The sequence below is a fragment of the Aquarana catesbeiana genome, linkage group LG04, assembly GCF_042186555.1.
Source record: "Aquarana catesbeiana isolate 2022-GZ linkage group LG04, ASM4218655v1, whole genome shotgun sequence".
Classification (NCBI taxonomy): Eukaryota; Metazoa; Chordata; class Amphibia; order Anura; family Ranidae; genus Aquarana; species Aquarana catesbeiana.
This window is the reverse complement of record NC_133327.1, coordinates 209,630,734-209,702,822: the sequence shown is the minus strand read 5'-3', so window position 1 is coordinate 209,702,822 and position 72,089 is coordinate 209,630,734.

Here is a 72,089-nt window from a genome sequence, read left to right as displayed (position 1 = left end):
AGGGGGGTTTCTGCACTGAGGGGGGTGTCTGCACTGAGGGGGGTCTGTAATGCTGGGGTGTCTGCACTAGGGAGATGTCTGTACTAAGGGGGGTGTCTGTACTGAGGGGGGTCTGCAGTGAGGGGGGTCTGTAATGCTGGGGAGTCTGCAGTGAGGGGGGTGTCTGCACTGAGGGGGGTCTGTAATGCTGGGGGGTCTGTACTGGGTGGTGTCTACAGAGGGGGGTGGTCTGCACTGGGGGGTGTCTCTACTGCTGAGGGGGTGTCTACACTGAGGGGGGTCTGTAATGCTGGGGCGTCTGCACTAGGGGGGTGTCTGTACTAAGGGGGGTGTCTGCACTGCTGGGGTGTGTATGTACTAAGGGGTGTCTGTACTACTGGGGGGTCTGCACTGAGGTAGGGGGGGGTCTGTACAGTATACTGCATATTTTGTTGTTCGAAATTAATATAAGCTGTTGCCTGGGTACAGTAATCTGTTGTTCAATGGCATTAGTTCATTTTTTTGGGGGGGGGGGGGCTGCTTGCAGAGGGGGGCATACAACATTTTGCTATGGGGCCCTGTGATTTCTAGTTACGCCCCTGTGCTGAACTATTTGTTAAATTCTGGCATTACCACGGATTATTACAAATTTGCACTATTTTTTTCTTACCACTAATTTGAGCACTAGAAGCATTTCTAAGTCTTTTTTTCCATATAGCACATGGGCAGTTCAGCTTGTAACTTGGTGTAGTCTTTAATACATACCATTTTTTTCAAAACTACCAGTTTATCTGTGATTTAAAACAATAAATAAATAATAAATTGATGTTTAGAAATACTGTAAAGAAATACTGTAAAGAAATGCTATGCAAAATTTAAGGCAGTGCATATTTTTTTCATAGAAAAAATATGCTCAATTAAGTTTTAATGCCACACCTTTATTGTAAAGATCTGTAATAAAGCCTACTGTTAAATTTTAAAAGTAACCATTTCGTTGGTATTCTTTATAAATAATGGATACTGATGTCACTAACCTACTCTCCCAGCATTAAATGCACTCACCCTGTATTTAAGTATTTAGGAGCATTTATTTTGAAATATTCTAGAAAATTTGAATTAGTGATCATACCTGTAAATTGACTTCTTTTAACAATATGGCCATAAAACTCACCTTATAACCAACAAGCAGCCTTTATTGATCACATTACTCAATTCTTGGAAACGATTAAGCAGTTTCACCTCCTAGCTTTGCCTTAAATAATTCACAGAAGTAATTTCAGTTTTACTTTTCCATCAGAGTTCATCTGTTTGAAAATATGAGCCTGACCTATGTGTGCAATATATTGGAGGATGTTCTATTGACAAAATGTGAACATCACTTTGATTTCAATCAATTATTCAATTACATTGCAGGGATCTTAAAGCTGTATAATTATGCAAAGCAAATCAAATATTCTTAGCATAATATAACAGTGCCCATATGTTGTAAATTAACTGATAGGCTGTATTGAGAAATATTGCATGTTATACTTAAAACTTGCATTTAAATGTAATTCCACTTATATTGCAAGGTCTAACTCCTCATTTCTTACAATCTTGCAAATGCATATAAATATTTCTTGCCTCTGTTGCCCTCTTATGCCTGCACTATTTACTTATTTTTACCATAAGAAAAATGTTGACATCCATCTAGTTATCTATCATTGTCCACATAATTTCACACCAATCATTGCATGTGTCCATATTATCTCAAGTCAACATTGAAAAATTGAACATCTTCTATTTTTTACAGATTAAAACACAGCTGCAATTATTCCTGGTTCCTTGGAAAAGCTATACCACCATAAGATATTACTGTACATCCTTTACATCCTACAGAATTCCGTACCTACTTTCTCAACCAGTTTACTCCCCCTATAGGTTATTAGTAATCATTTTATGCTAAAGCGGAGGTATGCTCCCCCCCAAAAAAAAATAAAAGCCAGCAGCTACACATACTGCAGCTGCTGACTTTTAATAATAGGACACTTACCTGTCCTGGAGTCCAGTGATGTAGGCACCGCAGCTGATGTTTCTATCAGCTGTCAGGTGCTGCCGCCGCCATTGCGGGTAAGGGATCCCAGCAGTGTAGCCATACAGCTTCACGCTGGGAACCCTACTGTGCATGCGTGAGGCCCCGCTCCTCTCTGCTACTAGCCCAGTGACAAGGGGAGGAGGAGGGAGCCCTGCGGTGATGTCATGGGCCGCGGCACAGACTCCCGGAAGTGGGAACAGGATACCTGTCGAAGACAGGTATCCTGTCACCCCTCCCCCCCTGAAAGGTGCCAATTGTGGCACCAGAGAGGGGGAGTAGAGATGGGAGAACGGTTCAGCCCAAGCATAAGTTTGGGCCGAACATTGGTTGTTCGGATGTTCTGTGAACACCGAACAATATGCGGTGTTCAGGGCAAATTTGAAAGCCGCAGGAACACCGTTAAAGTCTATGGGACACTAACATGAAAAATCTAAAGTGTTCATTTTAAAGGCTTATATGCAAGTTAAAATATAAAATACTAAAGTGCTGATATGATTAAAACCTATGTGAACTTGAAAGGTACCTAGATGAAGACAGCTGCAACCAATATAAGTGCTCCCACATTGTAAAACTAAGTGAAAAATGTAGACATATAAATGTGAACAATTGGTGCGCTGCTATCAAAAAACTAAAATTAAATGCACAGTGCTGTTGAATAAACAGATAAGTGCAATGGGGAGATAAGTGCATTGTAAAAATAATGGTTGAGTGTAATGTGGTAAATAGACACCTCCATATATAACTTGAATAACAAAAAATGGGTATTAACCTCCAAATGTGTCCGCTGAGAAGATGTCAAAATATAATAAAAACACTACTATGGATGTTGAATATGCACTTCCAAATAAACCAGGCACAAGAAATCTCTGTGTAATACACATACATATGCCGATCAAGTTGTTTCAATCAGTGGATTAGGTAGTAAAAAAACCTCAACCCTTCAGGTTTCTTGTTCGCTCCTAGAATGTCCTTTTCTCAATCCCCAGGGTCTGGTAGCTGATTCCCTTGAGAAAGTCATGTGACCTATGACGCAATGCATCAGGAGGAGGAGCCAGTGATGTCACCTCAGTGCTCGGAATAGCACGGAGGTAAAGTGAGGAGGAGTATGCTTGTGAGCCTACATGCCTGACTTATCATACACGCTCAGTTTAAGCTGGATACATGTGAGTGATTCTGTTGATACTTACCTTAACTAGTCTGTTTGATACAGTGTTGCGCAATGAGTTTTGTTTCCTTTTTCTCGTTTGAGATCGGTATCCTGGGATAACAGCAACAGCTACCAGACCTTGGGGATTGAGAAAAGGACATTCTAGGAGCGAACAAGAAAACTGAAGGGTGGAGGTTTTTTTACTACCTAATCCACTGATTGAAACAACTTGATCGGCATATGCATGTGTATTACACAGAGATTTCTTGTGCCTGGTCTATTTGGAAGTGCATATTCAACATCCATAGCAGTGTTTATTTATTATATTTTGACATCTTCTCAGTGGACACATTTGGAGGTTACTACCCATTTTTTGTTATTCAAGTTATATATGGAGGTGTCTATTTAACACATTACACTCAACTATTATTTTTACATTGCACTTATCTCCCCAATGCACTTAACTATTTATTCAACAGCAAGGTGCATTTCATTTTTGTTTTTTGATAGTAGCACACCAATTGTTCACATTTATATGTCTACATTTTTCACTTATATGCAAGTTATTGTTATTAAAAGTGTTTGGGGACCCGGGTCCTGCCCCAGGGGACAGGTATCAATTAATTTTTTTTTTTAAATGGACGTTTTTTCGGGAGCAGTGATTTTTTTAATGCTTAAAGTGAAACAATAAAAATTAAATATTTATTTAAATATTGTGCCTGGGGGGTGTCTATAGTATACCTGTAAAGTGTTTAGAACAGTACCCATGTTCCCATGTTTAGAACAGTACCACAGCAAAATGATATTTCTAAAGGAAAAATTGTCATTTAAAACTGATCGTGGCTGTAATGAATTGTCGGGTCTCGGCAATATAGATAAAACTCATTGAAAAAAAGAGCTTGGGATCCCCCCCAGTCCATTACCATGCCCTTTGGGTCTGGTATGAATATTAAGGGGAACCCCAAACCAAAAGTAAATAAAAAATTCCCTTCAGGTCTGATATGGAAATTAAGGGGAACCCTGTGCCAAATAAAAAAAAATGGCTTGGGGTCCCCCCAAAATCCATAGCCCCCAAAGCACCTTGTCCCCATGTTAATGGGGACAAGGGCCTCATCCCCAAAACCCTTGCCCGGTGATTGTGGGGGTCTGTGGGTGGGTGGCTTATCAGAATCTGGATGCCCCCTTTAACAAGGGGACCCCCAGATCCCGGCATCCCCCCTGTGTGAAATGGTAATGGGTCAGTTACCGATTTTTTTTCTTTTTCGGGCTGTCGCAGCGTGATAGAAGAAGATGAATGGACATCATGGGACATTTTTATTTTTTAATAAAGGACTTGTCCCCAAGCTGTGCCTTGTGGTTTTTAACATTTCAATACTGTTTTTGTGAAATGGTAGGGGTACTTGTACCCCGTTACCATTTCCCACTGGAGGGAAGCTGGGATCTGGGGATCCCCTTGTTAAAGGGGGTTTCCAGATTCCGATAAGGGCCTCATCCCCACAACCCTTGCCTGCAGACCCTACAACCACCGGGCAAAGGTTGTGGGGATGAGGCCCTTGTCCCCATCAACATGGGGACAAGGTGCTTTGGGGGCTACCCCAAAGCACCCTCCCCATGTTGAGGGCATGTGGCCTGGTACAGTTCAGGAGGGGGGGCGCTCTCTCGTTCCCCCTCTTTTCCTGTGGCCTGCCAGGTTGTGTGCCCAGATAAGGATCTGGTATGGATTTTGGGGGGACCCCTATGCCATTTTTTTTAAATTTGGCTCAGGGTTCCCCTTAAATTCCATATCAGACCCGAAGGACCTGGTATGGATTTTAGTGGGACCCCACACAATGTTTTTAAAATTTTGGTTCAGGGTTCCCCTTAATATTCATTCCAGACCCAAAGGGCCTGGTAATGGACTGGGGGGATCCCATGCTCTTTTTTTTATCTATAGTGCCGAGACCTGCCAATTCATTACAACCTTGATCAGTTTTAGATGACAATTTTTCCTTTAGAAATGTCACTTTGCTGTGGTACTGTTCTAAACACGGGAAAAATGTGCCACTTTACAGGCATACTATAGACACCCCCCAGGCATGATATTTAACCACTTCAATACAGGGCACTTATACAACTTCCTGCCTAGACCAATTTTCAGCTTTCAGTGCTGTCGCAGTTTGAATGACAAATTTTTATCATTTTGTTCCCACAAATAGAGCTTTCTTTTGGTGGTATTTGATCACCTCTGCTGTTTTTATTTTTTGCTAAATAAAGAACAAAAAAAAACGAAAATTTTGAAAAAAATAAAAGTTTTGCTTTTGTTTCTTGTATAAAATTTTGTAAATAAGTAAGTTTTCTCTTTCACTGATGGCCTCTGACAGGCACTGATAAGGCAGCACCGATGAGGTGGCACCAATGAGCGGGCACTGATGGGCACTCATGATGGGCACTGATATGCGGCACTGGTAGGTGGCACTGATGGGTGGCACTGATATGCAACACTGATGGGCATTGATAGGGGGTCTAGGGGGGCATACCTTGTGGTCCAGTGTGGATGGTCATCCTGGTGGTCCTGGGTGGCATAATGGTGGTCCTGGGCGGGATCCAAGGGGGGTTGTGCTGATAAAAAATTAGCACAGACCCCCTCTGTCAGGAGAGCAGCCGATCGTCTCTCCTCTACTCGTGTCTGTTAGACGTGAGTGAGGAAAAGACGATCACCGGCTCTTCCTATTTACATAGTGATCAGCCGTGATTGGACACGGCTGATCACGTAGTAAAGAGTCTCCGTCAGAGACTCTTTACCTAGATCGGAGTTGTGGTGTGTCAGACTGACACACCGCAACAACGTTTGCCGTGATGTGCTCCCCCAGGGGTGCGCAGCGGCTTAATATCCTGAGGACGTCATATGACGCCCAGTCAGGGTATTGAAACCACTTTGCCACCGTCATTCTGCTATATGGCAGGTGGCAAGTGGTTAAAGGAATATTTCATTTTTATTGTTTCACTTTAAGCATTAAAAAAATCATGCGACGCACATCCTGTACTGATGTCATTTCCGGTCTTGTAGGAACGCTAATAAAGGTGTTTGCTGCATCCTCTGATCATTTCAATGCCTGATTTTAACTTACTTTTGTAAGTATAACCTTTTATGCGCAATAAATTTTCAACCACTATAGGACCCCCCTTTTTTCTTCCTTTTTGGGTCCCTTTTTTTTTATGGCTGAGTATTAACGTTGAAGGATCGTTTATCATCTCATCAGTGAACCTGCCATCCTGCAACATTCTCTGGATATCGCTATAAGCCTATATTGACTCCCAGACTGCAAAGCTGGGTGTCATTGTGATTTGGTGAGTGGGGACACATGTGGGGGTGTCTTGGTACACCTGAAAATTTTTCTGCAACATTTTCTCTGTACTTTCTGCACACCAGATGTGAAGTACCTTCACAGTTTCATATGGACTTTATGTTTTTGTTATCACTTATTATGGGTTTTTTTTGTAAGCGCTGTATTAATATATTATAATTAAAAAAATCACTGCTCCCGAAAAAACGGCCGTTTTTAAAAAAAAATTGCATTGATATATGTCCCCTGGGGCAGGACCCGGGTCCCTAAACAGTTTTTATGAGAATAACTTGCATATAAGCCTTTAACATTAGCACTTTTGATTATTCATGTTCGTGTTCCATAGACTTTAACGGTGTTCGTGTGTTCTGCCAAATTTTTTGCCTGTTCGGTGTGTTCTGGTGCGAACCGAACACAGGTGTTTGGCTCATCCCTAGGGGAGAGGAGACAACCTTTTGGGTGGAACTCCATTTTAATGTTTATGTAGCAAGTATATGGTGAACTCAAAACACAAAGCTTAATCCCAGCCTACACAACATACCCTTCAATGTCTGGTCTGCTCTAACTGGAAAAATTAAAGCTGATCTCCAGCTTTTAGTGAAGTTTAAATAGTTTATTTGGACCAAGCTGGACCAAACTATCTATATACAGTACTTAACTAAGAAATGTAGAGGATGTACAGTATATAGCCTCTGTCACATACAGTATAGAGTGCTGTGTTCCAGCAGCGGGATGACAGCTTCCCATCCCACTCCTAAAACAAAACCAAGTTGGGATGAGTGCTGCTCAGCTGTTCACTGGAAGATTTGTATTTTCTGAATAAATTCAAAGCTTCCTTTGATCGGATGAGGTGGAGAGTTGGGTGAGTGACATCATGATCTCTGCCTTAGCCAATCAGGGGAGACTTTTTATTCATTTAGAAAATACAAAGCTTTCTCTGAATGGCTGATCAGTGCTTAGCCTGACTTGTATTTGTTCCAGGAGTGGGAGTTCCTGTCATTCTTTTTTTTTTTTTTTGTTTTAAATAATTTATTATAAATCAGTACAATACATCTTAATTCCATCTTTTCACTCTGAATCAATACAGATTACCAACAGAATTATTCACACGAGAATAACATAGCAGCTGAATAAAACAGAGAAAACAAACAAAAAATAAACAAAAATTCAAAATAACAAAGTACAGTCGAGCACTACAGATTTGGGTCAGACCTGACACCCAGTAGGGGATCACACTGTGCCAGGTGCTGACCTTATCGGATGTCCAGATAAGTGCTCTTTCGAGGACAGGACTTGTCCTGCCTCCTGGGAACAACAGTGCTTTTCCCGAGAAGCATGACTGCCCTCTTGGGGGAGTTCTGTAAACTGCTGTTGTAATTTCTCATAAAGCAAGAACTACCCCAATGGTATGAGGTTAGAGCTCAGATGCTCTTGCCAGAGTAAAGATGGAGGATAAGTATACTTTAACTGTCGGTTGATATAAAACCGGTTAAATCTATCTTGAACTTTATTAATCTTATCGAAGAGAAAAGATTAGAAAGGAAAGAACAGAAAAAAGGGAAAGGGGGGAGGTTGCCAGTACCAATATCGTGTATAAACGTTCATACTGTGTTGTTCCCTGGGATAAGGGATATGCCTAAGTGCCCAGCCCAGGGTACCCAGATTGCTTCAAATAATATTATCCAGGATGGTGCTGACCAGTTTTTCTTGGGACATGATCCAAGAGATCTTCCTCTTAGCGGCTAAGAGGGAGACTGTTGGTGTCTTCCATGCCTTAGCGATGGTGATTTTCGCTCCCAAAAGCATAAATGCTATCAGTCTTTTGGAGTATTTAGGAATCTTGGGGATGTGTGCGTTCAGTAATGCTATTTGCGGGTTTTTGGGATCGTGAGTCCTGAGACTCTTCGGATAAGATTAAATATTTTATTCCAAAATCCTCTAATTCTTGGACATTCCCACCATATGTGAAGCATGGATCCCTGGGCTTGGCAGTCCCTAAAGCAGAGTGGGGAGGTAGAGGGAACCATCTTAGCTAATCTCGTCGGTACCAGGTACCATCTAGTTAGGACTTTCAGATTTGCTTCTATCATTGTAATGTTCAAAATACCTTTATATGCTCTTGTTCATCTTTTATGCCATTCCTCCAGGTCCCAGGTTTCCTGCAAGTCCTTTTCCCAAGCTTCCATGTACGAGAATTTGGAGGAGGGCTCTGATAGTGAAGTGTAGATTATGGATATACCCCCCTTTTGCTCTGATCCCTGGCCACACCAACGTTCATAGTTTGAGAAATCTGGGGGGCGGGTTTGTTTTTCCAGATAGAGGTTAGGAAGTGGAAAATATGATAAATACTGAATTTCTCCAAATTGGGGAGATCCAACTTGTCGGTGCAGTATTTCAACGAGATCGGGCCCGATGGGGAGAAATAATGTCCAATACGATATATCCCCTTATCCAACCACCATTGGATGGATTTGATTTCCATACCTGGTTTGAAGAGGGGATTATGAAATATATGAGCTAACGGGTGAATGTCTGATGTCAGAGCAGATAAATGTTTCATGTCATCCCATAATTTCATGGAATGGGATAGGGTAGGAGACATTATTGGGGTCTAGATTTTCGGGGGCACCATAACAGGTAGTCTAATGTGTATGTGGGGACCGCCTGTCTCTCTATAGTGATCCAGTCCGGCTTCTCATGTCTAGAGTAGACCATTGAAAGTTGTGCTAGTGTAGCGGCTTGATAGTATCTAAAGAGTCATCCTCGTGTTTTGGGGCTGTATAGGATACGTCTTGCCAATCTGTATCTTTTTTGCCCTAGATAAATTTGATTATCTTTCCCTGGAATGACTTTAGATGATCTTTCCTAATCGCTATTGGGAGAGATCAAAATAAGTAAAGAAGCCTAGGCAGTAGGGTCATCTTAATGGAATGGATTTTGCCTAGCCATGAAATGTTGAGTAGGGACCATGACTGTAGCTCATTTTCCAGTTTGCGATACATGGGAGGGAAGTTTGCCTGATAGAGTTGTTCAATCTTTGGGGTAGGGTTTATTCCTAGATAATGGATTGATGTACTGCTCCACTTAAATTTATATGAGGGTTTCAATTGTTCTGCCAGTGAGGGGGGTAGTGATATATTCAGTGCTTGTGATTTGTTCATATTCACTTTTAGGCCTGAAATGTCCCCAAAGGATTTCAAAAGTCTATTTATGTTAGGGAGGGAGGTTATTGGAGAGGTGACGAAGAGCAGGATATAGTCTGCAAAAAGGGCGCACTTGTGGACTGATTGTCTGCACCTCACTCCCTTGGTATTTTGGTCTGATCTAATTGCGATGGCTAGAGTTTCAATCGCTAGGGCGAAGATAAGTGGAGAAAGAGGGCAGCCTTGCCTAGTGCCTCTGGAAATTTTGATGGGATTGGAGTAAAAGCCCTGAAGTTTGACCCTAGCTTCCGGAGTGGAATACAGGGATTGTAATAGCCCCAGGAAACTTTCCCTGAACCCCCAACACCTTAGGATTGTAAATAGGTATGTCCATGACAGGGAATCGAAGGCCTTTTGTAAATCTAATGATAGGAGGAGACCTTCCTGATGGGGGCCTCCGTCCCAGCCGGATTGTAGGATTGAGCTGATGTCTATTGCCCTCCTAATTTGATCGGGGCCCTGTCTTCCTGGGATAAAACCCACTTGATCCTTGTGGATGTATTAGTTTATAAAATTGCTCAATCTGTTGGCCAGTATTTTGGTGAGTATTTTCAAATCATTGTTAATTAGGGAGATGGGTCTATAATTTTCTGCTTGTGTTGGGTCTTTATCTGGTTTGGGGATAACTGAAATGCAAGCCGTATTCAGATGGGTGTCTATGGCATCTTCCTTCCATTTGGAATTGAAAGATTTAGTTAGGCGTGGGGCTAGGGTGGCAGCAAAGGTTTTGTAATAGAGGGTGGAGAACACATCTGGTCCCGGAGCTGAGCCACTTTTTAGATTTTTAATCACTTCCAGGGTTTCTTCTGTGGAGAAGGGGGCTTCCATAAAGTCCGTATGGTCTTTGCTAAGTGAGGGGATATTTAGGTCTTCTAGGAAGGCCTCTATAGCGGGTTCATCAACTGAGTTGCCTTTCTGGTATAATTTAGCATAGAAATCTTGAAATGATTGTAGAATTCATTGGGGATTTAAGGTAGTTGAGCCATCCTGTTGTCTGATTTTAGGGAGTGAATAATTACGGGGTTTGGAAGATAGTTTAGAGGCTAACATAGTACTCATTTTATCTTTCTGCTGATAACATTTCGCTCCATTCCAACGCAGGGAAACCTCGGCTTTGACCGTGAGCGCCAAGTTTAATGCTACTCTCGCAGCATCTAATTGGGCAGTTTGGACCTTTGTTGAGTCCTTTTTGTGCTGTTTGCATAAAGCTGAAAAGTCCTTCTCAAGTTTCTTTATGTCTGAGGCTTTTTCTTTTTTAATTTGCATTGTTATTTGGATTAGCTTTCCCCTGATCCTAGCTTTGTGGGCCACCCATATAGTTTCAGCCGAGGTTCCCTCTACGTCATGTAGGAGGAAAAATTCTTTAAGTGCTTTATCAATGATTGTCACCTGGACTGGATCCTTAAGTAAAGATTCCTTAAGTCTCCACTGTGGAAAGGGGGGGTTTGGTAAGGTGACCCTGTATAACTAGGATAACCATGGAATGGACCAAGAAGGCTGTGTCCCTGATGAAGGCTTTTTTAACTGCGGGAATATGTATTGCAGAGATAAAAATGTGGTCAATCCTGGAATAAGATTGATGGGGGTTCGAGAAATGTGTGTAGTCCCTACTAGATGGATTAAGTTCCCTCCAAATGTCGGCAAGACCCTGTCGGTATATCATTTTTGCTATTCTGGTGCTAATTTTCTTGGGGTGTGTGAGTTGAGTTGAGGGCGGTCTTGATTTGTCGAGGGTTAGATCGAACGCGATATTGGACTCTCCTCCATAGATCACTGTTCCCTCTAACAGGGGCTCTATAGTTTGGAACATTGTTCGGAAGAATTGAGCTTGTCCCATGTTGAGAGTGTAGTAAGAGATGAAAGAATACCTATGATCTTCCAACAATCCTTTCACCATGATAAATCTGCCCTCGGTGTCCTTGTGAACCTGTAAGGTCTTAAATTGGCAGGATTTTGCAAAAAGTATTGCTACCCCCTTTGTTTTATCGTTAGTATTTGCTAGATAAAATTGACGGTATTGGGCATGAAGTAAGGGGGGGTTGTATTGTATCGGAAAGTGTGTCTCCTGCAGCAACACCACTGCCATTTTTTGGGAGTGGTATGACTGGAGAATTTTCCTTCTCTTGATTGCTGAGTTAAATCCCTGCATGTTATGGGATAAAGGAGAGTTGTGGTCTGAAGAAACCACTCTGCCACCTCCATCCCTAAATACAGCAAAAAGAAGGAAAGGATGGCCTTGGGACTTTGAGTGAGGTGGGAGAGATTCGGAACACTTTCACAATCAGTGCAAAAAATGTTTATTATTCACAGAATGCTCAATACAGAAATGGGATCAGCAATAAGTGTGCGTTACCCGGTATAGTGGCCTAGTATTAAAGCATAAGTAAAAAACAAATACAGTTTGTTACACTTGATTTGTACATCCATAAAAAGTATTATACAAAGTATACATATATCATTTGAATTAGTAAAATACATATTACACATGCATGGATAGCAGTAGTATGTGACCATGTGGTGACCAACTTCAAATACCCAGCAAAGTGGGCATGCATGTGGCATCGGTATTGCCCTACGCGTTTCGCGAGTCTCCTCTCGCTCATCAGGGGCTGATGCATAATTAGTATGTCTAGAACAAAAAATATTAAGAGTAATAAGAGTATGAAAAATAACTAATGAGTCGGGGCACGCAAAATGGTTGGCACGAAGGGTCCGTGATAAACGACCCCGTACTTACCACTTGACTGGGTTGGGTCACCAAAAGACCGGGTCTCAGGATGGCGGCAATGAGCAATGCCGGCACGGGGGCTGAGGGGGAGTGGCAACCAACAAACGCTGCAGGACAGACCAGGGAGCACAGCAAGGACCGCAGGAGCTAATGTGGTAGGTGGTATGGAGGTGTCCATGAACATATCTAGAAAAAATGTATATATAAGGATACATGAGTCTCAACAAGTGTACCCAAAGTAAACTAAGCATCAGAGGGTCAACTCTAACCCTCAGGAATAACTAAGAGGGGTTAAGAAGTAAGTATATATGTATAGGGTAACATAAATTCTTAATATGAATTTGATAAAAAATAAAAATAAATGAATGGACCGTCATAATGGCAAATAATTAAAGGCAAGGGCTGGAGGGAAGTGCATACATAGAGATAAATATGAGATATAAAAGTATAAATAAATCTAGATAGTGTAGGGGTGAATGTGTGTACCAACAAAAATGTTAAGTTAAATTAAAATAGATAATATTGAGTGTGGTGAGAGGGTATCATATACACAATCAGATTATATTAGGTGAAAAGAAAGGGGGGGGGAAATATGAAGGAATAATACCTGAGTGGATGTGAAAAGTCCCAGGCATAGATAGTGCTCTCACAGACCCAAAACCATGTCAACATACCAGCCAACCACAGATGCAGACCGCAGCCGCGCCGAGCCCCCGGATATACCCACAGCGGCCATGGAAGTCACGCCCCCAGCATCATGTACGGATGGCGATAGGCTGATGCTGAAAGCGTCAACCAGAGAGGCCAGATGTGCGTGACAACAGCCGCTCACCCATCCGGGATGTTCCACACTGCCCAGAAACGCGGGGTCAGAGGACATCGCGTATTGGGCGTGGAAAACATGACGCCGACGTGCAGGTGGCCCCGCCCGCCCGTGAGGACAGGCGGGGGCAGCAGGAGGTCAAGTAGACCTCCCCTTTACACGTCGCAGCCCCCAATGCCGGAGGCGCAGTGTCACCACCAAACAGACCACAGCAGAGGGGAGCTAACACAACCCGAAAGTAAAACCTGATTCTAGCTAAATGTATTGGTGAAAAATTTGTAGGTGAAAATGGACCAATGGTTAAGACCGACCACATTTTGGCCTAATGGGTGTCTTCCACCCGGATATATACAGACAAAGGAGAGTTGTGGTCTGAAGAAACCACTCTGCCACCTCCATCCCTAAATACAGCAAAAAGAAGGAAAGGATGGCCTTGGGACTTTGAGTGAGGTGGGAGAGATTCGGAACACTTTCACAATCAGTGCAAAAAATGTTTATTATTCACAGAATGCTCAATACAGAAATGGGATCAGCAATAAGTGTGCGTTACCCGGTATAGTGGCCTAGTATTAAAGCATAAGTAAAAAACAAATACAGTTTGTTACACTTGATTTGTACATCCATAAAAAGTATTATACAAAGTATACATATATCATTTGAATTAGTAAAATACATATTACACATGCATGGATAGCAGTAGTATGTGACCATGTGGTGACCAACTTCAAATACCCAGCAAAGTGGGCATGCATGTGGCATCGGTATTGCCCTACGCGTTTCGCGAGTCTCCTCTCGCTCATCAGGGGCTGATGCATAATTAGTATGTCTAGAACAAAAATATTAAGAGTAATAAGAGTATGAAAAATAACTAATGAGTCGGGGCACGCAAAATGGTTGGCACGAAGGGTCCGTGATAAACGACCCCGTACTTACCACTTGACTGGGTTGGGTCACCAAAAGACCGGGTCTCAGGATGGCGGCAATGAGCAATGCCGGCACGGGGGCTGAGGGGGAGTGGCAACCAACAAACGCTGCAGGACAGACCAGGGAGCACAGCAAGGATACATGGGATACTATTCTGAGTGATGGGGGAATTGTGGTGTTAGTAGGCATGACCTTGTGTGAGAAGGGGTGCATTGAAATGGACATCACTTACCCTTTTTTGCATGGATTGGATCGTTCTTGGGTGCAGCTTGGTGAGGAACCTGGGACCTGGAGTTTTCGGGAGGATTGGCGTCATCTGAGGGCTGGCAATCAGAGAGAAAAGGTTAGAGAGAAGGAGGAGGAAGAGAGAAAGAAAAAATGCAAATAGGCCTAACAGAGGCCATTCGCGAACAGAGGGGAAAAGCTTCTCTCCTTCGTCATTAGGTAACCAATTTAGGCAGCCTTCCGGGAGGACTACCTTTCCATCACTCAAAGATAGGAAACCCAAATTTGAGAGCTGTATGGAGGCACAAGACTGCTGCCCCAGCCATAGCCAACCTTGGAGCTAAAACAGACAACAATTAAAAATCTTAACAGATCCATAAACCGTAATGATAATGCATAAGCGGAACAAAGCCATCAGGACAATTCGAACTTGGTCCTTTGAAACCAGACTGGGAAGGATCGGGTGGGGAAAGGGATTGGAGTGGGTTGGACTAGGGAGTTAGGAAAGGGGGGTCCAAGGCACTTGGGTTAAGGGGGTTGACGCCAAATATCACATGACGCCTGGCCACATTGAGATATGCCCTTGGGGGCCCCTTATTCCCTGGAGGAATGTTCCAGGATAGCCCTTCATGAGCTTGAGGCATTGGTGACTGTCCTTAAAGCTGGTCGACGAGAGTTCAGTTTAAGTTCCCTTCTGTGGAGCGATAGGGCCCTCTCAGGTGAGTCACTTGGTAGGATAGGATCCATTTGCCCGCAGTCCTTTATATGAAGAGGATGCAGAATCGGCAACGGGGTGGAAATTTGTTCTTGTCAAAGGGTTTGAATGGGATAATGCAGTTGGTGTCAGGTGGGTCTCCCGGGTCAAGGAGGATAACCCAGTAGTATTTACCTAGCAGGGCGGTGCCCTTGAAGGAAAGGAGGGCAAGCTAGTAAGAAATCAATCTTCAAGTAGGCACGGGTTCCTTTACTCGCCTGCTCTTGTTCATTTTCCACGTGGAAGAAATTGGACTTGCAGGTGTAGGACGTTTGGAGGCTCCTGCTTGAATGTTAGAGGTGTCCATTGCTGAGTCTTGTGAAATAAGTTTCAGGGAAAGTAGAACCTGCTCGCCCTCTGGGAGCGTGGTGAAGGAGTATGTTCTGCCTTTGAAGTTAAATTTAAGTGCAAAGGGGAAGGCCCACCAATATTTGATCTCTTTCTGTGACAGGACCTGCAGCAGTGGTTTAAGTGATCTGCGTCTTTGAATAGTCATTGGGGAAATGTCCGCAAAGATCTGGATTTCCTGTCCTTGGAAGGATATACGGGATTTTTGTCGAGAGATTTTCATAATCTTTTCTTTCACACTGTAGTAGTGCGGTTTCACCACTATGTCCATGGGTGTCCCATCCTTTCTGAGGGGGCCCAGTGACCTATGTGCTCTGTCTAATTCTAATTTGTGTGGAGATATGGCAGGAACGAGGGTCTGAATGAGGTCCTGTATAGCTTTGGGGGCGTCTGTGGTAGATTCCGGGATACCTATGACCCTGAAATTGTCCCTCCTGGAACGTTTTTCAAGGTCGTCGATTCTGTTAAGTGCCACATCCAGTTGCTTATGTATTTGGTCAGTATTTTGGTTAGACCTGGACACCGTGATATCAAGCTTATGCTCTATTGCTTCCATCCTGGAGCCTAGATTTTGAAAGTCAGCTTGAATGTCATTTGTGATCCTGCTGGCCATAATAGACAGACCCCTTTCCAGTAACTCAGAGAATTTGATGAATAAGTCTCCTGCGTTTTGGGGTATATCTTGGTCTGGGCCTCCTGGGAGGATAATGACTTCCGTATGCACTGGAGTAGCATTCAAAGGAGTCAGCATGTAATTGTCTATCGATCACTCTATCAGTGATTCTGTGGATGCAGGTGATGGGGTCACATTAAGGGAGCTGCTAGGATTAGCTTGGGGGGGTAAAAGCTAAAGTAGCTGGGGCAATGACTTGCCTGTAATCCATTAGTCCCCCTGTGTGTGTGTCTCGTGTCTGAGACGTGGCCGCCATCTTGGATTCGGCCTGTGTTCCCTCGGCGGAGAATAGTGGTCCCAGATTGCAGCGGACCGAGCTGCCTGGCATAGGAATGCTCCAGGGGTGTTCCCTGAACGATTCCCGCTGTCCACGGGCATCCCGCTGGCCTGGATCCGGAGCTAGATCGGCTGGATGGCTCGGGCAGAGCGGAGCTCACGGCTTAATCGGCCATGTTGGAAGTCCCACGCATGCGCTCTGAGTTCCTGTCATTCTACCAGAACACAGTGCTGTATACTGTATGTATCTGAAGCTACATATAGTTTATAAAATGAGCACAACTACCACATCTCTTAGTGAAGTAAAAATGGACCAGCTTGGTCTAAACAAACTAGTTAAACTTTATTAAAAGTTAATCAAAAAGAAACCTCAACATCCCTTTACAGTTTATGTTTCTGTTATCAGTAGTTTTTAAAATGCCCAGCAGTATGAAGTACATCACATTTTGACCATTTACTGTAATTTAATATTATGGAAGGTCAGTCTAATAGTACAACTCTTTCATTAAAAATTATGACTAAGACACAGAAAATTTACTGTTCATGTTGGCAAGATATCAGTAATTTAATCAACAATTAATTCCTAAGCCATTTTTTCTCTTGAACAGTCTTTGAACAGATAAAGTGAAGCTATGCAGATAATGTGATGTGCTATCACCATGCTGAAGAAATTGTACCATGCTGAGGAAATTGTACCATTATGAAAAAGTTCAAAGTAGGCATTTAACATATTTTGTGCTATCTTGATAATAAAAATGATGGATAAAGTAATGGTGAACATTTATGTTTTACCAGGAGAGATGCCTATGTATTTATGCAATTATTTTAATTTCCTTCAAACATTTTTGATACATAGGGATGCTAAAACTATTATTATTTTCATTATATTTGTAGCTACCTCTCCCAGAGTCTATCCACACACATGCCACTTAAACTTCCGCTTGTCTCTAAGAGAGGGGCCCTGACCAGACAGAGCGTCTGCCTTTTGTGGGCCATCACCCATCATGCTTAGTTTAGGATCTGGTCAGGTACTCTTTACACTCAAAATCATGCTTAAATAACCCTTGCTCACAGTGTGTGCTATCCTGTCACATATCCCCTTATTTCAACTGGGGGATCAGAACACACTAGCCACCCCCTTTTCAGCACATCTGTTCCAGCTATCTTTTACCAATGCCTTTGGTGTGTTTCCAGAAGCAATGCCTGATTAACTTACTCTGGACCATGATTTAACATGCTGTCATTTTGTCCACTGCCACTAGCAATGCTGACAAGGGAATGGTCTCTGCACTTTGGGGTATTTCTGTTACAGACCTCTCGTTAACCCCCTCAGCCTTTGAAATACAAAATCTAATTATACTCTCCTGGAGTTTCACAAAATTGTGAGTCATACTTCTCCAAACTACCGTATTAAACCTGTAGGTGGCCTCACTGCACTGTCTGTCTCTTCATCCACCCTAAACTGTAGGAAATCTTTCTCTAAACCACTCTCTTGGATTTGTAGGGGGGGCAACTTCCACTGCACTGTTTATCTGTGCTTTGACTGTTAAGACATCACCCATCTTATTACATGTTTCAGCCTCAGCTATCACATCCAACTGACCTTATGGTTTACATCACTTTTGCTTATACCCATGACAAAAAATCATCAGAGAGATACAACACACTACTTTGTTCAACAGTGACAGTAATGTTCAGTAATTTATTAGACCTCCTCATTGTCAATAATTTTATTATTACTGTCAGAACTCTGGTTTCTAGTGTTTGGCAAAGTATTGTCAACAGAGGAAACATACACAGTAGAGTGGCTACTTCCTGCAGCAACCTCATAAACATAAACTCCACTGCCATCTGCTCTGACTACTGATTGAGAATGAACCAAACTGACCTGCATTCAGTTTGAGCAAAGTTCCACAAACATCAAAGGTGTTTAAGAAGTTGAACCCAAACCCCACAGAAATCAATGGGACTTGAATCTGTCAAATTATTAACTAATAGGAAACTATAACTAATAGGCAAAGTATTGCCAAAAATAGGAGGAGATGGACACTGCCCTAGGGAATATGCACCATTGCAAACATATTTTCAAAAAATTTGGTAAGGAGCAGTAATGTTTTAAAACACTGAAATTTACAATGGAAACAAAGTGTTTTAAGTGTTTTCCTCCTGGCTTTTTTTTTTTTCTAAAGTTTGGCAAAAAAACCCAGGAAATCCATACCAGAAACTTCAGGTCTAGTATGGATTTTAAGGGTAATCCAGACAAAAAAAGTGTAGGGTTCCCCTAAAAAGCCATACCAGACCCTCGATCTGAGCATTTAGTCTGGCTGGCCAGGAAAGGGGGGATCTGAATGCCCCTCCTGAGCCATACCAGGCCAGATGCCCTGAATATGAGGAGGATCCTTGCCATGAGGGAATAAACTGGCAAATCACCTTGTCCCCATGTTGATCAGAACAAAGGCCTCTTCCCCTCAATCCTGGCTGTTGGTTTTGGGGGTTATCGATATCTGGAAGCCCTCTTTAATTATAAGGGTACCCTGAAGTCACGATCCACCTATGTTTCACAAAAAAAAAGAAGTAACCTACAAATAAAGATATCACATAAATCACCCGGTCGATGTGAGTGAAATTCCTACTCACCAGACCACTGTGACCTCTTTAACTAAAAAGAAGGTTGATATAGGCTGTGTTTTATGGGTCTGGGATCGTGCTGATGTACTGGTAAGGATGTAGCTTGGAACCTCATTTGTCTCCACCACAGTTGTTCATTGAAAAACAGATAAACTGGACCATAGTGTAAAACCATTTAATAAAATGTTTAATTAAAAAAGATAAAGCCAAATGGCCGCTTACATGAGTTGGTGCCTTAGCCTGGCACTGAGGATTTAAAGCATGAATCACCAGGCAAATGGGTAATGCAGCCATTCAGCTTCCACTTGTATGGCTGGTGTGCATTCCACCGCCGTAGTGTTCATAAACCGGAAGTGGCTGGAAGTGACCAGGATGTGCCTCGACGTACGTTTTGTAACTGTATAGAAAATGTAAACTATCTTGATTTGGTACTAACAAAAACAAATAACAAAATTACTGTTAACACATTTTTTAAGGAGAATGACAGAAATTGTTTGTGCCCATCCAAAGTTGCCACCATCCTAAATGGCTCACAGCAATCCCAAAAGGTCAATACATAAGGATCGGGAGGAACTGTGACAGCATAGAGGATTTTAACACCCAATCAGCCATCCTCACCAAGAGATTTGTGGAAAAAAGGATACTCTCCAAGGGCATTAAACAAATGTCAAAATAAGGTCCTCTCTATGAACAGAGAAACACTTTTGTGTAAGAACAAAAAAAGCCTTTTAAAGCAGATTTAGCCTTTGTTCCAGGCTTTTATCGCCAATACAAAGAGATTGAAACAATATTAAAAACGCACTGAGACAAAGACAAAGATTTAAAGAAAATTATACCCAACCAAACCACATTTTATGTACAAGAGGACCCCTGGATTAAGAAATAAAATTGCTCCCAACATTCCGGATCCCCCTAAAACAGTCTCCACCTTTTTAGATAGGGAAGGTTTTCACTACTGCACTAGGTGTAAGGCATGTAAAACCTCAGAAAAAAAAAGAAAAAGAAAAATTGATAGTGTACAGTTGGTAGTCACAAACCACGCTTTCAAAATAAAATCATTAATAACTTGTGACTCTGAATATGTCACATATGTACTGGAATGTCCGTGTCCCAAACAATATGTGGGTAGGACCACACGTAAATTACAGACTAGGATAAATGAACATATAGCCAACGTTAAAAAATGGGTTCCCCAAACACAGTGTGTCAAACCACTTTAGGCTATTCCACAATAGAGACCAAATGCTATATACCTTTTATGGGATAGACAGAGTCAAGAAACATTGAAGATGGACTAATCTTAAAAAAGCAGTCAGTCTCACAAAATGAAACAGAATGGTTATACAAGCTGGATACTTTACAGCCTGCTGGCATGAATATAGATGTAGACCTAAATTGTTTTTTTTTTAACCAATGACTAATTAAAATATACATCATATTCAACATAGGGGTATATATACACAGGGGGTTTGTTATATCGCTAGGTTGTATCATATTTTGAATTGATATTTTGAATTGTCTTTAAAGTATATATATTTTTGTAATTATAACATGTATTAGACCAATGAAAATTATATATACAATTTTTTTTAATAATATTGTTGTAGTTAATGATTTGAAATATTTGTATTATGCACCACCTGATGAATTGTAGCTGTTCCGGTTCTGCTATATCTTTGTTAGTAGTCAACCAATGCTATCAGTATGGGTTAAAAATAGTTTTCCCAGTAGATGGGCGGAAATAATTAGCTCCACAAATCACGTTAACCTTGGAGATATAAAATACATTCTGCTAGTGACCGGGACGCTTCCTGATGATGTTGTAAAATGAAGCGTATGTCAAGGTGCATCCCGGTCACGTGTTTACAAACACTACGGCAGTGGAATACACGCCAGCCATACAAGCGAAAGCTGAATGGCTGCATTACCCATTTGCTTGGTGATTCGTGCTTTAAATCCTCAGTGCCAGGCTAAGGCACCAACTCATGTAAGTGGCCATTTGGCTTTATCTTTTTTCATTAAACATTTTATTAAATGGTTTTACACTATGGTCCCGTTTATCTGTGTTTCTTTTTTTTCTTTTTTTTTAAACAATAGATTTTTATTGAATTTCACATTGTACATTACAGGACATTCAATATAAACATTGTTGAGGTTAAACAAAGTGAATAAACCAATGCAGCACTTACTACTTAATTAACAATAGATATTCCTTGGATGTTCAAGCTACCCATATGATTATAAATTTGACCTCTGCAGGAGGTACAGCCTGTCACCCCGTTTGGGTTCACACTGTGAACAGACTTTTTGCTGGGTGTACGCATAGTAGCTCGCCATGGATCTTATGAAGGATCCATAGGAGGTTAAAAGCAGAAGTAGCAAGTACTATCAATTCAAGGCTATTCTTTAAGAACAGAGGTATATTTTAGTCATAGGTACGGAGTTATTCCCACACACCCAACACACCTCCATTTGAAGCTCACTGGAAAGTATCCAACATTTGCAGGTTGATTGCTTCTATTACTATTCCACCCCACCAAAAGGCATCAATTGTGCTTCAAAGTATCAGTAATTTCACTTTTTAATCTCATTTCATGAATGTTTGTGGAAAGTTGGAGATCCCCTTTTGTGTAGGCAAGAGCTTTTTCCATTGTGTATTGAGCGTTTACTCTAGAGATAACCTCTTCTATTCTAGGGGGTGCTTGTGACCTCCATTCCTTTGCAATTGATATTCGGGCTGCGAACAGGATATGGATTACTACTTTCCTCGTTAGAGGAGGGAAGGATTCAATGACCAGGCTCAATAGTGTAAGTGCAGGATTCAGGGAGAGGTGATTATTGGTAACATTGAAGATGAGGGATTGGACAGCCTTCCAAAAAGGTTGGATGATCTTACAACTCCAAAATATGTAGAGAAGATTACCTGTGGATAAACATTCCCTCCAGCACAGTGCTGATATGGAAGATTTCATCTTGTTCAGGCGAGAGGGTGTAAGATACCATCTGTGTAAAAGCTTTTGTGCATTATCCCAATGGTCTATGCAAGATGAGGATTTGCTATTATATTTTATGGCTACATGCCATTGGTGCAGGGGGAATTCCTTTTGTAGGTCCCGCTCCCACTTTGTCATATTAGGCAGTTTAGATTGTAAATAAGTAGGGGTAGCGAATGCGTAAAACAAGGAAATGCCTTTGCAATTCATCGGTGGTTTATTGATCAGAAAGTCCCATAAGATCTGTGGGATTATTATCGAGCGGGTCGGGTTGGAGCTTGAGTAGTGGTTTAATTTATATCTATCAAGTTCTTTCAACTTATCCAGCTCAGCGGACAAGAAGTGTACACCCTTTTTCTTCCATATTTGAGCTGAGAGGTTTGGTATAAGATACTCATATGCTGCTAATGGTATGCTTAGTGTGCGAGTTGGGATGTCGGTGAATTGAGAGTTTACTAAAGAAGACCACGCTGCAATAGTAGCTTGCATGGTTGGGTACGGGGGGATGGTGGGCTTGTGATGAAGATTAGTGGATATGGCCATTGCTGGAAGATCGTGATCAGGGGTTACTGTGCGTTCAATATCTGACCATCGGTTGTCCGTTTGACAGGAAAACCCAGTAGCGCATCTGGTCCAGTAGTGCTGCCTTGTAATATAGTTGAGCATTGGGGAGACCAACTCCCACCAGGTATTTAGGTTTGTAAAGCTGTACTAGAGCAATTCTCGGTTTTCTACCACCCCATATGAATTTTTTAAGTAGTTTTTCTATATGTGTGAAAAAATGTTGGGGGACAGGGATGGGTACAGTTCTGAAAATATACAGAAGTTTGGGCAATACCTGCATTTGGTATGCAGCTATCCTCCCCAGCCACATGAGTGGTAATTTACTTATTTGAGTTAGCTCTGCTTCCACTTTAACCAATAGTGGGGGGAAATTGCATGAGTAGATTTTGGTAAAGGTGGAGGACAGCTGCACACCTAGGTACGTAATAGAGGGCGGGTCCCAGTTACAGGAAAAAATTTCCTTTAATCTGGGCTTTTTTTCATCAGGTGTATTGATGGTCAATGCAAAGCATTTGCTAGTGTTGTCCTTGTAATAGGAAACCTGTCCAAACCTGTGTAATAGGGATTTAATAGCGGGTACAGATGAAAGTGGGTTAGATAAGGTTAATATAATGTCGTCAGCGAAGAGCCCTATTTTATGGGATTCATGGCCCGCCCTGATGCCCTCTATCACAGTATTAATTCGTACATATTCTGCTAGTGGCCCTATAATCAACGAAAAAATTATTGGCGATAGTGGGCATCCCTGCCAGGTGCCATTAGTTAGTCTAAAGGGATCTTAGAGTAAAGTAGAGGTGTAGACTTGTGCTGTGGGGTTCGTATACAGAGCCATAATTGCGGAGTGGATCAGGCCCGAGATGTCAAACTTGTGCAAGGTCCTAGACAGATAACCCCAGTGGACCCCGTCGAAGGTCTTTTCCGCATCTAACGCCAGCAACATACTAGGTACTTTGTTGGCTTCATCAAGTCGCAGGAGGTTCAGCATCCGTCTGGTCCCATCCGGCGCTTGTCTACTTTTAACAATTCCGACCTGATCCAGTCCTATAAGGGAGGGGGTGATGTATTTTAATCTGTTTGCTAGGATTTTAGCATAAATTTTGAGATCCAAATTTAAAAGGGGTATGGGCCTAAAGTTTTGGGGGATTGATGTGTCCATGCCAGCTTTCAGTATGGTGACTATTACATCTTGTAGCATCTCTCTAGGGAAGTTGCCTGAGGATGCTGCTATATTGAAGACTTTCACTAGTTCAAGGGTGAGAAGATGGTTGAATGCCTTGTAGTATTCGGCGGAAAATCCATCCGCAACGTGGGATTTATGCATGGATAGAGATGTGATTACCGATTCAACTTCTTGGTGGGTAATAGGGGCGTTTAGTTTGTGCAGTGATGCAGTGTCTATGGATGGTAGATGAACCCCTTGTAGGAAACCATCTATCTCTGATTTTATGGGCTGGTGCGTTGATGGGCCTACATTTAGGTTGTACAGGGATTCGTAGTAATCTATAAATACATTGGCTATATCCTTAGGGTTTTGAAATACAGTATTGGTGTGGTGGTGCTTAATGTTAGTGATATTCGAGCGTGCCTGTCTTTTCTTAAGTTGGGCAGCTAATAATTTACCCGACCGATTATTCTGGGAGTAGTAGGTAAGTTTTAATTTCTTAAAATATGTTTTGTAATCTGCTCTAAGCTCCTGTCTCCCGGCAAGACGTAAGGCGGTTAAGTACCTCATTGGTTTTGGTGATGGGATTTTTGTGTTTCATTTCAAGCTCTGCTTTAGTCTTATGGAGTTGTGACATACATTGTACTTTCTTTTTCCTCTCTCTAGAGGCAATTTGAATGAGGACACCTCTAGCAAAAGCTTTATAAATGCACCATATTGTCATTGGGGAGCATTCTCCATTGTCATTAAGTTTGAAAAACTCTGTGATTTTTTTCTGCTATTTCATCCCTAATTTTGGGGTGTGATAGGAGAAATGTGTTATTGCGCCACAGCGGTTTTTGGGAGGTCTTGCTGTCATCCACAACCTCTATTGTCACGGGAGCATGGTCTGACCATGTGATGTTGTGGATGTCAGCAGCCTGAACCTTCTGCAACGTATACATATCAGTAAGGAAAAAATCAATCCTAGAATAACTATTATGGACTGCAGAGAAGTGCGTATAATCTCTCTTGGTGGACCTAAGGCAGCACCAAGGATCGAAAAGCCGTTCCTCATGACAAAGGGATCCTAAGGAGGACCTCTGCCTAAGGGCCACAGAAGACATGTCCCACTCCGCATTCATAACCATGTTAAAGTCACCACAGATAATTCATCTACATTTCTGCATTTTTTTGCCATTGTAAATACTTTACGGATAAATTTCAGAGCTCTCACATTAGGTGTATACAGATTTACCAGGGTATAGGTGACGTGGTCCATTTCAGCAACCAAAATGATAAAGTGACCGCGGGGGTCAACATGTACCTGTAATAGAGAAAAAGTTAACCTATCCCTGACAGCTATTAGCACTCCATTCTTCTTAGTATCGTCGTTGGCTGTGAAAACCTGCATGAAATTTGGGATGTGTGCATTTCGTGGGTTTATTGCTAGAAAAGTGAGTCTCCTGTGCACACAGTATGTCGCAGTTCACATCCATAGCTGTTTTCCAAAGGGCTCTCCTTTTGTAGGGACTGTTCAGGCCTCTCACATTGAATGACATCAATTTAAGATTCATTCTGGTGGTAGTAAGTGCAGGTATGCCATCCGGCGGTGGAATCGGACATTGAAAGTGACGTAGGTGGTGTGTCCAGTGTGCAGGGGTCCCTCTGCATCATTGCCTTGTGCTGATCGAGCAAACTTGTGGTTTCAGAAACCAAATAAACTTGAACTGGTGAAAGCAGAAAACATATAAGCCACATCATACGCGGAGAACATGTTATGGAAAACATCTCGTAACTTATGTGGGGGTAATAAGAACAGTAAGTTAAGTACCAGCCGAACAATGGGTAGGTTGCTCAATAAACTTTACACTTGCTGTGCAGAGTGAAGGCACTAAATATGTCGTATAACTGGTATACAGGTTACATTAAGAGTAGAGTGATGTCTTGTAGTACAGACCTGGATAAGATGATTACTTGTTTTTTCTTTGCTGGTGGTGATTGTTGTGCCTCCCGCGGAGGGGGTCAGGATCTGCTGGTTCACCATTCTCAGGCAATAGCTTCCACTTGCGAAGAAACTCCATTCCTTTATCAAGTGATGTAATTGCATGCGATTCGTTGTGCATATCCACAATTAGCTTGGCTGGGAATCCCCATTTATATATGACTTTATGGTTACGCAGAATCTTGGTAATCAGCACCAAATTATGTCTCGCTGTCAGAGTGGCTTGTGACAGATCAGCATACAGTGCAATCCCAGCAAAGGGGTCAGGAAGGGCAGGGTGTTGTCTGGCATACCTCATCAATTGGTCTTTGATGTGATAAAAGTGGATTCGCGCTATAACATCCCTGGGAATCTGGGCAGGGAGGAAGGATGGTTTTGGTAGCCTGTGGGCCCTGTCTATTGTTAAGTCCGCAGGTCCTAATGACGGAAGGGCTGCTACCATGAGCTTTTGAAGGTAAGCCATTAGTTCAGCTGGTTTAACTGACTCAGGGATGCCTCTGAACTTGATGTTGTTCCTGCGGGCCCTGTCTTCGATGTCCGCCATTTTAAGTCACATTATTTTGATCTCTTCTTCTACATGAAAATGAGCATCTACTAGCTCATTATGTGCTAATGTGAATTCTTCCATTTTTTTCTGCACATATTCCACCCTGTTAGTTACTGCTGCCACTTCTCACTTGGTAGTCTGCATAAACACTGCCAGGTCGCACTGGAGGGCTCCCCTTAGAGTTTGTAACATCTCTTTCATGGTGGTATCTAAGATGGGCTGCCCTGAGGTGGGGAACGCATCCAGCTGCTGGGTATATGAGGAGGATTCCTCCATTTCCTTCCCCTCAATCCCTGAGCCATCCCGGGACTCCTCTTCATCCCCAATCCTCCTTATTTGCTTTACAGGGCGGCAAAAGGGGGAGGATGGCAACGGATGGTCGTTGCAGCCGGACTCACCCGTGGATGGTGATGGATGGCTGTCTGCCTGTGCTGTGGAGGCTGACGAATGGCTCTCCGCGCTGGCGCCATCTTGGAATTCTCGGCCTGTGGTGAGGGGGTAGAAATCTGTGAGTTTTTTCGGTCCCTCTCTCTCCTTTCCTTTAGGCATCGCTGCCGCTGTGTGCCCCATGTCCGTAGGTGTTGATCGGTGTGCTTTTTAGCTGGTGTAGTGAGCTGTGAGCCGCTGTGAGACACCCGTTGTGGCAGAGCTCAGCTCTCACACATCCATCAGCTCTGGCTGCCAGCTCCACCCCCCTTCCCATTTATCTGTTTTTCAATGGACAACTGTGGTGGAGACAAATGAGGTTCCCAGTTACATCCTTACCGGTATATCAGCAAGATCCCTGACCCACAAAATACAGCCTATATCAACCTTCTTTTTAGTTAAAGAGGTCACGTGGTCTGGGGAGTAGGCATTTCACTCACATCCACCAGGTGATTTATGTGATGTTCTTTCCATTGGTAAAGATTGAAGTTGTATCACAATCAATATATTGACTTTTTGATGAAATATTCACTATGTTGTCTATTTTCATTTATGTCATGAGTTTTATATGTATTGATTAGCACTTTGCACTTTAATATTGTTGCAGCTAGAGTTGATCAGATTTATAGCGGCCCCTAAAAATCATTTATTCTTTATCAAATCCAAGGTAGCACTTTGCACTTTTTAAGGGGAGCAGCTTTAACACACTATAAAATTATCACTCAATTTATTTTTATTAATTTTTATTATCTCCTATATATTGGAGTACTGGGCAGCTCACCGTTTGACGTCTTACACGGATGAATACCGAAGCCCGCAAACAGTCCTGGCTACCGCACTAGCTCCGTTGTGGGAAGTAATCATTCAGCGTAGTCATATGTTGCTGACAGCAGATTTAACCTTCCGGTCGGGTTGTACGGTATACCTCGAGGTCCAAATCTTCCGGATTTGACGTGTCTGGTAACTGAAGGGAGAGCTCTATCCCAGAAGTAGCTGGATGATTCACATCAGCGGTTTACAAATTAAATGGAGTGGTCCCGTCTGGTCAGAGGTGGTTCATGGTCTATATGTGGAGCCTGATGTCCCACCAGTGTGTTGGTTAGACGCTTACGCGTTTCACTTGTTGCCAAGCTTCTTCAGAGCATGCGCAGTGCCTCCGGCTCCATGCTTAAGTAGCCGAACAGCTAAGGCTCGTTATACACTGATTATAGGCAGCACCTGGGCACTGCTAACTAACCAAATTTCACATTCACCAATAGTGCAGTCACACAATTATGTACAGATACGATCCAGATCCAAATAAAGCATAATTGCTTAGACATGTGTTTGTCCGTGCGGTTACTCGATTTAAACCTCCCACATATTTATGTAGAAGGCTAGCATATCTGCAAGGGCAAAACAGAGACAAAGTTTAGAGTCCCTGCGGTCAGAGTGTAATTCAATTATAAGGGAAAAACGACAGTGCTTACACCAAGACACCAGTAATATACTGGCGTTATGTATTTTTTACCCAAATATGCACCACAAGGAGAAGACGGGGACACTAAGGGAAACTGAACCCTGTTGCAATCAACGATCGATACATCCAGGCACAGTTCCCATCCCACTTATTGTTCCAAGAAGGCCGATAAATTAAATTCATTGTTCAACCCGAAGGGCTGCATACTATTCAAATAGAAAATCCACATCTTCTCCTTCTGGTACAATATTCTATCGAAATCCCCTCGTCTATGGGGTAGGTTAAGCCTGTAAATACCCTTACACTTGAGACCATTCGGTTTGCCACCATGTTTTTCAAGAAAATGTAAGGAAAGAGGACGGTCATCTTCCTTATTTAGGATACTTTGGACGTGTTCACCAGCTCTGATTCTGAGTTCTCTTTTAGTTTTTCCGACATAAATAAGCCCACAGGGGCAAGTTAGCATATAAATTACACGTGTTGTTGTGCAGTTTATAAAACTGTTAATTTTGAATTGTCTCTTTCCATCAGAGCTGGTGAACACGTCTGTCCTATTCACATACCTGCACACATGACATCTTCCGCAGGGATACATGCCCTTAAGGGGTGGGAGGCTAGTTAACCAGTTGCGCTTTTTAGGTCTATTATATTCTGAGTGTACCAGACGGTCCTTCAAATTCGTTGCCCTTCGAGCTGTAAGTAACGGTCTGTCACCCACGATACTCCCCAGAGTATCCCCCCTTCTGGGGAGTATCGTGGGTGACAGACCGTTACTTACAGCTCGAAGGGCAACGAACTACCCCCAGATCCCGGCCTCCCCCCTGTGTGAATTGGTAATGGAGTACCCAATTGTACCCCTATCATTTCACATAAAAAGTGTCAAAATGGTAAAAAAGACAAGAGACAGCTTGGGACAAGTCCTTTATTAAAAAAAAAAAAAAAAATCTCCTGCGATGTAAGTTCATGCCGCCCTGCAGACCGAAAAAGAAAAAAAAGAAAAAATCTTCAACCGATCCACCTCCATGGGAGGCTCCTACTGTGTGAAACTTCTTCGCTGTGACAGTTCTTATATAACTGAGGGCAGGGCCACATGGTGACTTGACTGGGTGACCTCGCCCCTCTCTGATGCCACGGGGGCTTCCTCATGGCTTCCCCGTGGTGTCCGAGGGGGTGGGGCCATACAGTGATGTAAACAGGTGACCCGCCCCCGTGGCGTCAGAGGGGGGCAGGGTCACCTGGTTACATCACCAGGTGGCCCCGCTCTCAGTTATATAAGAACTGTCACAGCGAAGAAGCGTCATACGGCGGGAGCCTCCCATGGAGGCGGATCTGTTGCAGATTTTTTTTCTTTTTCGGTCCGTCAGTCAGCATGAATTTACATTGTGTGAGATTCTTATTTTTGTATTTTTTAATAAAGGACTTGTCTCAACTTTCTCTTGTCTTTTTTACCACTTGGATCCTTTTTTGTGAAATGGTAGGGGTACGATTGGGTACCCCATTACCAATTCACACGGGGGGAGGCCGGGATCTGGGGGTCCCCTTGTTAAAGAGGGCTTCCAGATTACAATAAGCCCCCCGCCCACATACCCCCACAACCACCGGGCAGGGGTTGTGGGGATGAGGCCCTTGTCCCCATCAACATGGGGACAAGGTGCTTTGGGGTCAGACCCCAAAGCACCCTCCTCATGTTGAGGGCATTTGGCCTGGTACAGTTCAGGAGGGGGTGGGCTTCTCTCTTGTCCCCCCTCTCTTCCTACGGCCTGCCAGGTTGCATGCTCGGATAAGGGTCTGGTATGGATTTTGGGGGGATGCCTACACCATTTTTTTTTTAAATTTGGTGCAGGGTTCCCCTTAATTTCCATATCAGACCTGAAGAGCCTGGTATGGATTTTAGGGGGACCCCCAAGCAATTTTTTCTTTTACTTTTGGTTTGGGGTTCCCCTTCATATTCATATCAGACCCAAAGGGCCTGGTATTGGTCTGAGGGGATCCCATGCTCTTTTTTTCAATGAGTTTTATCTATATTGCCGAGACCCCACAATTAATTACAGCCGCAAACAGTTTTAAATGACAATTTTTCCTTTAGAAATGTCATTTTGCTGTGGTACTGTTCTAAACACGGGAAACATGTGCCACTTTACAGGCATAATATATACACCCCCAGGCATGATATTTAAAGGAATATTTCATTTTTATTGTTTTACTTTAAGCATTAAAAAAATCACTGCTCCCGAAAAACATCTGTTTTTAAAAAAAAATTTGCATTGATACATGTCCCCTGGGGCAGGACCCAGTTCCCCAAACACTTTTTATGACAATAACTTGCATATAAGCCTTTAAATTTAGCACTTTTGATTTTTCATGTTTGTGTACCATAGACTTTAACAGTGTTCGTGTGTTCTGCCAAATGTTTCGTCTGTTTGCATGTTCTGCTGCGAACTGAACAGAAGGGTGTTTGGCTCCTCCCTAGTAAGGAGGATTTTACGGCTGACTGCCTTGCCCAACAATGCCAGAACATTCTCTTCCACGTGATGGTAGAGAGATGGAATGGCCTTACATGAAAAGTAGTAGCGACTGGGAACCTGCCATTGTGGTACAGGACATTGTGCAAATTCACGGAAGGGGCAGAATCCACCAGGCTGAAAGGCAGAAGTTGAAGAGCCAACAGCTTTGACAAGCTTGCATTTAGATGCTGGGCATGTGGGTAGCAGGGACTGTATTTTTTTTCTGCTGCAGCAGATGGGGCAGAGAAATTTGCAGGCTACAGTCTGCAGCTGGTGGTGTGCTGCTGGCAGGTGGTGTGCTGCTAGGACCTGGAACACCCTGTGCTATACCATCATCCCTGTGAGTGGAGGCTGCTGAGAGGTAATGACTCGGTATAGCAGGGGCAGATTGATGTGGGTAAGCCGGAGGAGGAGAAGAGACAGATTTGTGCTCCTTTTGTGTGGATTTTAGGTGCTCTTGCCAATGTGCTCTGTGGTTTGACGTTAAATGTCTTATTAAGCTGGATAGCACAGGCAAACTCACTAAACAGAGGAAATTATGCCCTGCCTGAGGACTGGCCACCACATCCACCTTTGCCTGTGGACACATTTGTTGCTGGCCCCCTTGTGCCAAGGAAATGTCTGCCTCTTCTTGTCCTCCCAGACATTATTGGGAGGGAGGGAGTGGTGATTATAAGCAAATATAAAGAAGGAGTTGAAATCTGTACGTAGATGCACTTTAATCAATGTAAAGGGGTGTTTGGTGCACTTTAATTAGTACTCACCCTACACAGACACACTCCACGGATACACTATAATATACTGCAATATAATGCACCAAACATACAGTGATGCACAGAACTAAATGGCATTAAACTGGCAGTAACGCACACAAATGAAAATGGCATTAAACTGTCAGTAACGCACAAAACTATATGGTGTTAAACTGGCAGTAACGCACACAGAACTATATGGCGTTAAACTGGCAGTAACGCACACAAAACTATATGGCATTAAATTGGCAGTCACACACACAGAACTATATGGCGTTAAACTGGCAGTAACGCACACAAAACTATATGGCATTAAACTGGCAGTAATGAACAAATCTATATGGCGTTAAACTGGCAGTAACGCACACAGAACTATATGGCGTTAAACTGGCAGTAACGCACACAGAAGTAAATGCCGTTAAACTGGCAGTAATGCACACAAAACTATACGGCGTTAAACTGGCAGTAATGCACACAGAACTATATGGCATTATACTGGCAGAAATGCACACAGAACCATATGGCGTTAAACTGGCAGTAATGCACACAAAACTATATGGCGTTAAACTGGCAGTAATGCACACAGAACTATATGGCGTTAAATTGGCAGTAATGCACACAGAAGTAAATGGTGTTAAGCTGGCAGTAATGCACAAAACAATATGATGGTAGATTGGCAGTAACGCACACAGAAGTGAATGGTGTTAAACTGGCAGTAACGCACAAAACTATATGGTGTTAAACTGGTAGTAACTCACACAGAACTATATGGCGTTAAACTGGCAGTAACGCACACAGAATTATATGGCGTTAAACTGGTAGTAATGCACACAAAACTATATTGCATTAAGCTGGCAGTAACACACACAAAACTATATGGCGTTATACTGATAGTAATGCACACAGAACTATATGGCGTTAAACTGGCAGTAATACACACAGAAGTAAATGGCGTTAAACTGGCAGTAACACACACAGAACTATATGGTGTTAAACTGGCAGTAAGGCACACAGAACTATATGGCGTTAAACTGGCAGTAACGCACACAGAACTATATGGCATTAAACTGGCAGTAACGCACACAGAACTATATGGCGTTAAACTGGCAGTAACGCATGCAAAACTATATGGTGTTAAACTGGCAGTAACACACACAGAACTATATGGCGTTAAACTGGCAGTAACGCACACAAAACTATATGGCATTAAATTGGCAGTCACACACACAGAACTATATGGCGTTAAACTGGCAGTAACGCACACAAAACTATATGGCATTAAACTGGCAGTAATGAACAAATCTATATGGCGTTAAACTGGCAGTAACGCACACAGAACTATATGGCGTTAAACTGGCAGTAACGCACACAGAAGTAAATGCCGTTAAACTGGCAGTAATGCACACAAAACTATACGGCGTTAAACTGGCAGTAATGCACACAGAACTATATGGCATTATACTGGCAGAAATGCACACAGAACCATATGGCGTTAAACTGGCAGTAATGCACACAAAACTATATGGCGTTAAACTGGCAGTAATGCACACAGAACTATATGGCGTTAAATTGGCAGTAATGCACACAGAAGTAAATGGTGTTAAGCTGGCAGTAATGCACAAAACAATATGATGGTAGATTGGCAGTAACGCACACAGAAGTGAATGGTGTTAAACTGGCAGTAACGCACAAAACTATATGGTGTTAAACTGGTAGTAACTCACACAGAACTATATGGCGTTAAACTGGCAGTAACGCACACAGAATTATATGGCGTTAAACTGGTAGTAATGCACACAAAACTATATTGCATTAAGCTGGCAGTAACACACACAAAACTATATGGCGTTATACTGATAGTAATGCACACAGAACTATATGGCGTTAAACTGGCAGTAATACACACAGAAGTAAATGGCGTTAAACTGGCAGTAACACACACAGAACTATATGGTGTTAAACTGGCAGTAAGGCACACAGAACTATATGGCGTTAAACTGGCAGTAACGCACACAGAACTATATGGCGTTAAACTGGCAGTAACGCATGCAAAACTATATGGCGTTAAACTGGCAGTAACGCACACAGAACTATATGGCGTTAAACTGGCAGTAACACACACAGAACTATATGGCGTTAAACTGGCAGTAATGCACATAGAACTATATTAGCATTAAACTGGCAGTAACACACACAGAACTATATAGCGTTAAACTGGCAGTAATGCACACAGAAGTAAATGGCGTTAAACTGGCAGTAACACACACAGAACTATATGGCATTAAACTGGCAGTAAGGCACACAGAACTATATGGGGTTAAACTGGCAGTAACACACACAGAACTATATGGCTTTAAACTGGCAGTAATGCACACAGAACTATATGGCGTTATACTGGCAGTAACGGACACAAAACTATATGGCATTAAACGGGCATTAACGTGCACAGAAGTAAATGGCATTAAACTGGCAGTAACGCACACAGAAGTAAATGGCATTAAACTGGCAGTAATGCAGTAATGCAGAGTGAACATTTTGAAAAAGATGTTTTCTGTTATAAAAATTTGTAAATAAGTAATTTTTCTGCTTCACTAATGTGCGCTGAGGAGGCTGCACTTATGGGCACTGATAGGCTGCACTGATAGGCACTGATGCAGTGGCAGTGATAGACACTGATGAGGTGGCACTGATGGGCACTGATGAGGTTGCACTGATGAACACTGATGTGGCTGCACTCATATGAGGCACTGGGGGGCTGAGGGGCACTGATAGGTGGCAATGAAGGGCACTGATAGGTGGCACTGATAGACGGCACTGATAGGCAGTACTAATGCACACTCATAGGCGACACTGATGAGGAGGCACTGATTATCACTGATAGGCAGCACTGATGGGCACTGACTGACAGCACTGATGGGCACTGATTGGCAACAGTGATGACCACTGATAGGCAGCACTGAAAGGAACTGTTGGGGCTGCAGTGATAATCATCATATCAGTGTAGGTATATCCTGTCACACTTGCCTGTTACCGGCTCACCTCTCCTCATGCTGTGACAGCGTGTGAGGAAAGGAATGCCAGTGACCAGCAAGTGTGTTTACATTGTATATTGTGTGCCGCCTGATTGGAGGATTTAAATAAGGCTTCTGTTGATGAGGAAAAAAAATGGCCAGACCTTGGAAGTAGAAAAGTATTCACAGTGACACCAACAGGGAAGGTAGGAATGGCTTGATGCTGAAAAAACACTCAATAGTTTAACCACTTGAGCTCTAGAAGGTTTTACCTCTTTCCTGACCAGGCCATTTTTGCTATAAGGCACTGTATTACTTCAACTGACAATTGCACAGTTGTGCAACACTGTACTTAAATAAAATGTTTGTCCTTTTTTTCCACAAATAGAGCTTTCTTTTGGTGGTATTTGATCACCTCTTTAGATTTTATTTTTTCTCTATAAACAAAAACAACTTGAATTTTGAAAAAAAAAACAAAACAAAAAAAAAAACAATATTTTTTACTTTCTGCTATAAAACATACCCAATCAAAAATGTAAAAAATCAAATGTCTTCATCAATTCAGGCTAATATGTATTCTGCTACATATTTTTGAGAAAAAAAATCCCATTAAGCGTATATTGATTGTTTTGCGCAAACTAGAGTCTTCAAACTATGGAATATTTTAATTTATTTTTTATTTTTACTAGCAATGGCAGTGATTAGCAACTTATAGCGGGACTACGATATTGCGGAGGACAAATCGGACACTGGACTGACACTTTTGACCCCTTTTTGGGGACCAATGACTAATACAATGATCAGTGCTAAAAAAAATATGCACTGTCGGGGAAGGGGTTAACATCCGGGGTGATCAAAGGGTTAACTATGTGCCTAGGTTGTGCTTACTCACTGTGGGGGAGGTGCTTTGACTAGGGGAAGGCAAATATCCATCTTCCTGCTTAGCAGAAACACAGGATCTGTGCCTTCCCTTCTGACAGACAGAATGACAATCTGCCTTGTTTACATACTGCTGGACTCCCGCTGTGTAGAATCACAGCATGAGTGGGATGCCGGCGGCGTGCAATCACTTGGTATGTGATCAGGCGCAGAGCGGCTGCCCTGCTGCAGTAAATGTACGGTGGGCGGTCCGCAAGTGGTTAAATATACCCCATCTAACTAAAATATATTTCTAATAACAATACCTTTTACATCTGTTAATGGAGATTTCAAATAACTTTGTTATCTAACAGTCCACCCCTTATTATATCTTATTATATGTAGTTCATCACTTTTTCTGAATGTAATAATTTCATAATCATGCAATTAAAAATAAAAATCAAGGATCTTATTTCTCAGTTGCTAATAATAATAATAATAATAATAATAATAATAATAAAGCTTAAAGTGAACATCTGATCATATGACACCTGTTTCTGGGACATCTTTCCATGGTGATTTTTAGGGATGCACTGATATTTTTTTTTATAGGCGAGTACAAGTAACAATACTTTCGATCAAGTACTCACCAATACCAAGTACCAATACCTTTGTAGTGCGATTTGAGCCCATACAAAATGAATCAATTAGCACTGCAAATATCGCATGTGATTTGAACAGGAATGTGGTGTGATTCCTGTTCAAATCACATGCGGTTTCCTGCACTGCTCCTGTGTGAACGTAGGCAGAAGTCACTATGACAAGCTTGGGTTCATATAGAAGCTGTGCAGGAAACCGCATGCGATTCAGACAGGAAATCACATATTCCTGTTTAAATTGCATGTGATTCTTTGCAGTGCAAATTGAGCCCATTTATTTTGTGTTAGTTCAAATCGAAGGTATCAGGTATAATCAGTATGGGCAACGATACCAATCCAGGTATTGGTATTGGTGCAACACTATTGATTTTAATTTGGTACAAAGTATTCAGTAGAGACCTTTCAATCAGCTTTCCAGGCTTTCTGAAGTTATATTTTATTATTTTGGACACATTCTTGAAGAGTACTTTAAAGACAGATACATTCAAATGCATGTTTATCTAGTAATTTTGAGTATTGTGGACCTTTGTTGGAAATTGCTATAGCTATAGTGAGAAATACCTATATGACCCCTGCACATTGCCACATTTAACAATTTGAATGGTTATAACCTTTATCCATTTTCTCTGATTCTAACAACACCCTCTTTCTTAATCCATCATCATATGACTGTGAATACCTATGCCAATGCCTTCTGCTGATTACCACTGTGTATGTATGACCCTTGCAGTCTCCATTGGGATCTTGTCACCATAGCAATTTACCACTAAATATTTTTACTGGAATCTGTGTCCGATTATTCAACCTCTGGCTAAAACCTTGGCTGGTGCCACACATTTCTGCAAATAGTTCCGTCCATGGCTACTGTATGTCAGGGCTGGGCTTAGCCCTTCCTTCCCAAAGCTGGTTGCTCAGCCGTCGGCTAATTGCCAGCTCCTATCTCTCCACAGTGACTCACCTGTTGATGATATCCTGCTCTTCAGCACTGCCTACTTAAGCCGTCCAGATTATCCCTGCCTTCGCCTTGGTCATATCTCTAGTAGGGATGAGCCGAACACCCCCCTGTTCGGTTCACGCCAGAACATGCGAACAGGCAAAAAATTTGTTTGAACACGCGAACACCGTTAAAGTCTATGGAACTCGAACATGAATAATCAAAAGTGCTAATTTTAAACGCTTATATGCAAGTTATTGTCATAAAAAGTGTTTGGGGACCTGGGTCCTGCCCCAGGGGACATGGATCAATGCAAAAAAAAGTTTTAAAAACGGCCATTTTTTCAGGAGCAGTGATTTTAAAAATGCTTAAAGTGAAACAATAAAAGTGTAATATTCCTTTAAATTTCGTACCTGGGGGGTGTCTATAGTATGCCTGTAAAGGGGCGCATGTTTCCCGTGTTTAGAACAGTCTGACAGCAAAATGGCATTTCAAAGGAGAAAAAGTCATTTAAAAGTACTCGCGGCTATATGAATTGTCGGTCCGACAATACACATATAAGTTCATTGATAAAAACGGCGTGGGATTTCCCCACAGGGGAACCACGAACCAAAATTTTAAAAAAAATTGGCGTGGGGGTCCCCCTAAATTCCATACCAGGAATATTACACTTTTATTGTTTCACTTTAAGCATTTTTAAAATCACTGCTCCCGAAAAAAACGGCCGTTTTTAAAACTTTTTTTTGCATTGATCCATGTCCCCTGGGGCAGGACCCAGGTCCCCAAACACTTTTTATGACAATACCATGCATATAAGCCTTTAAAAGTAGCACTTTTGATTTCTCCCATAGACTTTTAAAGGGTGTTCCCCGGCTTTCAAATTTGCCGCGAACACCCCAAATTGTTCGCTGTTCGGTGAACTTGCGAAGAGCCGATGTTTGAGTTGAACATGAGTTCGACTCGAACATGAGTTAGACTCGAACTCGAAGCTCATCCCTAATCTCTAGAGGCGCTCTCCTATGTTCCTGTTAAAGACTTGCTTGGCTGACATTCCTTCTGGCTCCAGATCCTGCTTGCTGTTCTACTACGCTCATCTCTGGATCCCTGATGTTTTGGCTTGTCTGACTATCCATTCCGGTTCCTGAACTCTGGCTCTGGCTATGTTTTGACTATGTTTACTCTGTTTACCTTTTTTTATTATTATTATTAAACAAGTGGGATTTAACTGTACTTCTGTCTCATGATTCATGGTCTCTGACACTGCCTTAAAGGATAAGTTCACCCGATCAAGCAGAGTTTCACTTTTCATAATAAATAGAAGCTTTTTTTAAATACCATTCCTGGCCCAGCCATTCCAATGTACTTTTTTCTCATATACCTTATCCACAGGAGGTTTAAAATCTTGTCAGTTTATTTGAATTTTTAAAATGATTTTTGGAATACATCACTTCTTGTACATCAGGGATCTCCAAACTACGGCCCTCCAGCTGTTGCGGAACTACACATCCCATGAGGCATTGTAAAACTCTGACGTTCACAGACATGACTAGGCATGATGGGAATTGTAGTTCCTGAACAACTGGAGGGCCATAGTTTGGAGACCCTTGCTGTAGATCATCTCTCAGCAGTCGCTTCCTGTAGGCCATCTCCCCAGAAGCCTTCAGTTCCTTGTTGCATCACAGAAGAGGGTGTGATAGGATGTGTTCAGCATTCTAGACCACATCTCCTTCATTACAATACTGCCTTCCACCCACTTTCTATACAATCTGATTGTACAATATCCTTTAGACTTCCCATCAGCTTTGTAGTACAAGCGCCTGTCTGATTTAGTACAAATTGAATGGATTGTTCAGGTGGGTTCGCCTATTCCATAGTTCTAGTAAATGTAAAGAAAATTTTACAGAGATTGTGCAATCAGAATGCAAAGTGTATGGTCATCTGTATACAAGTAAATAGGAGAGAGTGGATGGAGACACTCGGTTGTCTTGCCCCGTTCACATCTTCACGTAGTGAAAACTCACATTGTTTGGGAGCAATTTCACTTGTCACGCTTGTCAAATGAATGGGCTGCCCTACATGCAACAGTCACCCCGGTGAAGCTCCATAACTTTTTAACCAGAACATGGTGCATTCCACTGTTTTTGGTGCGTTTGTGGCAATGACAACACAAGAACAATGCACATTTGCAGTGTTTCTGAAACGCATGGTAAAGTGCGAATTATCTGTACGGTTTGCCATGCTTTTGGAAACACACAGATGTTAATGGAGCCTCATTGTTCTTCAGGCCCCATTCACACCTAGCAAAGTGGGAGCGCACATTTTTGGCTAGTTTTTGCAGTGACACATATAGGGCAGCCCGTTGATTTCAATGGTCTGTGCTACATGTGGCAAAGTAGCTCATGGGACATGGGACTTTTTTTTTACTGCATTTGTCACTTGTTTTTTCATGTGGAAAAATGGAACAATGAATGACTTTGAAAGTGCAACTAGGTAATTTTAGGTGTATAAATGTGGCCATACACTATACAATCTGTCTCTGTACAATCTCCATTAGATTTACCAAAACTATATAATAGGAGGACCCACCATCTATCCAATCACTCTGTATCCAATCAGGTAGGCCCTTTCACTATATTGGGGGTGTCCCATGGGCTGCATACAGCCCCAGGGAGTTTAGCATGCAGCCTGAGCCCATCTGAAGGGATGCTGGGGAACCCAGGCAAATGCATGCATGGAGAGATGCCGGGGATGCTGTGAAACTTAATTAATGGGTGAAGAATGTGTGCTAATGAGATAAGCTGGTAAACTTCTTCCTATGTCTTACTGGTTTCTCTGCCTTAAATCTATACCAGGGAGTCTGTGGAGCTTTCTAAGAAATACAGCAAGGACTAAGGTAAGGCCTTGTTCTCAAAATCAAAGAAAGCTGTTATATTTCTGCAACCATTGAATATTAATGGTATATTGGATTTTAGAGAAAAATAGTGAACTTAGCCTTTAACCACTTAAACCACGGACCATTTAGGTGGCCAAAGACCAGAGCACTTTTTGCGATTTGGCACTGCGTCGCTTTAACTGACAATCGCGTGGTCGTGCGACATGGCTCCCAAACAAAATTGACGTCCTTTTTTTTCCCACAAATACAGCTTTCTTTTGGTGGTATTTGATCACCTTTGTGGGTTTTATTTTTTGCACTATAAACAAAAAAAGCGACAATTTTGAAAAAAACGCATTATTTTTTACTTTTTGCTATAATAAAGATCCCCAGAAAATATATAAAAAAACTTTTTTTTCTCAGTTTAGGCTGATACATATTCTTCTACATATTTTTGGTAAAAAAAAATTGCAATAAGCGTTTATTGATTGGTTTACGCAAAAGTTATAGCGTTTACAAAATAGGGGATAGTTTTATGGCATTTTTATTAATTTTTTTTATTAGTAATGGTGGCGATCAGCGATTTTTATCATATAGCGATGAGTGCAATTAAAAATGCATTGATTACTGTGTAAATGTGACTGGCAGTGAAGGGGGTTAACCACTAGGTGGCAATGTAGGGGTTAAGTGTGTCCTAGGGAATGATTCTAACTGTGGGGGGAGGGGCTGTGTGTGACACAACACTGATCACTGCTCATGATTACAGGGAGCTGTGATCAGTGACAATGTCACTAGGCAGAACGTGGAAATGCTTACATTAGCATTTCCCCATTCCTCCTTTCCGTGAGACGATCGCGGGTATCCCCGCAGACATAGAGTCCGTGGGACCCGCGATCACACTCACGAAGCTCCCGGCGGGTGCGCACGCAAGCCGCCTCTTATAGGGCAACATACAGGTACATGATTCTGCCTGTACCTGCCCTTCTGCTGACGTATAGCATCACGAGGCGGTCGGGAAGCGGTTAAGCAGGCTAATGAGGGTAGGAAAAAGGAGCACCTGGTATCCAATAAAGGTGAATATGTAGTTGTTTTATTGAAAGTGGCAAAGCATAATAAAACCAATATGTTTTAGGGAAAACAAAGACTCCCCCCTCTTCAGGGCTATCAGAGACAAAAAATAAAAATGTATGTACAGTATATAGCATGATGTACATATGTGGAAATAAAAGTTAGAGGATAAAAATCATTTAAATATTTTATATGTCAAAACATTGTATAAAAGGGTGAAGCTATATTTGAAAGGCAAACAGTATACATGTTTAAAACCTAATAAAAACAAATTAAAGGACCTGAAGGGAAGCAGAATGTTTAAATGGATAAGAGGAGCTTTTTCATAATGTAGTCTAAAATACATCCAAAGGATACTTAAAAATATATATTTTAACAAAAAATGGTTAGTGACCTGCTGCTGTATTCAATGATGAATGGGGAAGAGGCTAAGGAAGAGGGTTCAATTAAGGCTTCTGTTGATAAGGAAAAACAATGACCAGACCTTGGAAGTAGAAAGCTATTTACAGTAACACCAACAGGGCTAGAAATGGTTTGAGACTCTAACACACTCATTGGTTTAATATATATTCCTATCTAGCTTAAATATATTTAGAATTACAAAACTATTTATATCTGTTAATGGAGATTTCACAGAACTTCATTATCTATCACAGGTGTGTTTGGCTCATCACTACTCTTTACATGCAAAGTTATGCTTATACCGTGTACACACGGGCGGACTTTTCGGCATCAAAGGTCCGACGGTCTTTCTGACAGACTTTCGACGGACTTTTGACAGACTTCCGATGTACTTTAGAACGAACGGACTTGCCTACACACTATTTGTACGTGATGACATACAACATGACTGAAATAAGGAAGTTCATAGCCAGAAGCCAATAGCTGCCCTAGCGTCAGTTTGTGTCCGTCGGACTAGCATACAGACGAGTGGATTTTTCGACCGGACTCAAATTTATCGGAAAGATTTGAAACATGTTTTAAACCTAAAGTCCGTCTGATTTTCAACCTAAAAAGTCTGCTGCAGGTCCGATGAAGCCCACACACGGTCGGATTGTCCGACGGATTTGTTCCGTTGGACCAGTCTGGTCGAAAAGTCCACCTGTGTGTACACGGCATTACACAGCCTTTTCTAACAGCAACAGAGTGCTCACCCATCTCACTTTACATTCTATACACCTCTAAAAAATAAAATCAAGTATGTGGTGAATTGTTGCTTTTCCAAGGGTTTTTTTTTTCTCAATGGAAACTCATTTTAGAAAATTCTAACAAAAGAAAAATAAAAAAGATTTACAATTTAGGTCTCTTCACCCATACCCCATATCCCTATTGTAGCCTTAAGCTCTTCTTTATGAAGTCACCCTGTTCAAATTTTCCCCTTCTATATACTAAACAGGGGAAATGTTTCCCTTCTCCATACTACACAATGCTTTTTTTGTTAATATGTTTTTCCTTTGTATGTGTAATTTAAATTAATTTTGTTCTGCTCTATTTTTCATGCTATTTTCAGTTTTAGAAATATAAGCCAATATATAATGCAAAAGGCTCCTGGACTATAGTCAAAAAAGCACTTTATACTAACCTACATCTGTATTTTGACATTATTGTGAAACCACATTAAATAAATGGGTTAAGTGTTTTAAGCTATCAAAGGATAAAGCTATCTATTCAATTAGAAACTTTGTATTCAAGGACTATTTTAACATGTTGTTTATACATATGAATTATAATATGTATAATTAGCAATCAATAAAATTATTAAATCTGTAAGATCTGAATCTAGCAAAATATTATTAATGCACCAGTATGCAAGCAGAATGAACTTCAGTATACCCTTTAGACTTTTAATAACACTACATTAAGCACAAATTAATCTCATTCAGCTTAATTATCTCTTTATATGTATTGTATTTTTGCTAATTACTTATTTTTTACTTCCTTTTAAGGAAAATGTCACAGTGTGCATCAATCACTTAGAATGATTAATAATTTATGATTTATTTTATCTTGTGCCTCATTATACCATAAATTTTGCAAAGACAGAACTACGTTTTATGTCATCTTTATCGTGTAACAGGATTATAGAAATATAATATAATTAGTTTATTGCATCAGAAACACTAGTATTACTATTGTGTGGATATTTTGTTAAACAGATTTTAGAGTTTAGAAATATGGGTACATAATGTCACATACAGCTCAAGACCAGACATTCTCCAGCTAGAAATACAAAGGAGCATCAAAGCAGAATATTGACCTATATTATGGCACAGATTAAAGAGTAAAAATAAAAAAAGGTGATTGTAGCTTTATTAGTGCACTTGTTTTTATTTGCACTTATGCCGCGTACACGCGACCAGACTTTCCGGCAGAAAAGGTCAGTCAGAATCATTCTATGGGATATTTCGATCATGTGTGGGCTTCATCAGACTTTTTCTTTCTAAAATTCTGACGGACCTAGAAATAGAACATATTTCAAATCTTTCTGACTGAATCAGTTCCTATCGAGAAAACCGATCGTCTGTATGCTATTTCGATGGACCAAAAAGGACGCAAGGGCAGCTATTGGCTACTGGCTATTGAACTTCCTTTTTCTAGTCCCATCGTACGTCATCGCGTTCTAAATAATTGGACTTTGGTGTGATCGTGCGTAGGCAAGTCCGTTTCAGCGGAACTCCGGCGGAAAGACCGTCAGAGTCTATTCTGATGGAAAGTTCGGTCGTGTGTACGCGGCATAACAGTTACATTTGCAGGAAAAGCTTTTGGGGTATACCTACATCTTCTAAGGTCCAAGCAGTTAGTGACCAAGCAGTTCTGATACACAAGTTATTTGCAATAACTCACAAACAAAACATTGGGGTTGATTTACTAAAGGCAAATCCACTTTGCATTACATGTGCACTGCAAGTGCACTTGGAAATACACTTGGAAGTGCAGTTGCTTTAGATCTTAGGGAAAGATCTGAAATGAGGGGAAGCTCTGCTGATTTTATCATCCAATCATGTACAAGCAAAAATGCTGTTTTTTGTCTTCCTTGCATGTCACCCTCAGATCTACAGTGACTGTACTTCCAAGTGCCCTTGCAGGGCACTTGCAGTGCAAAGTGGATTTGCCTTTAGTAAATAAACTCCATTGCAATGAAAAAAGAGAAAGCTAGTCAGATAAGGAGATGTCAGCAATATGCCACAGCAATTGCAACATGCAGCAGATTACATTTTGGCCTAAATGTATGAATTTGTTTGATTTTATTGGATACATTTTATAATAAAAAGCTGAAATATGTTTTTTCTGTCTTGCTTTTTTTATTCATAGCATAAAAAAAAAATAGTAATTAAATAACACCAAAATAAGCTCTTTACTGTTGCCATTAAAGTGACATTTTTTACTTCTCTGGACCTGTGAAGGGTGTTTTCTTTTCCCCTGTAATTCAGGAGGTGGATAAGGAAGACAATTCTTAAGAGTGGGTTCAGTTACTTTCCCTCTCTCTATGTATTCTCTTTGAGGTTTAGATGTAAGAGAGGAGGAATTCATGACAGTAACAGACTCTTGTCACCCTCCATCTCCCAAATCCAGGTGTCGCAGCTTGTCTAGCTATAGACAGCTGTGGATCTGATTGCTCTAGCTGGTTAGAAGGGGACACTGGGTCTTTGCCCTGTTGTTTATTGTCATGTCAAGAAAATATTTCTAGGAGTGCAGCCGCTGTCTCTCTCAACCTGTCCTTGATTGGCTTACATCCAAGTAAGGTCTGAAAGCTGCTGCCAGCTCAACCAGGCTTAAACCCTCCTACCTCCCCATCATGTTGGCTAGAGGGTGATCTGGTATTTTGGAGCAGGAAAAAGGGAAGTCCAGGGGACAGGGCAGTCAGAACGGCCTTTCAAACAAAAATAGCAGGGTCAATGAGAAGATAAAATCAGGATTCACTGCAGCAGCTTGGGTGCACATATCTGCTTACACATGTGGCCAGCCAAACCACCCCAATTGCGTGGCTAGTTAATAGATCATCTGTACATTTCTTTTTTACTTTCAGGAGAATTTGGTACAAGACACTATAAGAACTTCATGTCACAGTTAATAGTTGTTATATGAGCTTCTCCCATCCTTTGGAACTCCCTACCCCAATCTATCCAACTGCCCCCTAATCTATCCATCTTTAGACGATCCCTGAAAACCCTTCTCTTCAAAGAAGCTTATCCTGCTTCTAACTAACACTGTTTTACTTCCTACATTAGCTCATCCCCCCACAGCTATTACCTTTCGTATCAATTGACCCTTCCTTTTTAGATTGTAAGCTCTAACGAGCAGGGCTCTCTGATTCCTCTTTTACCAAATTGTAATGTAACTGTAATGTCTGCCCTCGTGTTGTAAAGCGCTGCGCAAACTGTTGGCGCTATATAAAACCTGTATAATAATAATAATAATAATAATAATAATAATAATAATATTAAATTATACATCACCAAAGGGAATGTTTGCTTTAAATATGTTATATATTACACATTTTGCTATCCTTTTTGTGCAAAAAGTCACAAGTAAACATGATTAATCTCTTCTTACTCACTCTAAATATCTTTTTCTTCTGCCACTCATGTTTGAAATGCTGTTATTACCCACCCAGAGGAAAAAAATGGTTACCTATGTGATTTTTGTTTATTGGACACAATTCACTTCTTATCTTGATAGCTCATAAAGATGCTGCTGGCTAGTAACTTTCCTAGTCTAGCAATTAACTTCCCTGCATAAATTCATTTAGGAAAATCCTAATTTGGATCCATTGAAGTCTCTTATTTTAACTCTTTTGAAGCCCGAATGAAAGGCACGTAGGGAGGGGAGCTATTTCTGGCAACCAAAACATGCTGGCTGTTTTAATGCAAATCAATAAATCAACACAATGACCAGTTAGTCATATGTATTTTCCCTTAATTTTTTGATGCTTTGGGATCTTTAGCGAGAGGTGAAGCTTGGCTGTTTTTGTGTATTCTTAATAAAGTAATATTCAATACAAGCAATGTTGCACTGTCCAATGGTGAGTTTTAATCCCATTAAATAGGAACTTTGCTCAGCTGAGGGAAGTTAACTTGCAAATCTAAAGCTGCCCATAACTTGATTAAAATTCAGCTGGTTCCGCAGGGACTGGCCAAATTTTGAACCATTTTATTGGCACTGTGGTTAAACAGGCGTCAATCCGCTACAACCACTCTGTTTTAAGATTTTGATCAGCACTGCGGGCTATAGCCTCCAGCAGTAATATATGTATTCTAATAGTAATATATGTATTCTTATAGTCAACCCTCTGTCAGAAAACAATTCACACATTCTAATCGGGTCAGAACAAAACATAAAACTGACTCATCTATGGCCAGCTTAAGTGCAGCTTGTAATAACCATCAGGGCTGGTGCTAGACTATTTTGCGCCCTAGGTGCAAATAAATAAACTTCTGTACCACTAAAATATAATTTATATACCTCTATATGGTATAGGAAGGGCGCAAAACAGCCTAGCACTGGCCCTGTCTATACCCCCGTGTTATGTTTGTTGCCCCCTCATTGAACTGCCGCACACAGCGAGCATAGTTGCCAACATTTAAAAAAAAATTAGAGACCCAGAGCGACAGAAGAGGGTTGGGTGATAGCAGGGGACTGGGCGACAGCAGGGGACTGGGTGACAGCAGGGCAGAGGACTGGGCGACAACAGGGGACTGGGTGACAGCAGAGGGCTGGATGACAGCAGGGGAGAGGGCTGGATGACAGCAGGAGACTGGGTGTCTGCAGAGGGCTGGGTGACAACAGGGGACTGGGTGACAGCAGGCAGAGGACTGGGTGACAGCAGAGGGTTGGGTGACAGCAGAAAGAGGACTGGGTGACAGCAGAGGGCTGGGTGACAGCAGGGCAGACGACTGGGTGGAAGCAGGGCAGAGGACTGGGTGACAGCAGGTAGAGGACTGGGTGACAACAGAGGGCTGGGTGACAGCAGGCAGAGGACTGGATGACAGCAGGCAGAGGACTGGGTAAACACAGGGCAAAAGACTGAGTGAACACAGGACAGAGGACTGGGTGACAGCGGAGAGGGGACTGGGTGACAACAGGGCAGAGGACTGGGTGAATGCAGGGCAGAGGACTGGGTGACAGCAGGCAGAGGACTGGGAGAACACAGGGCAGAGGACTGGGTGAACGCTGGGCAGAGGACTGGGTGACAGCAGGCAGAGGACTGGGCGAACACAGGGCAGGGGACCGGGTGACCACAGGGCAGCGGACTGGGTGACAGCAGGGCAGAGGACTGGGTGAACACAGGGCAGAGAACTGGGTGACAGCAGGGCAGAGGACTGGGTGAATGCAGGGCAGAGGACTGGGTGACAGCAGGCAGAGGACTGGGTGAACGCAGGGCAGAGGACTGGGTGAACGCAGGGCAGAGGACTGGGTGAATGTAGGGCAGAGGATTGGGTGAACACAGGGCAGAGGACTGGGTGACAGCAGGCAGAGGACTGGATGATGTAAGGTGAACTTCAAAAGGTCCACCACAGGGTTCATGAGTCCCTCCTGTACCCTGACACAATAACCGGCTTACATTCTTTCCAATCAGGTGACTGGGTCATTGTAAAGAAGCTTGAGGGATGAGACAACTTGATCCATGCCATTCACTGCAGGAAGCTGCTCAACTACACCAAAGGTGTAGGGCTCAAAACAGCCTAGCGCTGGCCTAGCACTGGCCCTGTCTATACCCCCTGTGATGTTTGTTGACCCCTCATTGAACTGACAAACACAGCAAGCATATTTGCCAACATTTTAAAAAAATTTAGACACCCGGAGTGACAGCAGAGGGCTGGGTGACAGCAGGGGACTGGGCGATGGCAGGGGACTGGGCAACAGCAGAGGGCTGGGTGACAGCAGGGCAGACGACTGGGTGACAACAGGGGACTGGGTGACAGCAGAGGGCTGGATGACAGCAGGGGACTGGGTGTCTGCAAAGGGCTGGGTGACAGCAGGCAGAGGACTGGGCGACAACAGGGGACTGGGCAACAACAGGGGATTGGGTGACAGCAGGCAGAGGACTGGGTGACAGCAGAGGGTTGGGTGACAGCAGGAAGAGGACTGGGTGACAGCAGAGGGCTGGATGACAGCAGAGCAGAGGACTGGGTGAAAGCAGGGCAGAGGACTGGGTGACAGCAGGTAGAGGACTGGGTGACAGCAGAGGGCTGGGTGACAGCAGGCAGAGGACTGGGTGAAAGCAGGCAGAGGACTGGGTGAACGCAGGGCAGAGGACTGGGTGAACGCAGGACAATGGACTGGCTGACAGCAGGGCAGAGGACTGGGCGACAGCAGACAGGGGACTGGGTGAACGCAGGGCAGAGGACTGGGTGTATGCAGGGCAGAGGACTGGGTGACAGCAGGCAGAGGACTGAGTGAACGCAGGGCAGAGGACTGGATGAACGCTGGGCAGAGGACTGGGTGAACGCTGGGCAGAGGACTGGGTGAACGCAGGCAGAGGACTGGGTGAACGCAGGCAGAGGACTGGGTGAACGTAGGACAGAGGACTTGGTGACAGCAGGGCAGAGGACTGGGTGACAGCAGGCAGAGGACTGGGTGAACACAAGGCAGGGGACTGGGTGACCACAGGGCAGCGGACTGGATGACAGCAGGGCAGAGGACTGGGTGAATGCAGGGCAGAGAACTGGGTGGCAGCAGGACAGAGGGCTGGGTGACAGCAGGGCAAAGGACTGGGTGACAGCAGGGCAGAGGACTAGGTGAATGAAGGGCAGAGGACTGGGTAAATGCAGGGCAGAGGAATGGGTGAACGCAGGGCAGAGGACTGGGTGACAGCAGGCAGAGGACTGGATGATGTAACGTGAACTTCAAAAGGTCCACCACAGGGTTCATGAGTCCCTCCTGGACCCTGACACAATAACCGCTTTACATTCTTTCCAATCAGGTGACTGTAAAGAAGCTTGAGGGGACAACTGGATCCATGCCAGTCACTGCAAGAAGTTGCTCAACTACACCAAAGGATGAGGAGTATCTTTTTTTATTTATATTTTTTAGTTTAGTATAACGATGAAAAGCATCCCAACTTATTGTTTAAAGTTTTTTCTCCAACTAGCTAAGAAAGCGAACAGGACCAATTGCTGGGTCTACTCTGAATCTCCATCGAGCTTTAGTACCCCAGTGATGACAGAGGTACATGCTATATATGATGTTCATATTGGTATGAGGAGTTTTCACAAACTAGTAAAGACTCAAGGGCAGTGGACTGGGTGACAGCAGGCATAGGACTGGATGATGTAAGGTGAACTTCAAAAGGTCCACCACAGGTTTCATGAGTCCCTCCTGGACCCTGACACAATAACCGGTTTACATTCTTTCCAATCAGGTGACTGGGTCATTGTAAAGAAGCTTGAGGGACGAGATAACTTGATCCATGCCATTCACTGCAGGAAGCTGCTCAACTACACCAAAGGTGTAGGGCTCAAAACAGCCTAGCACTGGCCTAGCACTGGCCCTGTCTATACCCCCTGTGATGTTTGTTGACCCCTCATTGAACTGCCAAACACAGAAAGCATATTTGCCAACATTTAAAAAAAAATTTTAGAGACCCGGAGCGACAGCAGAGGGCTGGGTGACAGCAGGGGACTGGGCGACGGCAGGGGACTGGGGAACAGCAGAGGGCTGGGTGACAGCAGGGCAGAGGACTGGGTGACAACAGGGGACTGGGTGACAGCAGAGGGCTGGATGACAGCAGAGGACTGGGTGTCTGCAAAGGGTTGGGTGACAGCAGGCAGAGGACTGGGCGACAACAGGGGACTGGGCAACAACAGGGGATTGGGTGACAGCAGGCAGAGGACTGGGTGACAGCAGAGGGTTTAGTGACAGCAGGAAGAGGACTGGGTGACAGCAGAGGGCTGGGTGACAGCAGAGCAGAGGACTGGGTGGAAGCAGGGCAGAGGACTGGGTGACAGCAGGTAGAGGACTGGGTGACAGCAGAGGGCTGGGTGACAGCAGGCAGAGGACTGGGTGAACGCAAGGCAGAGGACTGGGTGTCACAAGTTTGTCACAAGTGTGCTTTAACTTTAGTTTGGTATTCATGCGGGTCTACAGCTTATAAGGTAAATCCCCCTAATGCAAGAGGTTCATGTGTCCTGGTGAAACTCATCCCAGCATCTGATGTCGCGGCTGATAGTGAGGATCTGATGGCGCGAGAGAAGGTAAAAATGGCAGGGACAGCTAGAAGGAAATTGTTCACCAACCCCGACCAGGTCTGGGCATAGTTTTCTGCTTGTAGACGATGGAGGTTTGAGCTTATGAAAAAATTAAACAATTTCTCATTCATTGTGGATAGGATGTTCAATTAAACTGTTGAAGCCACAAGGAAGATCGCACAGGAACAATGGCAGATCAAGACCCTTCTATTAAAAGATGGTCCATGAATATCTGTTGGCATGCAAAGGGGGTTTCTGTGAATTCATAGGTAAAGGTTGTTGTACATGGATCGGGGATACTAGTGACAAAGTTCAGGCCCATATGGATAAGGTTAGATCCCTGCAAGGCATAGCCAGAGCTATAGCTAGTGAAGGTTGGAATCCTTTTAAGGGTCTGGGAATCTTTGGGAATTTTTTTTATTTTTCAGCGGATCATGGTTGAAGGAAGTAGGGATATATATACCCATGTTGTTCTTGTTTCTATCCCTTCTATATGCCGTGATGAGGTGCTACTGTTGCCTGATTGGACGAGTGAAAAGAGCCCAAGCAGCTGACCACATCTTCCTCGCTGAGAAAAGAAGCCCTGAAGCCCAACCCACGTACAAGACACAGAGGATCCCAGACCAACCGGCCTTCATGTCCTCCTCTTCATGTCCGTGTTTTCCTTTTTATGGACTCATATGGACTGTAAGGGCTGATTCATTTCCAGGTGTAAGAAGAATATCAAGATTCATCGAGGTACACATGGGAGCATATGACAAAAGAGGAGGGTCTGTTGTGGAAATTTTATTATATGGACTCATGTGGACATTTTATTCTAGGATGTGTGTTTTATAGATTGTCATCTGTCTCTGTGTCTGATTTAACCGAGGAGCACTCTAGCAGAGCGCACTTGGGTTGAATCGGGACCAGCGGTAAAACCATCAGTATGAAAACCTCATGGGCTTGGAGACGTGTTCTCTGTGTGTGTGGGCGTTTACCAGATTGTAAGTATCACGCGCAATGCACTGGTCTTCTTGCCTTCAAATGTCTATGCACATTAGCAAAGTCCGTATAACGAGAGAAATATATTATATTCTCTGTTGTGGCTATGCTATCCCTTTTGGGTACATATCTGCTTTTATAAGAGGACATTGATATCTGCCTTGTTGGTATATTCGTACCGATCTTTGTTCAGATCTTCTCAAGCCTGTAAGAACAAGTAGAATGATCTTACTAGATACTGGTTATTCTGAGCAGTATTGAATAGGCTCAATGCTGGCCAAGATGGTGGATGTGCATTCATGTGGCTGGGCGGGGGGCAGTGTACATGCCTCAAGTGGGTGGGACATGTGCACTTCCCCCCACACCTGTGGATGCCCTCCCCTTTACTGTTGTCATTTCCCGTGTTGTCATTTCCTGTGATGTCATTTTGCATGGAGGAAACGATTGGCTGTTGGAGCCATGACTTCCTGTTTGTCATTCCTTTTGTTGCAGATAAATAAAAATGAAGTGCCTGTGCTCGTGAGGGCAGACAGTCAATCTGTGGAGCTAAGAATGTAAGAATGGTGGTCATGCCTGTGTTACTTGTGAAGATACGGGAAACAGGGTCGTACTAAGATGCATTATACCAAAAGGCTGAAAGTCACATGGATTAAGCGCAGCGTATAGTGGAATTTTCACATCAGAAGTGAAGGGAAATTTCCGCAATGGGACACAGATGACAAAAAAATCTGACAGGAGTTATAACTCTCTCTTGCTCTATCCAAAAAGAAAAAAAAAGTTTTGCTTATAGTTCTATTTTAATCTATGTCTGACTTTTTCCTGTTTATGACTTGGATTATTCCTGAGAATTGTTTTGATTGTATTTTTAGCCAGCTTGTCTGTACTTGATTATAGGCTTGTTACCTCTGCTACTGTATGTGGTCTTATCACTGTGCTCTGCCTGCCTGTCTGGAACCTGGATTCTGTTTAAAACCACTTAACGACCAGCCACTGTATATATATGACATTACTTTGAAGATGGATATCTCGGGAATGGCCGCAGCTGCTGCCACAACCGAGGTATCCATCGTTAGGGCCGGCGGTTCTGTACACGATAATAGTGGTCTCTGCAGCGGGTTCACCGCGAGATCACCGTTATCGGCGGCGGGAAAGGTGACACCCCCCCTCCCGCCGCTCTCCCGCGCCCTCCGCCGTTTACCGGAGCCGTCGGTAGCGGTGGAGGTGATCGGGTCCTCTCACTTCTTAGGTATGGAGACGAGTGAGTCTAAGATGACCCCCACCCATCTCCATACAATAAGACGGTCGGAAGCGACGTCATTACGTTTGTCTTAAAGGCACAATTGTTTTGTGTCATTTTTTCAAACGACTTTTTTTTTTTTGCATTAAAGTCTAAATATGAGATCTGAGGACTTTTTGACCCCAGATCTCATATTTAAGAGGACCTGTCATGCTTTTTTCTATTACAAGGGATGTTTACATTCCTTGTAATAGGAATAAAAGTGATCTTTTTTTTTTTTTTTTTTTTTAAAAACAGTGAAAAAATAAATAAAATAAAGTAAAATAAATAAGTAAAAAAAATTTTTTAAAGCGCCCTGTCCTGACGAGCTCGCGCGCAGAAGCGAACGCATACGTGAGTAGCGCCCGCATATGAAAATGGTGGTCAAACCACACATGTGAGGTGATCACGACCGGTAGAGCGAGAGCAATAATTCTAGCCCTAGACCTCCTCTGTAACGCAAAACATGCAACCTGTAGAATTTTTTAAACGTCACCTATGGAGATTTTTAAGGGTAAAAGTTTGACGCCATTCCACGAGCGGACGCAATTTTGAAGCATGACATGTTGGTTATCAATTTACTTGGTGTAACATTATATTTCACAATATAAAAAAAAATGGGCTAACTTTACTGTTGTCCTTTTTTTTTATTCAAAAAAGTGAATTTTTTCCAAAAAAAAGTGTGCTTATAAGACCGCTGCGCAAATATGGTGCAAAAAAAAGTATTGCAATGACCGCCATTTTATTCTCTAGGGTGTTAGAAAAAAAAACACTATATAATATTTGGGGGTTCTAAGTAATTTTCTAGCAAAAAAAATGTTTTACACATGTAAACACCTAAAATCCAAAACGAGGCTGGTCCTTAAGTGGTTAAGACTGGTTCATCTGCATCTGTTCTGGCCATCCGCCAGATGACACTGCTACTGTCTGCTGTTTTCCCTGGCTATAAGTCAGAGGACTTGGAAACATAGTGGGTCCATTGAACTGCTTGACATTTACAAAGTGAACCACTGCTTCTGCATGAATGAACCTTAGCTTGGAGCAGAGTGGCTAGATTAACTAGACATGTGCGGTTTGTTTCGTTTTAAATTAATATGCGGACAGATTTTTCATTATTCGGAGATTTGGATATGTCCGAATTACAGTATAAATGAAGTCTACTGAATGCTCCGAATAACGAAATGAAATTTGTCCGAATTTCTGAAAATTCAAATTGAAATTTGAATCAAATTTTGCATCAAATTTCATTTGAATTTGAACTGTAACCTTATTTCAGAAATCAAAGACTCTGTGAGTTTTTAGAGTACCATTTTGAAATAATGCTGTTTTTGTTACGCTAAAGGGGATTTAAAGAGTGATTTTAATCATTTTATGAAGATCTTTCTTTTGTTTGTTCGCTTTGCTGCATTCGAATCGAAAAGATATCATTTTGATTTGACCGATTAAAAATTTATCGATTCAAATATTTTGAATAGAAAAAAAAATTGGTAAATTCAAAGAGAATTCAAAAAAAGACAAGACGAATTCCGAATAAGATTTCAGAACATGAATCCCGAATACGAATTGAACGAACAACCAAATTTAACAAAATGGAATAACGTCATTAACGAATCTAAACGAAACAAAACAAAACACATTTTTTCATCAAGCACATGTCACAAGATTAACTCATTGCTATATATGCACCTGACTGTTTAAGAAAATATGTAGGGGAGCATCCAGCTTTTGGTAAAATTAATATTTGGACATTTATATATAAATACTGTTTGGCAGCACAGACCAAGAGAGTAATCGAAGAGCTCATCAATCCCTCTCTCAGTCTGTGCTGCTGTGCTATGGATCACCACCCTCTAGCTGGGTGCTACTCTGTTTGCCTAAATGTAAGTTTAGATATGTTGTGTACATTGAAGTGATTGTAAAGGCTAGGTTTTTTTAAATAACAAACATATCATACTTACCTCCACTGTGCAGCTTGTTTTGCACAGAGTGGCCCCGATCATCCATTTCTGGGGTCCCTCTGTGGCTCTCGCAGCTCCTCCCCACAACAGATAACCCCTTAGGAGAAGTACCTCTCCCAGGGGGTTATCTTGTGGGGGCGCTCCCGTGTCCCGCATTTGCATCCATAGACATGAATGCTGGACTCTGCCCCACCCCCGGCGCCTGCATCATTGAATTTGATTGACAGCAGCGGGAGCCAATGGCTCAGCTGCAATCAATCTATTCAATCAAGAGCTGGGACCCCGTGAAGAGAGGGACAGCGCATCTTCGCCAAGGGAAAATACAGTGCTCAGGTAAGTAAAATGAGGGGGCTGGGGGGCGGTCACTGCCAGGTGTTTTTTACTTTTTACTGATGCAGCCCCTTTGTTCTTTTGTAAGCCTTCAGATTCCCCTTGAATCTGATTTGACCAGCAGCTGTGGAACTTTGTTTCCCTGTGCTATTTCCCCATTAGGATCCATCTTATACCTGGCTTTCCTCTCTGGCTGGTCATTTGATGTTGTCAGCGCTAGGTTTGTTTATTGATATAATTCATTGGCTAACTCAACAGACTGAAAATGTAAGTTTCTGAAACACATTAGGTTTCTTCATTAGGCATAACGCCTGACAAAGAAACCTGAAGTGTTTCAAAGCTTGAATTTTCTGTCTATTGAGTCAGCCGATAGTATCCCTTCAACTCCAAAAGTTCTTATTTCATTGATGACTCACATGGTACAATACTCTGATGCTTATTTAAAAATAAAAGGTTTGGTTACCATAAATAATAAAGGAAAATCCCAGGCATATAGGCAAACCTGCTTCTAAGAGCATTTGTGAACACTCTTTCTGGCATCTTCAAAACCTGCTTTGTTAAAATGTTTTATGTAATTGCAATAAACCAATCATTTTTACTAATAGTCACTTATGAAAATAATTGCAAGTACTTACCCCCTTATGTGCTTTCCCAGACTCGCTTTCAGTTTAAGTGGTTAAACTCACAAGTACTGTTCCAATTTACTAATTACCCAACTAATCAAAGAAAAGCACAAATGTACTTGGATGTTGAGTATTGTATTATTATTATTATTATTATTATTTTGTTTGTTAGAAATCAAACCAGCCAAATGTGATCATGAAGATATTCTTTACAGACAGACAGTGAAATATTCTCTTTGCCAACTGATGGAAAAAAACATAATGCAACAATTACTAATTTTCACATTTTGGAGAGTATGCATTTAAAACAAGCATCCCTGCTAATGTTTTTCAGACAATCCTGGCTTTAGTCATAGCTTTCTATGTCTAAGGCCGGCCATACATGGTTTGAATCTCGGCCAGTTCAGCAGAATCTGACCGAGATTAGAACAGTTAAGGGCAGGCTGTATGAACCAAGATGATCAATCAATCAACTTGTATACAACCAGCCTGCCGAATTCTCTTGCGATTATCGCTGGTGGCTAATATAATCACTAGCAATAAGCACCTCCTTCTGCCACTGGGGGCAGCTTCCCCCATCCTCCCCCATTGACAGTTAAGAGTGTTGATGGGGAATCCCTCCTGTTGAGCAATTGTCTTCCCCTGCCTTCTCCCACCCACCCGCCATCTATGGCCTGACTTAGGCTGGATATACATGGAGCACATTTTTTCCTGCAACAACAGGTTGCAGGAAAGAAATTTGCTTAATCCCCTCATCAACACAGACAGCGTTGATGCAGGAATTCCTCCTGCTGGCCCATTGTCTTCTCCTGGTAGGTGGGTGGGTGGCAGAAGGCGGGGAAAGACAATTGCTCAGCAGGAGGGATTCCCCTGTCAACACTGTCTGATAATCGCAAGCGAATCCAGCAGGCTGGTTGTACCCAGGTTGATCGATTAATCAACTTGGTACATTCAGCCTGCTCACTAATGATTGGAATCTCAGCCAGTTTCTGCTGAACCGGCTGAGATTTGAGCCGTGTATGGCTGGCCTAAGGCTAGGATTGGCCAAAACTATTAAGCAGGGATGCTTGCTTTATTCTGATGTGTTGTCAGTAAAATGTTGCTGGGCTCTGACAAGTGCTGGTGTGTTGCATTTCTATTTTGCCTGCATATGGAGGAAGTGCTGTCATGCACCATCCTATTAAAACTAGAAGTTGATAGCTGGACCAGGTGAGTTGTTCAATAACTGTTTTTTTACATTGAAAAGAATATGTATTTTTAAACAAATGTATGCTTCAAAACATTTTACTGAGTGTTATGGTATCAAATATGTATTGTGGTGCTCCAGTTAAAAGACAGAAATTGGGGAGCTGGAATTGCTGAGAGAGGGGCTGTCATCTTCCTCCTTGATTTACTCCTCAAATTACTGGCCTGGAACAAGTATTATGCCCTGTACACACGGTCGGACTTTGTTCGGACATTCCGACAACAAAATCCTAGGATTTTTTCCGACGGATGTTGGCTCAAACTTGTTTTGCGTACACACGGTCGCACAAAGTTGTCGGAATTTCCGATCGCCAAGAACGCGGTGACGTCAAGCACGTACGACAAGACTAGAAAAGGCCGGTTCAGAACCAAGCGCGGCACCCTTTGGGCTCCTTTTGCTAATCTCGTGTTAGTAAAAGTTTGGTGAGAGACGATTCGCGCTTTTTCAGACTCGTGGCTTTCAGATCGTTTTCTGCCGTTCAGTTTGTGCTTGTGGGTTTGTATCTGCTCTTCAGTGCGTGCAGCAAGTTCCGCGTGACTTTAATTAGTCATTGTATTCTTTTTCGTTCGTTACTATTTTTCAGGTCGCTCTTCACAGGCCTTGCTGTTCTTCAGTGTGTTCTGTTACTTCGTTCTGAGCAGCCGACCATTTTCTAGCCATGTTTCGTATGCGTACTCCTCGTAGAGTTCGTGCTGTGCGGGGGCTTGGTATTGGGGTCCTGACCTTGACACAAGTCCAGTCCATGAACAGGGTGGGGAGGAGTTCATGGACCAAGAATTGGTTGCTTCGGCATGACCAGTTCTCTCATATGCCTTTGCTCCGTGAGATCCGTGAGAATAATCCTGATGATTTCAGGAACTTTCTCAGGATGACGGACCCCGTATTTCACTGTCTGTTGGCTTCACTGACCCCCTATATCAGCAGGCAGGATACCTGCATGAGGCAAGCAATCACTCCGGAGCAGAGGTTGGTCGCTACCCTGCGGTATTTGGCGACAGGAAGAAGCCTGCAGGACCTCAAGTTCTCAACAGGCATCTCCCCCCAGGCTCTGGGTATCATCATCCCAGAGACCTGTTCTGCCATCATCCAGGTCCTACAGAAGGAGTATATGAACGTAAGATTTTTATCCTTTAATGTCACATTTTATTGTATTGAATGTTTGCTAATATATTGTATTTCTTTCCTCATTCCCTAATTACCATGATTGGAATATGCTGTGAATGTCCCCTTTGTTCTCATGCATGCTGGATTTTTATGTAATTATTATTTTAGGTCCTTCATACATATTTGCCCTTCAATAACCTCCCCAGCATGGTGTCTCCTGGCCTATATTCACCTCATGTAGTCACTTAACAATGTATTTTATCAGCTCCATAGTAGTGCTTTACCCCAAACACCCCCTAAAATGTTTTGAAATGTTATTTTTTCTTTAAATTCAGGCAGAGTGCCAGAGGCTTTTTTTTGTGGTGTCCCCAAATAATTTTTAGTAACCCTCCCTCCCCCAACTGCTAACTCAGCTGATCCCAATTCTCTATCTATCCTCAATCATCTATCTGCTGACTTTGCCAAACCCATACACACTATACCCATCTCTTTTGTGCTCAGATGTATGGATGAATTACCCAAAGCATGTAGTGCAAGGGCCTGCCTGTATACTTTCCAATGGTACTGTTTAAAGTTTTTGTATTCTATTATTATCTTGATAGGTAATAGCAGAATGTCCAAATGTCCTCAAATGTGTACAGTGTGTATTTATATCTTTGTATTATGACACTTCTTACCTGTCCAGTGGGCTGTCAATAGTGTAACTAAGGAGGGGCTGTTCCAAGTAATACCCATTATTTAGGCATTCATCTCTCAATGAAGTGAAGAGGGTTACCTGTCCAAGATTTCCACACACCCCATAATGTTAGAAATGGCCCATGAGAGGGGGGGAGGGGGAATATGATAGGTGTACCTTATACTTTGGCGTTGTTAAATTCCCCTTACTAAATGCTATCTGGAGGTTGACCCATAATGTTTGTGCCTAATCTGCTTGCCATGTTTCTGAGCAAAAATAGTAAGGTTTTATTTTTTCCCTCAACAGTTTCCTTCAACGCCACAGGAATGGCAGACTGTGGCCTCCCACTTTGCCCAGCGGTGGGACTTTCCTAACTGCGGAGGGGCAATTGATGGGAAACACGTCCACATTGTCCCACCACCCAACTCGGAGTCGTACTATTTCAACTATAAGGGGTTCAATAGTATAGTGATGTTGGCGGTGGTGTTGGCTAATTACGACTTCTTGTATGTGGACGTAGGGAAGAATGGCCGGATGTCCAATGGTGGAGTCACCGCCCAGACGGAGTTCTACAGGCATCTCCAGAATGGCAGCTTGGACTTGCCACCTCCAGAGGACAATGTGGAAGGACTCCCATTTGTGTTCGTTGCTGATGAAGCGTTTGCGCTGGGGGACCACCTGATGCGGCCATTCCCGATGAGGACCCTCACCCCGGAACAGAGGGTTTTTAATTACCGGCTGGCCAGAGCCCGAAGAGTGGTGGAGAACACATTTGAAATCCTGGCCAGCCAGTTCCGCCTATTTATGACACCCATCCATATGGCGGAGTATAAACTGAACCATATTATACTGGCGTGCTGTATTCTCCATAACTTTTTAAGGAAACATTCGGCCAACTATGCTGGCTCAGTTGGGCCTGAGGCCGGAGTGATACCTGAAACACTGACGGCGCTTGAAAGCGGCCGTCCTGGCTTGCCCTCCCTGAGTGCCCGTGATGTCCGGTTACGCTACCTGGAGTTCTTTGCGGGAAGGGGGGCTATCAATATGCCAGTAAATCTGTGAAGCCTTTTTATAATAAAAAACAAAAAGAAATTCTTTGTGGACATTTACTGCTTGTGTTTGTTTTAGCTGACCCTGACGGAAATGTGTTGAGTGCAGAAAATGGCGTGATTGTGTAACCTTATACAAAGCACTGTTGGCTGTTATTTACTAAATGCAAAAACACATTTCACTACAAGTGCACTTGCAACTGCACTGAACCTGCACTTGTAGTGCAAAGTGGATTTGCCCTTAGGAAATAACCCCCATTTTCCCTGAAAACAGCAATTACATCACCCCAAAAGTGTTGTAGTGTTGAGACAATAATAATACACACATTCTTGATGAACCAACTTTTTTATACCTGCACAATCACATTTACATTTACCAAAGGTTTTTAAAACAAACCAACATGTTTGCTGTATAACAATTTTTTGGGTGGCATTATCAAAAATAGAAATGTCCATTTACGATAAAACAGGCCTGTGTAAAACCAAGAAGAAAGACAAAAAACTTGAACTTACAAAGTTCACATTAGGTAAAACCTGAAGGCAATATCAGACATCAGTATTTAGGAACTGTGTTTGATATTGCGTTCAGATGGGGGGAAATCACCCCTGGAAAAGCCAAATTTGGAAGATGCACAGCAATTTACGAATGTCAACATGTGCTAGCTGCCATCACGGGGGATCAATGGACGTGTTTTGGGGGAGCAAGCCCTTCCTCACCGCTACTTTATAATTGAGGAAGGGGTTGCACCCCCAAAACGCGTCCATTGATCTCCCGTGATGGCAGATAGCACCTGTTGGCACACTGTGTGCATCCTCCAAATTTGGCTTTTCAAAACATTGCAAAAAGATTTAAAACATTGTACCACAATCAAAAAAGTGATTTGGTGGGGTTTTAAATTCGCCCCAAAACATCAATGATGTTATTATTTCTTTTAATCACATCATTGATTTTTGTCTTTAGGTTCTCCAATTCCAAATTACACCCCATGATCTCCCCAATCAGCATCTGGGCACTTTCGGATGTGAAAGGATCTCGATCACCTAAAAAGAGAGAAACCAAACAAAAACAGGTATCAAAAATCTGCCAGCATCCATCTCTTACCTGAGTCTGTGGTTGCAGACACTCACCTGTTGTGGTGGCAAATTCAACCACATCTTCTTCCTCCTCCTGCTCTTCTTGGGATGGTGGTATTTCCCCTTCTTCCCGAGGTGGGGGGTCTCTGTTCTCCTCGGATGAGGGGTGTCCTCCGAGTCTTCTCTCCCCTATGTAAAACAAAAATGGTATAATTAGCACACAGTGATTTGATGGCAGAACTATAAATAGGAAACATTGCTTGGAAGTGGGGTACAATTGTCTATTTTAGCAGAGTTCCAAGATGTCGCTTTTTTATTGTCCTTTGCCAACCTGCAATACTTTACCTGTTTAGTACAAGCTTCACAGATGGAGACCCCCCTATAGTATACACTGGAGCACCTGTGTGCCCCCCCTAATAAAAATTGTGTTCTTGTGTCCCACACTAGTGCTCCAGTGTCCAGATGTGAAAACAGCTGCTCATTGTCCTCTCCTTACACAGAATCTAGTTTGCATTTCATTCTAGTAACAAACCCATCTACACAACCAAATATTTTTCATCCAAGTAGGCCCTAAAAAATGTGGGCAAATGCATATGGCAGAAACAATGTTGTTTTAGAGGGTAAAAAAATTTTTTGTAGACGAACGAATAATGGGCCCATGAACATTAAAGTTGACAGTTTAAACTGTACAATTAAGATAAGCACATAGAGCAGCACGAACGTAATAAAGACAAAATAATAGGAACACAGCACAACTACTTACTTATTTGCAGCACTCTCTGGATCTTTCGGTACTGCTCGGGCTCTCTTAATTTTAGGTCCGACCACCGCTTCCTGAGCTGATCTTTCGATCGTCGTACCCCGAAGTTTCTGTGCAGACTTTTGATCACTTTAGCAATGATTTTGGCCTTTCTGATGTTGGGGTGGGGGTAAGGTCCATACTTGCCGTCATAGTCGGCCTTCTTCATGATGTCCACCATCTCCAACATCTCCCCAAAGGACATATTTGTCGCCTTAAATCGTCTCCTTCTGGATCGGGACGTTTCCGGATCCGGGCTTTCCTCCTCCTCCTCCTCATTGCTAGAATTAGCACGCACCTGCTCTAACTCCGCCAAGTGCTCTTCACCCACTGCGCCGAACGAAAAGGGGGGGGATAGACTAGAAAGAACGTCAGGGGCAGGCGGAGTTACACGCATGCGCAGTGTGTATAAAGCGTAACACGCGTGCGTAGTACGTACGATCTGTGAGCGGAGGAAGGAGCATTGGACGTGCTGATCGTAAGAACGAAGGTAAAAGATAAACTTGTGCCTATACTGCTTCTATATTGAGGCCTATATTGTAACAAGATTAGGAGAGTTTTATCTGACATTAGGATTTGTCTTGTGTTGTGTCTTGCAGTGAACATGGATATGCTACTGAAAGACAATGACTTCATGTCAGTATTCCTAGATATGTTAAGGGAGCTGCCATGTCTGTGGGAGATTAACCACCTACATTACAAGAACCAAGCAAAGAGGAAGGCAGCACTGGGGCAATTGTGTGAAATTGTGAAGCAGGTGATCCCCATGGCAGACATCATATATTTGAAAATCTTAATTGGGGGCCTGAGGAGCACTTATCTAAGGGAGCGCAAGAAATTCCTGGATTCGCAGAGATCCGGAGCAGCAGATGACATCTATGTCCCCAGGATGTTGTACTACGACAGGCTGCATTTTCTGGCAGGCCAGACTAAACCCAGGCCATCCCTCTCCAGTCTTCCTTCCACGATTCCTTCCCCCCCGGCTGAGGCTTCTGACACCCAACCTGGGCCTTCCAGGCAACAACATGTGGAGGAGCCCAGATTGAGCCAGGTATAGCATTCCTCTAAATATTTCTGCTTGTCCAATCAATGATGTTACCTAGATGTTAGTTTGGAGTACTAATTTAGGATTGTGATTGAGGAAGCAAAAACTAAAACCATGTCCCTTTTTCATACACAGGGAAGTCTCAGCCAGGAGGTGGCCGGGCCGAGCCGGCTGGCTGATCTGCAGGTCCCTCCACTCCTCCTGGAAAGAGAAAGTGGCAGGAGGAGGAGTGCCTTAGAGGAGGCTACCAGAGGACTCTTTTGGAGGGCTACAGAGGTCCTGGGAGCACCACACACTGTGGAGGAGGACATTGCTGCCACCATTGCCTATAAAATGCAGAGGATGGAGGAGGGCCAACAAGCCAGGTGTGAGTCGCTCATATTGGAGGCTCTTAACAAAGGTATGAGGGGCCTAATTACAGCTCAGACACACCTTTGCGATGTTCCTCCTCCTCCTCCTGCAGGTCCTCCTCCTCCTTCTCATCCAGGTCCTCCCAGTCCTCCTCCTCCTCCAGGTCCTACTCCTCATCCTGCCACATCTCCAACAGCACAGCCACAGCCCGGAAGGAAGCGTGGAAGGAAGACCAGAAAGTGAGGACCCTGGATCCAGTCTGGTCGGCCAAAAAATGCAGCCTCTTGTGGTACCACAGCCTGGGGACACAGATGTCATCTGCTGCTTTCCAGATCTCTGCGACTTCGGGACCAGACTGCCCTCCCTTACATATGGACTCCTCAGGCCACCAATTTTGATGTTCAAGAATTGATGTCTGCCGTGCGGGTCCCAGGCTTCGCTAATTTCTCCTGTTGATCCAGTGTTGCCTTCCTCTTTGTTTGGTTCTGATCCCTTAATTAAGGATTTTTGTTTTGAATTATACTCTCCTATGTGTTTTACTTCAAAAAGGACAGTTTGTTTGTGAGGATTCAGGTACATTTCAAATATACAATGTGAAATGAACAAGGGACACCAACACCAAACAATCTCTTTGAGATTAAATAATACAAGATATCAATGGTGTTGGGGTAACTTGACACACAAACACACACACACACACACACACACACAAATATTCTGGAGTAAAAATAAAAATAACATTGAACAAAGATCAGCCTTGTAAAAAATACTAACATTAAATCTAAAAAAAAAAAGGCTTAAAATCCCCCAAAAAATAATAAAAAAAAAAAAAAACATTCTGTCAGATGTGACAACTAATAACAATATATTCAGGGAATCCCAATAAAAAAACAAAAATAAAACTTTGTGAGAAGTGTGTGTGAATATGAGCAGCAAAACTACTTAATTCTTGTCACATTATAAAGAAGAAGAGAGTGCGCTGTATTAAACCATTTTTTACATTGCAGCGTGACGAAAGTGCAGTATCCATTGCGAACACTAAGTTTACCAGAACGAGCTGTTCCATGCCGGAATTTCTTATGAGCATGCGTGGCACTTTGTGCGTCAGAACAGGCCACACACGGTCGGAATTGACGCGATCGGATTTTGTTGTCGGAAAATTTTATCTCCTGCTCTCCAACTTTTTGTGTTGGAAAATCCAAGGGAAAATGTCCGATGGAGCCCACACACGGTAGGAATTTCCGACAACACGCTCCGATCGGACATTTTCCATCGGAAAATCCGACTGTGTGTACGGGGCATTAGGGTCAAGTGTGCCTATAGTTTTTTAGTTGCCTAAGAATAGATGGTAATTACTTACTGACTATGTACTTGCCCTTTCTCATGTTCTATATCTCAGTCATGCAGAGTATACTGTTTAACTTTGTGGACATGTCTAAACAATGGTGGTAGAAGATGTAAATAATAGAAGCGATAATGGATGTGATTTAAAATAATGAGTCCACAAATTCCCCCACTAGGTAATTCAAGTAATTCACACTATGCCCACACAGGAATCGTGGAGGATTGCACTGTGCATTCACATGAAGTTCTGTGCGGTGCGATTTCAGACCATTCATTCTGCATGCACTACTTTTAGAAATGTAGTGCAATGATACAAAAGTACCATGCAACCTGTTGTGGGCAAATGCATTGCATTTGTGACCTGCGTTTAGGGTGTCATTAACTTACTATTGACACCCGCTGCTGATTTGAATGCGGTGCAGGGCATAACGCAAGTTTCCCACACTGCGTTCTGGTGTGAACCTGCCCGGACACAAAATATGCATAAATGTTTTTTCTTCTGGCTAACCATACTTATGTTATTGTAATTAAAAGGCAAAGGTGTACAAGCTACTCCAAGCAAAGTGAACATAAAATCACACTTTAATGCAAAACTGTAACATGTCATGCCATGACTGATAATCTCCCTATAAAAAAACAACTCTGCTGAGAATAATAAAATATATGACAATGTTGTCAATAGGGATGAGCTTAAGGTTCAGTCGGACCGAACCTTGGCTGTTCAGGCATTCAGACTTTCTGCATCCTGCTGTCGATGATAACAAAATGACACCAGTGCTAAATAGTGGACACCTGTAAAGCAATAAAAAAGTAGGGTAATAAAAATCAATAGAGAGGGGTTATACCCAGCACAGCTGAAGAAACACCACAACTGTTAGAAACAGATAAAACAGTACACACATAAAAAATCCAGCGCTCAATGGGTTAAAGACAGTCCACAGCAAATGAAAAACTTGTGTTGAATAATGAGACAGTTTATTCAAAAATGCAACTAGTAAAACAGTACTGTTCACTTACAATAATCAAATGAAAAAGAGCTTACATAGTCACCTGAAGTCCACTGAGCAACCAGGAGCTTATGCTGAGTTCCAACCAGAGCCGTTCTCCCAAATGATGGGAGTGAGGGGAGAAGGAGGGATGAGCACAATGGAAGGTGAGACAGTCAACTGTGTCCCTGCTGAGTCAGGGTGTGATCCCCGGGGACCTGTTCACCCACATGCAGATGGAGATCAGCATGTAGAGGGGTAAAACACATCGGCCGCATACAGCAAAATGATGGAGCAGGACTCTGTCCCACAAGTGCCAGTGACATCAGGCCAGCTGAGACACTGACTCAGGAAGGGAAAAGCCCAGCGTTGCTGCAGTGAATCAGCTGTAGATCTATCCTTCACATGCTGTGCAATCCAGTACTCAGTCACTACTATGGGGATGTAGAGCCCTCTGCTGGAAGGTCTAAGTTTGACAAGCTAAAAGTCCCAAATGATGATGAATAATGGGATGTGGGGACAGGTCCAAAAGCTGTGTCTAATGTTGTCTTGACAACGCGTTTCATGCTCCTGCGATTTGTCACAGTCAAGGAGATGGGGAACCATAGAGATCTCTATGAATATGAAACATTGCTTCAAAGTGTCGTACAATTGTCTGTTTGGGCAGAGATCCAAGCTGAAGATCCAAGCTGAAGAAGCTGAAGAACATATTATTTCCTTTCTAAAGCTGGAATACTTCCTTTTTTTGTTAAAGTATCACACATGGAGAAACCTCTATAGTATCCACTGGAGCACCTGTGTAGGACACCCTAAAAAGTTTGTTCTGGTGTCCCACACTAGTGCTCCTGCGTCCCTATGTGTAAACAGCTTCTGAGTGTCCTCTCCTTACAGAGAATCAAGTTTACATTTAATTGTAGTTACAAACTCATCTGGAGAACAAACTTATTTTAATACAAATAGGCATGAACAAATGTAGTTAACCTGTATCTGCCAAAAACATCTTAAAGTGGGTGAACGAATGATGTTTCCTATGACCAATTACTGTTCCCATGAACATGAAAGTAGCCATTTTAAAATGTACAACAGTAAAGAAAAGTACATGGGGCAGCACGAATGTTAAGAAGAAGAATAGGAACACACGACCAAATACTTACTTTTTTGCAGCACTCTCTTGACTCTTCTGTACTGATCCTACTCCCTCAATTTGAGGTCTGACCATTGTTTCCTCAGTTGATCCTTGAATCGCCGTACCCCAAAATTCCTGTGCAGACTCTTCACAACTTTAGGCATGATCTTGGCCTTTCTCACATTTGGGTTTGGGTAAGGTCCATGCTTCCCGTCACAGTCGTCCCTCTTCAAGATGTCCACCATCTCCACCATCTCTACAAAGGACATATTTGAGGTCTTCAATCTCCTCCGGGATCATGAGGTTCGGGGCTCCGGCCTTTCGTCGTTGCTGCTCTCCTCTACATGCACCTGTTGTCTCTCTGCCATGTGCTCTCCCACTGCGCTGAAAGAGAACGGAATACACTAAAAAGAACGTCAGGGGCAGGCGGAGTTTCACGCATGCGCAGTGTATATAAAGCGTAACACGCTTTAACATCGTACAAACGATCTGTGAGCGGAGGATCAATTAACGGAAGCAATGATCGTCATAACAAAGGTACAATTTTAAATTGGTGCACCAGTGGCCTATACTGCTTATAGATTGAGGCCTATATTGGGATTAGGAGAGTTTCGCCTGACATTAGGGTTTGTCTTGTGTTGTGTCTTGCAGAGAAAATGGATCTATTCAGTGATGAGGACTTTATCCCCATATTCATTGATATGTACAGGGAGCTGCCCTGTCTGTGGCAGGTAAACCACCCGTTTTATAACAATAACCCAAAGAGGAAGGCAGCGCTGGATCAATTGCTCGTATTTGTGAAGCCAGTGATCCCCATGGCAGAAGTCCCCTATTTGAAGGCCCTAATTGGTGGCATGAGGAGCACTTATAATAGGGAGCGCAAGAAAGTCCAGGATTCCCTGAGATCAGGAGTTGCAGCAGATGACATTTATGTACCCATGCTGTGGTACTATGACAGACTGCATTTTCTGGCAGGCCAGACTGAACCCAGGCCAGCACTCTCCAGTCTTCCTTCAAGGCTTTCTTCCCCCCCAGCTGAGGCTTATGACGACCAACCTGGGCCTTCCAGGCAGCAACACGTGGAGGAGCCTAGCTTGAGTCAGGTATAGCATTCTTCAAAATATTTCTGTTTGTCAAATTAATTATGTTAAATATATGTTAGTTTTGATAACTAATTTCTGATTTCACAAAGTGTTTTACATATCAATAGACAGTAGTGGCCACAAATGATTGGGACAAGAATGAAAAATGCTGGGGTCAGAATGATAGTCTTTTCTATTTATTAACATTCAATTTGAAACAGTCATGAGCTGAAAATTGTGTGTGATTGATGAACCAAAAACTAAAACTATGTCCCTTTTTCATACACAGGAAAGTCTCAGCCAGGAGGGGGCCTTGGAAAGTGGCAGCCAGGAAGTGGCGGGGGTAAGTGGCAGCCAGGAGGTGTCCAGGCCCAGTATCCTGCCTGAATCCCAGGTCCCTCCCCACGGCCTTCCACAAAATAGTGCCAGGAAGAGGAGTAACCTGAAGGAGGCAGCAATTGACCTATTTCTGAAGGCTACTGCTTCCCTCAGAAACCTCCCAGGGTTCAAGAGGACTATGCCTACATGACAAACAGCCTGCAAAATGCTGGAAATGGAGGAGGGCCAACGCCTCTTATGTGAGTAAGTTATGTTACAAGCCCTAAATAAGGGGTTGAGGGGAGAACTCACAAGCCAAAGCCACGTTTGTGAGTTCAACCATGGTCCTCCTCCCCCAGGTCCTCCTCCTCCATCTCCTACCACAATTCCAACACCAGAGCTACAGCCTGGAAGGAAGCGTCTAAGGAAGACAAGAGAGTGATGGCCTGGGTTCAGTCTGGTCTGGCAAAAGACACAGGCTGTGGTATGACCACAGCCTGGGACAGATATGTCATCTGCTGCTGTTCCTGATCTCTTGTATTTCTGGACTGTGCTCACTATTATATGGACTCCTCAAGCCACCAATTTTGACTGTAAAATAATTGATGTGTGCCCTGGGGTACAAAGGCTTCACAAATTTCAGCAGTTTCTCCAGCGTTGCCTTCCTCTTTATTTTGTTATGACCCAGAATAAATGGATATTTCTTTTTAGTTCAAAAAGGACAGTTTGTTTGTGAGTAGGCAGGTACATTTAAAAAAATACAAGGTCAAATTAACAAGGGACACTAACCAACCTCCTTGAGGTAAAAAAATACAAGATAATAATGGTGTTGTGGTAACTTGACAAACAAAGCAAGAAATAATATTATGGAGAGCACTAGAAAAAAAATGCAGATCTTGAAAAAAAAGGAAAAAAAAAAAAACGTAAAAAAAAAAAAAACATTATTATGGAGATGTGATGAAAAACAAAATTAATACTATTCATGAGATCATGAGAAACAATAAAGAAATCAGTTTGTGAGAATTCTGTGTGAATATGAGCAGCAAAACAACTTCATTCTTCTAGCATTCTAAAGAAGAAGAGAATGTGCTGCATTAAGCTATTTAAAAAATTGTAGTGTGACGAATGTGCTATCTCCATTACGAACGGTAGTTCTTTAGTCTCGTAATTTATTTTGAGCGTGCGTGGCACTTTTTGCATCGGAATTATGTACACAAGATCGGAATTTACGCAAACGGATTTTGTTGTCGGAAAATTTGAGAACCAGATCAATTCCGATGGAAACTGTCCGATGGAGCCTACACAAGGTCGGAATTTCCGACAAAAGGCTTCCATCGAACATTTTCTATCGGAAAATCTGACCGTGTATACGGGGCATTAGTCTACAGAGCGTAGTCAGTCCTATCATGAGCCAATGCAACCTTTGGCTTTTCAGCAGGATGGATGGTGTTGTAGCACGCTAGTTTGCATTGGATGGGCAGTGTATCAATTTCCCACCAGTTTTTTGATTCACCTTGAATTGCTATCCACCTTCAGCAATTATTTACCAGCTTTCATTGTTTCATAGTTGTACTATGTGCTGCTGTTGAATGATTAAAAAAATTCTGACACTATAGCACTACTGTTTAGATTCCTCACCATATGAATGCTTAGTCTGTGGAATTGCAGTTGTTATACAGATGATGATTATTGTTGTCTTTTTTGAAGAGCATGCTCACAGGACATTTGTTTTAAAGTGATTGTTACCCAACACTACATATTCCTGATCTGTGCCTGCTGTACCATGTACTTGTATGACAAAGTATCCTGTTCTCTTTGTATTGCTTCCTTTATGTAAAATCCCTGGTGTTCTTGCTAGTCCCCTTGTTTTCCTATTAAAACCTGACCACACTAAGCAGGAGAGCACACCGTGGTCAGTTCTATAGCTAGTCTGCTCTCTTCCAATGATCAGACTTGTCCTGACACACCCCCACGGAACAGCCATTCAGTGGGAAGCTCAGTGTGCTGCTGCTTCGTCTCCCTCCCAGCTCTTAGCAGCTGAGAACAGAGGGAATGTGATCACTTATAAAAAGGGAAAAAAGGGTATTTATAATGTTTTTTTTATATCTATACAAAAATGTTTTGCCTTTAATTTCTATTTTAAACTGAATGGTTTGTTTTACAAGGTGATCATTTACAATCACTTTAGGTATGATGATTAGTGCAGATCACTATGCTGACTGGTCTGTGAGGAAGCGCATGTACTTCTAATCAGTATTTTGCAGCTTTTTTTTTAGCTATTGTGAAAATGTTTTTATTGTATCAACAAATTTGCACATTATATCAGTTTCTTAACTGTATTCAGCATCCATAGCCGCCGACTACAGGACTCGGCCCCAGCCCTTGCATCATTAGAGTTGATTGACAACAGCGCGAGCCAATGGCTGTGCTGCTATCAATCTATCCAATGAAGAGCCGAGAAGAGCCGAGAAGATCAAGCAAAGGAAGAGAGCGTTCACACTCTCACAGAGCGCTTACTCATAGCTCCGAGCTATGAGTAAGTGCTCTGTGAGAGCATGAAACGCGTTAGCGGCTACATCTGTATTGCTCCAGCAGTGTCATGTACTTATTTTTATGCAACATTTTTGAATAAAGAAGATTCCATTTGTATTCCTGAGTGCGGCTGTCCAGATCGTTTCCTGCATATACACAATTAGGCCTTTGTGGTGTTGTTAATTTCAGTTTACATCCACTTTTGGCCCAAATAAATCTTATAAAGAGAGTGTAACTTTTGAAACAGAAGCTTAGGGATAATGACTGGAGAGTACGAAAATACATATACACATTTTGGTAATAGAACCATCTTAATTAAACCAATTCTTCCTGCTATTGATATTGGCAATCTTTCCATTATTGTTGTTTTCCTTAATGTATGCTATTAAAGGGTTCACATTAGCTACTATATATTCCTTGGGTTGTAGAGTAATTTATATTCCTAGATACTTTTTTTTTTAATTTACTCATCTTTATTGATACAACATAATATACATCTTTATCAAATATCGAATCTTTTAAAAGGTAAATACCGTATTTATAGAAACATATGTACCAGGGGTATAAACTTATAGGGAGGAATTTAAGACAGAGAATAAATGCAAATATACAAAAGAGGAGACAAAAATCCCCCCCTACCTTTCTTCCCTCCCCCTCCCATCCTCCCTTCTTTCCTCTGTCTGTACTCTCCCCTACTCCCAGAATACATAATTTCGGATCCATTTTAAGTTCTAAGGATAGATCTTGTTTAGGGTTCCTAATATCTCGGTCCAATACCGAAATAATTTGGGACACTTCCATATCATATGCAACAAGTCCCCCACATCCTGACATCTGGGGCAGTTAGCATCTATCCTCCGTCCGAATTCAAATAACCTTTTAGGGGTGTAGTATGTCCTATGAAGTAGCATCAGGTGTGTGATCTTCTGGGCAGGTAAGACCGACACCCGGTGTCCTCCCGCCAGTATCTCCTTCCACTGTCCATCTGAAAATATACCCAAGTCCCTTTCCCATTTACTTCTACTTTTAAGTTTTTCCGGGGTCTCTGCTATTTTTACAAATATATGGGTATATTTCAGCTATAGATCCGCAATGGCCCCCCTGGTCTCCCAGTTTTTGAAATATGAGGGACTCATTCCAGGAAGGTCCCTGACCCCCGAACTGCGTCTTAAGAGCATGTTTAATTTGTATATAGTTATATAATGACCAGTCCGGTATATCAAATTCCTCCTTCAATGACAAGAATGATTTCAAGGAATTATGATTATATAACTGGACTAGTTTGTTTATTCCTTTTTTTTCCCATATTTTGATTTTCTCTATTACTTGTAGTTCTTGTAGGTTCTTATTATTCCACAAGTACACTTAGTCAATCCACCCATTCCCTTCATGGCTTTAATAGAGCTCCAAACTTTTGTTATTAATTTGACCGTGGGGGTTTTATGTATAAAGGACTCCACCTCCAGTGTCTCTATCACAGTCCTATGGGGGGCTCCCATGGTCATCAATCCTTCATTACTGAATCCCCTAATAGTCGAACTTCTCCCCAAGTGCTGCAACTGGGCTGCCAAGAAATAACTTTGTGGGTGGGGTACTGCCAACCCCCCTTCCCGCGAGGAGAGTTGTAAGGTCTGCAAACTTATCCTAGGGGATCCCCCTTTCCATATAAGGTCTCTAAATATTGTATTTATTTTATTAAACCATTTCCTATTTATCCATATTGGTGAGTTCTGCATTATATACAGCAATTGGGGGAGCCATAGCATTTTAATCAAATTGCACCTCCCCGCTGTTGACAACGGGAGACCCTTCCAGTCTTCAGTCTTACTTTTAAATTTCTTTAACAAGGGGACTAAGTTATTATTTAGATAGTTCTCTGGGTCCTTCGTTATTTTAATACCCAAATATTTCGTTATCTCTGTTATTTCCATCCTGATATTATTTAAGGGGATATCCTCTCTAACGGGGTCCAGTGGTAATAAAACTGATTTTCCCCAGTTTATGGACAATCCCGAGATTTTTCCAAACCTCGAGAAAATATCCATCACTTGTCTCATGGATCCCTCAGTGTCTCCCAAGAATATGAGGACATCGTCTGCA